Source organism: Alosa sapidissima, chromosome 20 (assembly GCF_018492685.1).
Source record: "Alosa sapidissima isolate fAloSap1 chromosome 20, fAloSap1.pri, whole genome shotgun sequence".
Lineage (NCBI taxonomy): Eukaryota > Metazoa > Chordata > Actinopteri > Clupeiformes > Clupeidae > Alosa > Alosa sapidissima.
In genome coordinates, this window is record NC_055976.1 from 2,698,476 (window position 1) to 2,770,564 (window position 72,089).

At 39.1% G+C, this 72,089-nt stretch overlaps 2 protein-coding genes and 1 long non-coding RNA gene across 3 annotated transcripts; 2 read left to right on the forward strand and 1 right to left on the reverse strand.

The window, feature by feature from the left end:
• The first annotated feature begins 4,391 nt into the window (after positions 1 to 4,391).
• simc1 (SUMO interacting motifs containing 1) lies at positions 4,392 to 17,149 on the forward strand. Its single transcript, XM_042074661.1, has 10 exons — positions 4,392 to 4,637; positions 5,469 to 6,629; positions 6,778 to 7,037; positions 8,906 to 8,975; positions 9,127 to 9,287; positions 11,137 to 11,229; positions 11,421 to 11,549; positions 11,956 to 12,135; positions 14,019 to 14,103; positions 17,130 to 17,149. The coding sequence occupies exons 1-8, from the start codon at positions 4,506 to 4,508 to the stop codon at positions 12,125 to 12,127; spliced, it is 2,178 nt and encodes a 725-aa protein (XP_041930595.1). The 5' UTR covers positions 4,392 to 4,505; the 3' UTR covers positions 12,128 to 12,135; positions 14,019 to 14,103; positions 17,130 to 17,149.
• Positions 17,150 to 17,332: 183 nt separating this feature from the next.
• Positions 17,333 to 41,378, forward strand: LOC121694481 (CCR4-NOT transcription complex subunit 6). The gene is made up of 13 exons (XM_042074662.1): positions 17,333 to 18,218; positions 18,512 to 20,250; positions 25,821 to 25,942; positions 26,978 to 27,164; positions 27,248 to 27,333; positions 27,797 to 27,901; positions 29,037 to 29,105; positions 32,825 to 32,982; positions 33,766 to 33,920; positions 34,286 to 34,440; positions 36,062 to 36,295; positions 36,696 to 36,898; positions 39,915 to 41,378. Exons 3-13 carry the CDS (start codon positions 25,831 to 25,833, stop codon positions 40,125 to 40,127), a joined length of 1,677 nt encoding a protein of 558 aa, XP_041930596.1. The 5' UTR covers positions 17,333 to 18,218; positions 18,512 to 20,250; positions 25,821 to 25,830; the 3' UTR covers positions 40,128 to 41,378.
• Positions 31,076 to 34,742, reverse strand: LOC121694482. The gene is made up of 3 exons (XR_006025771.1): positions 34,731 to 34,742; positions 34,667 to 34,672; positions 31,076 to 31,154 (listed from the first exon to the last, which is right to left on the reverse strand). It is a non-coding gene; the product is annotated as an uncharacterized LOC121694482 (long non-coding RNA).
• Positions 41,379 to 72,089: the final 30,711 nt, after the last annotated feature.

The following is a 72,089-nucleotide window of genomic DNA, read 5'->3' on the forward strand; positions in this document are numbered from 1 at the left end:
AGTCGAGATGGGCTATGAGACATACGTTCACACTCGGTATCATGTTTCAATACACTTTAGGTCAATATCACACCGGAATTCTCCTTTAAATACAACCCGAAACTAAAAAACAGACCAGGCCTCTACTGGAGACCGGCCTTTAACCCAAACCTGTAGCCACGCCAGGCGTTTAAAAGAGACAGGCGTTTATTTGAAGTTTTACGGTAGTCTTGTTTGACTCATGCAGGTTGATTGAGTTGTTAAATGGAATATGTTCAGCTGATAAGTTGATTTGTTAAAATTATTAGGCTTAATTAATATAATAAGTCTTTTATATTCGGTTACTGATTTTTGCATCTCGGTAGTTTAAGGTTGGATGTATACTGGTACCCTTTACTCTAGCAGTTCTTAGAGGTTTTTTGCAAGAGCTAGTCAAAATTCGTGATGAACGGTTCCGGGTATTCTTTTCGAACAGTGCAGGCCCAACTGCAGTCAGACCTGCCTGCCTCACCATAACAGATCGATTTGATTGGCTAATCAGTCAGATGTAGCCATCAATCAAGCCGAATCCAAACATATGATTTCTAATGGTTGCTTAGGTACCAAAAACGCAGTGATTCCTTGTGAAAGCCTGATGCAGGACTTAACAAGAGAAGACGTGCGATTGGATAAAAATGTATCGCACCCCCTCACTATTTGTTCACACAATCGGTGTTGGGCAAGTTACTTCAAAAATGTAATGCATTATTTATTACTTGTTACTGTCGTCATCTCAAAGTAATTTGTTACATTACAATATTACTGTCTTTGAATTGTAAAGCATTACACTACGTTTACATTACTTTCACCAAAATAACAGGAAATATGGATTTGGTGTTCTCAATAGATCTTCATGTGTCCAATGCAGCTCATTACACGGCAGGAGGTGATGTGGTATGGCATAATGTGTCAGGATGGTCAGAGGAATCAAATGCAGATTACAGAATATCTTGCAGTCTTGGTTTATTGGAGTGAAAATTTTCAATACTCCACAAACTTGATCATCAACAAAAACAGGCTCTCGATAACAAAAAGACCTCTCAGGCGGGATGAGTTCAAAACTAAACAGAGCACAAAAAACTGAAAAGTCAGCAGCGCTTACGTGCCGGTAACAGGTAGTCTTAGGCAGGTTTCACAAACACAGACACGACGATCAGACAAAGAACAATGAACAACACAGGGTTTAAATACTCAACAACGAACTGAGATAAAATGCAGGTGGGAAGGTAATTGGGAGATAATAGGCAAGACAGGAAACAGACCAAATAAGGACATGGGTGTGGCAACAGGAAAAACTGAAATGCGAAACACATAGAGCAACACCAGAGGGAGCCAAAAACATCCAGTCCTATAGGCTCCCTGACATAATGACTGAGCTAGGCTTAAGGCTAACAAAAGAACAATATAATGGCTCATGGGACAATGTAGGCCCCAAAGGCCAAAGGTCACTTACAACTTAATATAGTAAAATATAGTGAAATTGTATGTTGACTTTAAATGGTTCTCATCATTGCTGGTTGCCTTTCCTTGCACTTACAGTGGTGTAGACTTAATAATAATAAAATAATAATAATACATTTTATTTAAAGAGCGCCTTTCAGGACACCCAAGGTCACTTTACAGATAAAACAAATAGAAGAGAAAAAAAAGTGGATTCACACACACACACTTAATGCAAATAGTTTGAGAATAATGGCTACGATCTTTGTCTGTAAAAGCAACATTTCTCAATTTTGGATTAAAAAGCAAAGTAACTTCAGTTACTGAGAATTGTACCGAGTAAAATATTACTGAAATTGTATTGGTAATGCCTTACGTTACTACAATACAGCAAAAAGCAATGCATTACTGTAATTACATTACTTTTTTAATGCATTACTCCCAACACTGGTTATTAAAGACACTATTATTTTTCGTTCGTTTGAAAATAGTTAGGCCTTCAGAGAAGGCCTTGAAGGCCCTGACGGTCCGCCACTGCTAGCACATCATCAAAAGTGTATGTGTTTAATATTTAAGTACCCTGAGATCAGTAGCACCATGTTCTAATTCCCAAGTTCCCAAGACAGATATAACACCAGTGGAGGTACCAATCAAGGTGGCAACACTTCAGTAACTTAGCCTATTACACTAAGAAAAATAAAACAATGTGTGATAACATTTCCAAGTGAGTAGCTGTTTCTCATATCATCTCTATCTATCTTTTTCACTCACTCACTATCACTCATTGGTGCAAGTTTGACAGCTTATTTTGACGACAGTGCAAGCACAATGTGGCCAGAGTGCCAGAAGTCAGACACACAAAGTGGGCAGTCTGAAATATAGAGATTAGAATAAGATAGATCAGAATTCGCTGGTTGTATGTGATTGGTTTATTCAAATTCACCTCACCAGAGAGATCTTGCCCATTTCAGAGTTTCCGCCTTGACGTAGCTACCTATATCTTACGTTTGTTTACGCTTGTTTTTTCAGTCTCTTTATACGTTTTCATAAATGTTTAATGTTTACAATTGTATTTCTCAGAACAGTTAGTAGAAACAGATTACACAGATTACAAAGCAAATTGGCAAATAGATATGCCAATTTGCCACCAGAATAACAAGCAAAATGCTTATGCGTGCCATGTTGCAGCAGAAAATTGTAAAGATTTTTTATTTCCTTATATATCTTATTTATTTCCAAACCTCCCACTTCATTATTTGTTTCATTCACATTTTCTCAAACTAGATGACAAATGAGTTTAATATTATTTTGTTGAGTTTAATTGCTATTGTTAATGACAACAATGGCAACTAAGCGAGGTATTCTAAAGAAGTCTGGCAAGATAAAGAAAACTATTTAAAATTGGACAGTACACTGCAAAAACTGCTTATTTAATAAAATCTAATAAAGTGTATATCAAGATCAAATAATCTACTTGGTATTGTATTCAGTATAGATTACTCATAAAATCATTTGACTTAACATAAGAAGAGTTTGACTTGTTTTAAGATGTCTCATCCTGAAAACAAGCAAATTTGTCTGCCAGTGCATTAAGCAAATCCATCCTAAAAACAGACAATGTTAATATAATAGCATCTTAATATAAGATAAATAACACTTTTATTTTTTGCAGTTTATTATTGCAGTCAAGAACTTTGCCACTGGGTATAGGAGGTGAAGTACAGAGCAGAGATCAGCAAAAAAAAAAAATCCTGTTTAGATAGTGAATTGTCATGTTGTCAATATAACAGTTCATTCTGTTTTGGGTAATGTTTTGATGACACTGATCAAAATGCACAAAATTGCTCTCGTCTGTGTGACATTAAATGTTACATCATGTCTATGGTACAGTGTGGTCCACATTATTGCCAAGGATTCATATTTACAGTAAACTTTTACAATACTGTACTGTTTTCTTTGCATGCTTTTCTTCAGGGGGACAATCTGAAGGGTCAGGCCCTGTCACACTAAAATATCCTAGAAAATAATGGAATTCACGTCACAGCCCTATATAACGGCCATAGATGGGGCGTGACATGGTCTGACAAATAGCCTATAGTTCCTATTAGTTATTATCAAAAATGCATTTTGTTCAAGAATAAAAACATCCTGAGATGGCACAATAGGTGTACCTCATAATTTGATTGTCTCCATGACTCAATGTTCAGACTCAAGAATAAGAATCATTTCCACCCCAAGATTTTTGTTTAAGTGACAATGTGTTTCTGGTAGAATGTCCCCTACATACTTTGTTACACCATGACCTTTACATAGTCCTGTATTGGATATGGGTGAAAGACGTGTAGGCTGATATATTTTTTTGGCCCTGGGAAAGAAGAATTAAACAACCTAAGATATAATTCTTAATATATAGCTTAGGCTATACAGCTCTGGAAAAAAAAACGTAATAAAATTATATTGCAAATTATATCGTCCATTGCCACGATTCTCAACTGGCAATGGACAATATAATTTGCAATAATTTGCAAATTTGCACTTGCAAATTTGCAGTGGTCTCTTAAATTTGAATATGACTATCAAATCATTCCTCAGCAACCATTGGATGACATATGAAAAATGTGCAGTGGTCTTTTATTTTTTCCACAGCTGTGTATGTACAATGAGTTGAGACATGTCACACCCACACAGGATGGTCTAACAAGGTATGGTATAAAAGCCATGACAAATACAACTTAAATACCACTTGTAGGCCTACTGTTTTTCAAGTGGCGGGAACGGGTTTCCATATATTACCTACCGGTATTTTACTGGGTATATCACTCTACCCAGAGCTAGAGATGGCTCTGACTCTACCGTACCAAAGATGAGCATGTTTTTTCCCCTCCAGTGGGTGGCGGTGTGTAAAATCTCTGTTATGGTCTTTATTCTACCCACGTGACAAAACGCGGAACTACATGCCACTGCATAACTGCCTATGATAACTGCTGCACAACCGAAAGGATCTCTGTAATTTAAGTCATGTAAAGCGCCACGATTCTCAACTGGCAATGGACGATATCATTTCATTAAGTTCGGGTAGCGATTCAGACTCCGACCTAGAGGTTGTGCGTTGTTATAGTGATGATACTAGAGAAGATGCCAGACCATTTATTAGGACCGACTGGGTTCCTGTGAAACCGGTGAGTGTCGGTACCACCTACCGACTGATTTGTCCATATCATTAACAGACCAACAGTATGACTTTAAAGATACACCTAGATCTTTATGTCCTCCTTAACGTTAGTTTATTATTGCAATGGCTACTCCATGCAAATTAGCCAACGGCTATTATTGTTTACAAAGAGTATCCACCTGTTTGCATGTTGGCTAACGGAAGTAACGATAACCTAAATTCAGACAGTAGCCAGAGCCAGAACAGGGAGCAGATGGGCTTAGATTCTAAAATCCTGACCGAGTTCATTTGTGCGCGTGAGCAATCTTAACCAAAGTGCCTCAGTTTAGCTGACAGAAAGTTAGCGTTAGACCAGACACCCATGTTGACTTTACCTAAGCCCCGACGTTTCTGTCAGTAGCAAGCCTAAGTTACCTGGTTATTGTATTTTTGGAAGCGTGGTGCGTGGAGGTGTTACTGTTCAAGCTCTCTAGTTCACTCACAGATGGTGTGTTGTTAGGTACAGTATGTAGGCCTATGATAGCTGGCTAGAAACAAGGTAACGTCGGTTTAGTAACGTTAATGTTACCTAGCATAGCTAGCTAGCAAATTTTTTGCCATTACCAATTTGTTAACGTTAAATTATTATTATTCACAAACATTTCATTAAACATGTTTAAACCAATCAACGCATAAAAGTATTACAGGAACTACAAATAGAAATAATCCTAAATAGGCTATACTTAAAAAGTGGGTGTAAAAGGGAGGGAGGCAATCTCTCAAATAATTTCCAAACAAGATAAATAAGTATGTTTAGGTTATATAAGATGTTGAAAACCCTTTCATGTGTTTACTTTAGGTTGTCATTGACTTGTCAAAACTCAGAAGAAGAAGACGCCCCCGAAGGTGCCAACGTGGTTCCATTGAAGTTGTAGACTTGAGTCTTGTAGAGGAAAAAGAATCAGAAGCTGTTTGTGCTGCACTATCAATATCAGATAAAGAGGAGGATTCCTTGCATCAACAAGGCGAATGTCAGATTCTACCTTCTCTTGCAACTGAGAGGAGCCCAAGTTTATTAGAAGAAAATTCACAGGGGATTGAGTCACCCCAGAAGTCTTGTTTACCTCCTGATTGTGAAGCTCTGTCGGTATCAGAGAAAGAGGGAAATGGCCTTCAATTAGAAGGTGAATCTGAAGCTCCATCGCCAGCAGCACTGATTGTACACAAAAATATATCTGTTAAAGATCCAACCACAATAGACTCAATAGAGAAGACCTCTGTCCTCTTGGGAAATGAGCTGCCTGCGTTAGAAAAGTGCAGTTCACAAAAAGACTCTCCAGATAGCATTCCCTCTCCTTTCAGCCTTGATAGCAATTATCACTGTCCATCTGAAATTGATCCGTTTTCATTCTCAGATGAGTCAAACATGCCTGAGTTAAAAGAGACCACTTTTACCACAGATTTATTTGACCACCCGGCAGAATCCTCTTGCATGCCTTCCAAGTCCACCCTAACAGAAGCCCAAAGGAAGTCATCCATTGGTACATTTTCATCTGTAGCTGGTTTAGAAGCTGTTTGGGAAGAGAACCTAGTGCCCTCCTCCTCCTCTTCTGTAAGTCAGTCTAATACAGGTAATCTCACAGCATTACCTGCCTCAGATACTGTGTCCCCGTGGACAGAAACCCAGATCAATTGTACCCCAAATTCTCCAGGAAGACCTGGTTCTGATGTCAGCAAGACCATTCAGACTGCTATGAGGGCAACCCACCTACATAGTGCTCTGTGTCCTCAAATTTGTCTGTCAAACCCTTTATCTGAAAGGGGCTGTCAAGAACAGGAGGGGATAAGACTCCATAATGGTCTTGGTCAAGTTGAAAACATACAGGAGGATTCTGTCAGTCACATGATGTCTGATTTTGGTCCTGGGATGTCTGGACAAGAGCTACAGCACAAGCAATACATTTCTCATATTCAGCTAAAGAAATTAAAAAAACAGATGGGGGCAGTGGTTCAAGACCTGGTGAGATGCACCTTTTATTTAATTCAACGTTATTAATTACAGTATCTAAAAAAGTTCTTTATCAATTACAGTGTTTGAAAAAGTTCTTTACTGATTACAGTGTTTGAAAAAGGTATTTTTTAAGTGTTTCTTTTACATTCATAAATAGATTGACGAGGAGGAGGAAGAGGAAGAGGAAGACTATGGTCCACCTGAGCTATTATGTAGACAGAGTCTTAGCCTAGTCTATAGCACCATTGAGGAAAACTACCCAGAGGGTACCCTTCAGCTTCTGTCAGATTTTCTGCAACCCCGGTACTATCCACCCCCTGACATCATGGCACACCTACTCAGGGGTATCCTGATGGACCCTCACTGTCCTGATGTTCTTGCGCTGGAGGCCTACAGTTTACTGATGAGGATTCAGATGTAAGTGAGCTACAAGGTTTTAGCCTATGTCATACACATGTAGTGTCACATGTAGTGTCACTAGACATTCTAATATATGTACATTTACATTTACATTTACATAGCTGACGCTTTTATCCACAGCAACTTACAAAAACGGGAAACAATCAAGGTATAGTGTGACAAGGACATGTTAGTGCGGCGATAAGCACTCGCATAGAATCAAGTGACCGTTCTAGGAGGGGGGATAGGCAAGTGTTAGGTGCTAGATTTAGCATGTTCAGTTGTTGGTAGTGCTAGGAAAGGAGATACTCTCTTAAGAGCTAGATGTTTTAGGAGTTTTTTGAAGATAGAGGTCCCTGTTCTGGTAGGAACTCTGGTAGGAATCATTAAACTAAATGCTATGCACTGATGTCCATAGGCAAAGCACCCTGGAAATCCAGAGTTCTCGCGAAAGCACAATTTGAATTGTCTCTGCGAGACATTCTGGCAATGAGTAATGATGCATGTTACTTTCACCCCTTGTATCGCGAGGAACCAATCACATCAGTGTATTTGATATAGGCGGGCCAGAGGCGAACTAAACAGATAACGACAGCGCTGCAACGAATCAGTCATTAAACATTGGTCGTAGTGTTATCCAATTGTGTCGAAGTCCGGAATCAGTCAGTAAACATTGGTCGAACTGTTATCCGTGCAGCGAGATTTTCAAATGCATACTTGGTGCCGCCCCTCGAGTTAGGCCACTTTTATTATTTGTGGCCAGACCCTTAACTTTCTAGATTACCAGGGTCTGGATTTTCCAGGTTAAAGGCGAAGTGTGAGGAGATGAAGTCTCCCTTTCAGAGCGAGAGAAAGAGAGAGACTGGATATTTTGCCATAGGAAGACACATCTTTGACTTCTAAAAGGTTTACCTTACATATAAAGTTAGCTAGTTAGTAAGCTAATGAAGTTACTACGAATGTCAGCTACCAGAAAAAAGTGTCGTCAACATTGGGAAATCTAGGATGAATTAGTTTGATAGCATACAACGTTAAGTAAACGCAATTCCTTGAAACCATTATGTTCAAAAACAAGCTGAACCCCATCTGAATTTAAAACAACTGGTTATTTCGGCCATTGACTGCCATTGTGTACTGTTAACATGTCTTCCCCTTCATGGGGGCGGTAGCCTTTAAGCTGAATGTATGAATGCACAATTTGAACTTGCAAACTGAAAAATGAGCAATCATGGAAACATGATTTCCATAGAGGAAATCTAACTTAACCTACAGTAGCAGTCCATGGAAACAGACCATTCACAATTGTCTTAAACAAAATTGCACTGGAAAGCCATCTGAATTTGACTTCATAACCATACATAAGGGTGGAAAACAAAACTACGAAACTGTAATGCATACCCCTTTTACCTTAGAAATAATTTGTCAGTCAAATGAAGCTATGGTGCAAAAAGCTCTAGTAAAGCTATCATTGTTCATGCGCTATTCATGCATTGATGTTTTGTCACATGATTGGTCTATTCATTTTGCATCAGCTTCTGGGTTATTTTTGTCACATAATGATTCTAGAAAATCTGCATAGGGATTCTGGAAAGTATGTATAATGAACAATGTGATCAGAGCACACCATGGGTTTATCAGTGGATGTCTTGATATTCACACCCTTTTTTTTTTTAAATGTCCTTCAATTTTAAAACGTATGTCTCCTTGTGTTGGAGAATTTGTGGACTGTGAAAATGAGATGTTTTTAAGCCAATACATGTTTGTTACATTCAGCAAATATCTCCTCACATTCTGCCTGCGGCCCATTCTGTGTGCAAACTGAAACTGACTTGTTTGGCAGTTGAGTTCATATATCAGCAATTTAGTTCCTGTTTTTGCAAATGCAGATTTCATCCATCAGATATATCGTCTCTTTCATGGGACTGGGGACTGCTGACGGCTGTGATGGAGCAGCAGGTAGGGAATCAAGTTTTGGAAAATGGTTTGTCTTGGAAGTAAAGAAAATGAACTGACACATGTCTGTATACACATTTTAAAACAATTTTCTTTGTATATTTTCTCTCTAAAGTCTATGACTGCTTTTCATGACATTCATGTCCACTAAAAGGATAGCTCCAAGAGGCTTCGGCTGGATGTCAGATGTATGCTACTACAGTATGTGCTACAAATTCTTGAAGATGACTTTCAGCAGAAATTATGCATGCAAAAGCTGCACCTGTCCATCACAAAAGCCATGCTGTCTTGTGAGCAGAGGTTCACTCATGTCAGGTGAGGACATACTACAACCACGGGCAACAGGGTAACATTTTGTTTAGTAACAACAAAAGTTCATATTGAAACAGGTTTTAAAGGACCACTCTACTCTAAGAACAACCTTGGGTCTATTTTTGGATGATACTAGCAACGTGTTTCAAAGAAAGTTGGGACGGGGCGTGTTTACCACTGCTGCTTCACCTCTTCATTTAACAACATTCTGTAAATGTTTAGGAACTGAGGAGACCAGTTGCTAGAGTTTTAAGAATGAAATGTTGTCCCATTCCTGCCTTCTTAATCATGTTTTTCATTCCATGGTGCACCCAATTTGACAGGTCTGGGCTGCAGACAGGCCATTTTAGCACCTGGACTCTTCCTCTATGGAGAAATACTGTTAAAATATGTGCAGAATTAATTTTGGCATTTGTTTTCCTGAAATATTGAAGGTCTTCCCTGAAAGTGGACATTGTGTGGATGGCCGTGTATGATGCTCAAAACCTCTGTACATGATTTAGAATTGATTGTGCCTGGCCAGATGTGCAAGATGCCATGCCATAGGCACTAATGCACCTTCACACCGTCATAGATGCTGGGTTTTGAACTGAGCACTATAGCAAGTTGGGTTAGTTGGATAGACCCTCTCCTCTTTAGCCCAGAATAGGGCTGGGATAAACGATTATTTTTTAAACGATTAATCTAGCGATTATTTTTTCGATGCATCGATTAATCTAACGATTCATTTTTTCAGTCCGATTCGATTTCGATTCGATTATCTCCTCATTAATTGACTAATAGCAACTTATACATGTTTATTTACATATCTGAATTAATTAAACATGAATTCTTTAACATTGCAATGTTTGTTTATTGCTCTTAAGATTCCAAAATAAAAGACTATACAAGTGCAAAGTAATGCATTCTTAGTCAGAGGTAGCATTCAATAAAGTTCAGTAGGTATGTCTAATTGAGTCATTTTAAGACGTTCGTGAGGGAATCCTTGCAATTAACATAACACAGTTAAAAGGCTGCTGATGTGTGGATGCAATTCATTACGTAGTTAGTTCAAATAGCGGTTCGTACTTCTCCTTGGGACAAGCACTTTTGAGTCTTGGAAAACACCTTTCCAAACACCTTGCATTTACAACAAAATAGCATATAGTGATAGCCTTGGGGGCAAGTTAGTCCAGTGTTACTCAAACAGCACTGATTAACAACGTTGTGGTCCCCAAACGAATGTTTACACTTGTTGGCATCCAAAAATAGACCCTAGGTTGTTCTTAGACTGGAGTTGTTGTCTTGTACATTCATAATAACCGATGTTCTGGCAAATGTGAAAGACAACAAAATAATTATATTTATTGTGCATTTATTGCATGTGTATCTGAATTACAGTTAATGTTTATTGACTTAATTTCTAAAATGTCCTCTCTGTCAGTTTACCAATTTCCAGCTTCAATTAAATAGCCCTTAAAGATGCAATCTGTGATTCTGGTGAAAGGTTGTTGATATTTGATCTCAGCAGCCACTCAAATCAACCCCTCCCTCCAGTACTACTGAAGCAGTGTGTTGATTGGCTGGAATTATTTATGGTTCGGTCCAAGCCACTGTGTTTGTTTCCCATATGTAGAGACAGCTCTCTGTATGAAATCTAGATTTTTCAACACATACAGTAAACTAAATGGACAGCTGAAGGAGCAATTCACTTAATGTGATCAGAAGTTTTTTTCAACTTAAATCACAAACTGCGTCTTTGGTAGATGGTCTGACTGCACTCAATCAGTTTGTTGCTGTGTTGTTTCCTAGGAGTGTTTTTGTGTATTTTTGAAGGCATCATTACATTTTAGTGTATGTCACTTTCTTTCAGAGACCTCATTTGTTGGCTTTTTGAAGCAGTATCCTTGGCTGTCAGTAGCAAAGAGAATAAAAACCCCAAGAGGGAGAGGAATGAAAATCTTAAGTATGTTTTTATTTTCATGTACTAAGCATTTTTCGGCTGTTTGTAAAACTTTCCAGTTTATGCTTTATGTTTGATATGTGTTCTTGTATTTCACTTTGGTTTTGCTTTTATTAGGTATCCAAAAAAAGATGAAACAAACATAGCAATAGTGATGGGTCTACTACAGTGGTATTTCTTATGCTGTGTTTCAGGATGGTGATGGTTTTTCAGAAGATGCTGGTCTTAGCCTTGGAGGTGGATCGTACTCCCACCTGCAGCTCTAATAAGATTTCCCAGGAGCTTTTCCACACCATTATTAGCTCTCAAAAGCGTGAGCACAGGTGGGACTCTGTGTGTGTGTCTGTCTATGTATGTGTGGAGGGGGGATAAACAATTTGTAAAACAACCTTGTAAGCCAAAACCAAGTATGTAAAACTGGAATGTAGTATTCAAAACTATGTTTACTAGTTTAGTAAACTATAATTACTGCATAATTACCTGTAAAATGTAATTGCTGTATTTGCTTAGAATAAGCATTTTATATATCTAAATATGGAATGGGTCCTCTTCCATGACTGTAGAGGGACTTTCATGTTTTTCTGCCACTATGGTTGCCAACTTGCATGGAGTGATTTTCAGTCAGTTGCAGTTGAACAAGCTCACGTCTAGAGGCTACACACTGTTGGACCTACTACACTACTCCATCTATTTATTTGCATAACTTTTTTTCATTTTCCTTTATCCTAGGTTGCTTCTTTTTGATACTCTAGAAAGCAATCTGCTTAAGTGCAAGCTTCTAGAGCTTCTTTTGGACTATGAATGTCCTCAAAAGATACCTGTGCCAATGTCCCTCAGCCTGCTGCTCCACTTCCTTCAATATTCCACTCTGCCATCTGATCCAATGGTGAGAAGTTGTTGAGGACAAACGTGAGAATATTTTAACATTCTATTGCCTGAGAAGGTTATGACCACTAGGGCTGCACGATTATGGCCAAAATGATAATCAAGATTATTTTGATCAATATTGAGATCACGATTATTAATTAATTTTAGTGAGAAAAATATTTGTTCCCTAAACATATTGGACTTACTATCTGGCTCACCCAAATTCTTCCCCTCACATTTACTCCCCTAAATTACTGCAAATATAGATTTGACTGCGACTTCCAAACTTCCAAAGAACTTCCAAACAAATGTTTTGTGCGTGCTACTTTGTTAATATTTGGGAAAACAGCCCACCGGGAATCCTCCCAACGCTCCCCATTAGCCACTTAAGCTCTGCTTCTTGTTCATGAGTTTACTGTAATCGTTTAGTCCAGGGGTGTCCAAACTTTTTGACTGAAGGGCCACATTGGGTTTTGAAAATTGGCCAGCGGGCCACACACACATAATAATAATAATAATAATAATAATAATGTTTTCTATTATTTAAATGACAAAATAATTTTGTTGTAGAAAAATAATTTCTTAAATACTGTTAATTTGATGCTGTTGAATTCATTTATAAATGGTGCACTGTCACTTTAAGACTCTTTGCCAGCTCCACTCAAATAGCCTATGACTAGTGCTGTGCCTGTGCCCTCTCACAGTTTAAAATTGGTCAGTAGTGGGAACTACTGTTGCCATCGCCCTCTCTCCCACGCTCAAATGCATCCCCAATTAAATGGACTAGCATAACGTAGTTAGATCTGCTGCAATGGAGATACTATGTATCTCGATGTGACAAGCTGTTTTGACATTGACATTGTAAACATTCTCTAAGAAGAGTGTAAAGCAGTTTGTAGTAGCCTAAAGTTAACCACAACGTCGTCTATCGCTGGAAAAAAAATAACGAGCGTCCTATGATAAACTAATAAATGCTCGGCGGGCCGGATTAAAGTGCATGGCTGGCCGCAGTTTGGACACCCCTGGTTTAGTCATTCGTTGATATGTAAAACACTGACGTGTAGGCTACATTTTCATTATTGTTCACTCGTTTTGAGTAGGCTGTGTCTTGAAACGCATATGCATTGTAGGTTGCACATGAAGCTTATAAAATACATGAATAAAATTCTCGGATCCCGTCGTTAGCTCAACTCTTATTACAGTAGGCTATCGGAGGAAGCAAACAAGGACTAAAAGTTAACGTGATAAAAAAAAGGCATGTGTGGTTTACGTCATGTGATGTGTTTCACGGTATGAGTTGAGAGCCCTGCTTTACTTATATTTTTGGTTAACTTTACTTGCCTGAAATCAGAAATATTTTCGAACAATGGATGATCCGCTTCGAGGGACAAGCTCTTGGCCTTCTGCTGTGCCACACATTTGATTTTTGATCGTCGTTTATTGTATAGTCTAACTAGCCTACTAATAGTTAACATAATGTCACTAGTCCACAGTGCATCAGGCTGAACAGTGCAGGGAACAGCTGTCATTGGTAGGCTGCATGCAGGCACATGGTCAGACAGGTTTAAGCTTGATTTGTTTTGTAGCGGAGCGTTCTATGGGTTGCCAGGTTGTGGTTCTATGCATTTGAAATATCGCTCGATCACGCAAATTTGATCGTGGGAAGCCAAAATCGTGATCGTGATTAAAATTTGATTAATTGTGCAGCCCTAATGACCACACAATTGTATATTTGGGTGGGTTAACGGTAAGCAATACGTTTAGATGCTTTTGCATTTTTTTAAGTGTAGTGAGGGTCAGCAGTTGTTATTAACTGATAGAATGGATACCTACAGCGAGTCATATTTATGCAATGTTGTAAAACCTGTTCAAGAGAATTTACCATCTTTAACATATTCACACTAATCCGTCAATTCCTCCACCAGGATGGTAGTGAAGGCTGGAGGAGATGGGAAGAGCTAATGCAGCTGATCTGGATGCTTCTTCTGAGCTATGAGGAAGTCATGAAAGGTATGCACTTCTGTCTTGTCCAAAACATGTATTTCCTATGGATAAAATGACTAATCCTTGACCATGGATTGGATTGAAAATGCAAAACAATGGTTATCAGAAATTCTGCCAAACTAGATGTACCGCAGAGCGGTACAAAATATGACCACCGCCCAGTCCAGCACATTTTTTCCACAAAAATAAATCACGCTAAAAGGCCTATATGATTCTAACTGTCTCACTAAATTGCATTATCCACACTCAATTCTCACTGGTATCTGCTAGACAACAAGTACCAAAACATGATTAGTTCATAGATTTCACATGTAAAATTCATTTTATACAACCCCACCCCCATCTTGCCTGTTCATAATTCTGAGAAATTCTTGAATTGTGCGCATGTGTGCGTGTACACGTTTATGTTTATGTGTGTGGGTGTGTGTGTGTGTGTGTGTGTGCGTGCTTGTGTGTTTGCCTGCGTATGTGTGTTTGTGCATGTGCATGCATGCGTACATATGTCTACTGTGTGAGTATGTGTCATACGTATGATTACTGTGAATGTATGTGTGTGCGTGTGTATCTATTTATGCACATGGAATGGGTTAACATGACCCCTGGAGGCAAACATACGGAAAAAATTGGTCATCCTAGGCCCTACGGTTCTCAAGATATTCACAGAAAACTGTGTCTGCCCTACCCTCCTTTTGGGGGGTCCAGTACAGCAGGGGGGCTACAGATCAAAACGAAAACCGATGGTTCCATGCTATCCATGTGGGGTTACATGCCCACCAAGTTTCGTGTACCCCGGTCTTTCAGTGTCCCGGGAATCCTTGTTGGTGTACGGTCACTAAATGTACACATAAATTATTTTATTGTAAGGCCCCCCATGAACGAAAGTTCACGAAACTTGGCATGCATTTGGAGGGTGTCATAATGATCCTACACTTTCAATTTCGTGCAGTTTTGACCATGTCAGCCAGAGATATTGTGGTGAAAACACCTAATTTTTTGCTTTTTAATTTTTAACTAGGTGGCGCTATACATGAAATAAGTGGTAATGGGATGGGTTGACAGGCCCCCTTAAGACCAACAAACAAAAAAAGGTGGACCTCCTAGGCCCTACGGTTCTCGAGATATTCACAGAAAACTGTCTCCGGCCACCTACAGGCCAGTTGGTGTATAGTAACATAAATTAATTTATTGTGTGGCCCCCCATGAACGGAATTCCACGAAACTTGGCGTGCATTCAGAGGGTGTCATAATGATCCTACACTTCCAATTTCGTGCAGTTTTGACTATGTTAGGTCACAGATACCTGCGATTACAACACCTCATTTTTACTTTTTTGTGTTTAACTAGGTGGCGCTATACATGAAATGAGTGGTTATGGAATGGGTTGACATGGCCCCTTGAGATCAACATACAAAAAAAATGGTCCTCCTAAACCTTACGGTTCTCGAGATATTCACAGAAAACTGTGTCTGCCCTACCCTCCTTTTGGGGGGTGCAGTCCAGCGGGGGGGGCTACAGATCAAAACGAAAAACGATGGTTCCATGCTATCCATATGGGGTTACATGCCCACCAAGTTTCGTCTACCCCGGTCTTTCAGTGTCCCGGGAATCCTTGACGGAAATTTGGACATGCGAAACAAAAAAACAAAAAAACAAAAAAAAATCTGACTAAACCTATATGACCGCTGCTTCGCTGCGCGGCGGTCATAATAAAGTGTTCCTTCCAACCAATAACCGACTAGATGCGTATTCAGGAGAGTTTTGATTGCACGGGAGGGAGGGGGAGGCAGTAGCGAGCTAGCTTTCTGTTTTGTTTGAACGTCAACAGAAGAGGCGTTACACCACCATTGGTGATACAACCTTAAATTACCCACTGTCAGTGAAATAACTTTGTTTCAGCTCAAGAAGCAAGACATCAGGTTTTATTACTTTGACAGAAATTGCTAAAACATTGGTAATACATAGATTGTACATTTTCCATAGATTGAACAAGTTCCTGCAACAAAATTTGAATGATATTCTACCAGCATTTGGCTGGTGCTAATTTCCATCCCTGGTGTGCACGGATAATTGAATAACCGATTAACTGTTTTGGGTTGTACTACACAAATATTAATATCTCTATTTAGTTATTCTATAACACATAGAATCATGGTAGAAGTTGTGCTAAAATTATATAACATAGATGTTATGCTACTATGATTTGCTGCCATGGTAGACGTTCTGCTAGCACAATCACTGTTAATTAAGTTTATTGAGTGTGTAACCTACACAATCCAAAGAAATAAAAGGGAGACCATCAAATTTAATAATAAAATGGTCCTAAAATGGTCTAATAAAGGGCCATTTTTGCATCTCTTTACCATGTACTCTTTACTAAGGACACTGGCCCAGACAGAGAAGAAGCTATCCACCTTATGCTCTTAATAAAGCACCCTCAAAATAGCAGTGTTAGCACTGCAAATAACCAAATAACACTGTTTGGTTCGAATATTTTAAATTATTTGTATGCACACCCCTACACCACACAATGTTGGTGTTATATGTTATGTTATAAACTCCTATGATTTGGTAGCTACAACTAGCACTAGTAACCATACCAAGCCAGCTATACTTGCTAACAAAGCATAAGGTCCAACTTGGATATTTTTCCCACAACTTTTTTGGGACGTGTTGCTGGCATTCAATTCTATTTTTTTTCCAAAAAACAATAACATTTCTATCCTTCAACAGTTGATATGTAGTCTTTCTAACTATTCTCAATTAAATATAGGGTTTATGATTTGTAAATCATAGCATTCTTTTTTTTATTCACATTTTACAAAGCGTCCAACTTTTCCAGAATTCGGGTTGTACAGCAACACAGTTGGCACATCTAAAAGGGGCGATGGTAGTGTTTTGGTTAAGGAAGTAGCCAGAAAAGTTGTAGGTTCAATTCCTGGCTCCCACTGTTGTGCCCTTTAAGTGCTGAAAAGGAATTTTTAAAATCCCACTGTGGACATTAGGTTAATAACCTGTCTGTATATCTTCATCAGGTCACCTTCGCTGTTCAGTTACAGAGAGGTCCACATACGGCCGTGCCCCAACCTGGACAATGAATGACCGGTTAACCGAAGCCATGGTGCAGGATGCTGCAGATGCTTTTCTGGCCAGAGCAGAAAGAGACTTGGGCTTTTCCCTTCCAACACATGTCCAGGAGTCACTGGCTCTTCTTCAAGAACATTTACTAGACACATACTAGATTTGTTTAGGGTCAGATTGTTTTTTATTTGTGTGTACTTTTGAATACCAAATGATTATAGCAATTATTTATTGTTTTGTTTTTAAAAAAAAAAAGTTGTATATTTTCTCTACACCATAAGCGTATATGTACATGAGTAAACATGATACTGACTCGCAGTGTGCTTTTGGAAACTATATATATGGTCCAGAAATAGACATTAGTTTCTTGATGTGAATTTATGGACATTCACCATGAACCGGTGAGCAGTACTTTTACCAGCAGATTAGTGATCAAATTGAAAGCATAGCAAGAGTAACCCAGACAGCATTTACATCTGTGCCAGATCCGTTTTTGAATCAGTAGATTCGCGCAGCAGTCGCACTCACTATGCAGATCTGTACCAACTTTGCGCCAGACTTGTCTGTAGCTTCTGACTGTGACAGTCCATCCAGCGGGTGCGGTGCCTATCCGGGGCAGCTTCGCAGACCAGACGCGCCACAACTGAATTGAGTCCGCCCAGCGGGTATGGGCCAGATCCCCAGGAGCTGCGCAGACCTGACGCCCCACAACTAACGGAACACTTTTCCCCCACATAAACCTGCAACTCTACGTTATGTGATTATGCAGAGTGAAAGACTACAGGCTGCACCGTCTTTGTGATTATTGGTAAGTACATTATACAAGTATCATTTTAAATGTAAACTGGTGTTGATGTCATTTTAGTCTGCTAAATATTTAGGCCTGTATTAAACATGAAAGTTTACAAACTTAGTTTACTCTGAAATTCTGACAACCTGAAACGTGCCAGACAAGCTGGTTTGTAGCTACGGTTAGCTTGTAGTCTAGGTTCTTTTAAACATGCATCCACAACTATGTGAACATGAGCTTTAAGGCTAAATTGGTGAGCTTTGCTTATCATTCACCAAAATCGCTTAGTAGCACTGCAGGTATTGCATAGACGGCCAGCGTTTTTTAAGCCTGTTTAAAATGGATTTAGAGTGGAAAAACTTGGCTGTAAACACTAGCTGCTAGGCTTTTTATCGAAGGTCCACAAGAATTGTCGCTGTTTATCCGGTTTGGGATGCAATGCGTTGTTGGCATACTAAACTGTTATAAAATAAATAATCTTTGGATGTTGAATCTAATATTTACTCTTTGTTTCTTTGCTTTGTGTGCTTTTTGTACGTCTCACAGGAGCAGTGAGGAAGAATCGCAGGTTGATGCCTAACTTTAACGTTAGTTCATTGGGCTAGTTTTTGCCCTGGTCCTCTGACATCCATCCGTGAACGGCGCTGCTATTCACCGTCTGCTCGAAAATATTTCTCAGGACAGCTACTAGCCTCTGCGAGAGATCTGCCGCTGCCGCGACCAAGGAACTGCTGCTGACCTGCGAGCTGCCATGATAGCAGCCTGCCCTGCAGTCTGGATTGAGTAGCCTAGCTAACATCGAAGAACTCTCACGAAACAACAAACTGTCGCTGTCAAAGTCCACCGACCTGCTGATCTGCAGGATCGCCCAACTGTTCTGTGCTTTCAGTGCTCCCCAGACTGCCAGTAATCTTCCTCCGACACAGCTGAGTGCCGTCGTCATCATCATCGGGACATCAGCCGGTTAGGTGCAACGGACTATGTTAACATGACATTTTCTTTCAATGCGTTTAGCGGAGTTTGTTTATCAACATAAGCCTTATATTTCACATATTGGTTTGTGTTATGTTGTAGGCCTAGGCCTAAACTTAGGCTAGCGGACACAGTGTTCTCTTTTGGCTTTTTTAAAATAAAAAACTATTTTGAATAGAATCACAGACCAGGGCCAGATGAGCCCCAGATGTAGAATATGAGTCTGGGCCAGATCCGCACCAAATGCCATGGCAATATTAACTGTACTGGGCCAGTTCTGGCCCAGATCTGTCTCTGATCCGTAATCCAACCAGTTCCGGTATTGGCCCGTTGGAAGAAATGACCCCGGGGCAGGTCCGTTTAGAGGATCTGCGCCAAATGCTAATGAAGATCTGGCCCAAATATATTTTGCTGTCTGGGAATGTATCTTTATAATTGATACCCATCAACCATTCTCTGGAGTAAGGTTAAAATGCTGATACAACTTACGAATCAAAGTAAAATTCTCAAAATTTCATAACATTATGGTAGGTGAGATTGAGTGTTTGGACCTACACCTCACCTTCAGGAGTAGTCCCATACCTGCAGAACACATTATTGTTGATGTAGTTGAACGCATCATGAGTTGACCAAACTATTCACATGCATATATTCTTATTTAACTGCTTCCTTCACGGAAATACATTAGTCAAATGGGAGGCCTACCGATTCTTTTCTGATTCCATATGGGAGCAGTCTGGAAGGGTTGTCATTACAGACCATAAAAAAACGACGCCATGTTGCCTGTCTGCTCTCCGTAATTCAGCAACAGAAACGGGTGGACTAGGACTAGGAACTATAGCTTACATATACACACAATTTCGTCCTCAAGTGGTATGTTTTTTCAGGTAATGTATAGTTACCGTTGGCGCGCCAGTTACAGGAAATTTGTTGCGAATTCACATACGGGTAACATCCGTTTCCAAACATTGTTACGAACTGTTCCTTTGTCCATTCTGAGAAGGCCATCTACTTTTACCATCTTACGATAACTAGAACCAGCCAGCTAAGAGCCAATATTGACACACACGTCCAGGTTTTGTTGATTCACTGATAAATATATTTGTGTAACGTTATGCGTGCTAGTTTTTCTTCTATGCTGGGACGAAGTTATCTTCAGTTAAAATTTGCAATTTAGAGTAAAATTAACGACCTGCTAAAAATCAAGTTTTTGCTTTCGCTAAGATTTATGGTAGAATCTAGCTCGTCGTTTCCTCGTAACATTAACGTTATCGCTAACGTGAAGTTGCATAGACAGACCGCTGGCCGCAAAGGTAAGCTAAATGTGTCATCTTTTTGCATCCTGACCACCTAGCATATTCTGCAATGAAAGTCTGGCTGTGGAAGTCTGCCAGTAATATTAGTACTACCGTTTGTCTACGTCTACTGATGGGTCATTCACGCACAATTGACAGTAACAGTACGTTAGAAGTAAGACATCACTGCCGTCTCTTGTTTGAAACTCTAAGCTTGGAATGATAGTCGGCAAACTGGCTATCTAACCTTAACATTAGCTGTTAAGTTTAACGCTAACACTTGATTAATAGTTGTTAGCTGTTTATCCCAACAGCTGTCAAAACATAAAATATACCTCACTAGAATTTTTCGAAGGCTTTTATGCAAACCCACGGACGTTTAATCCCCCTATTAATAGGCGTGTTCGACTTGGACTGAGTCTGACTTGGTCTGGCTTTCTACGGGAGGAGCTACAACAGAGGGCAGCTCATCCCGGACAGGCTACAGTCTGCCTGACATGACTCGCGGGAGATATCGCGGAATTTTGTTTGCAATAAATACAGCAGAACTTTCATTCTTACTCATTAAAATGAGCATGATGACTGACGAAATAAATTCTTATGAATTAGTTTAAATAAACCACTGTTGTCATACAGTTAACAGGCCTGCATTGTAGCAAATACATTCAATATCAAGTGTTTCCCATATATGTGTGTCTATCTATTTGGCCAACAGCAGAAAATAACAGAATATCCAAACGTTTTCAGTAGGCTAGCCTACCATTGTTGAAGAAATCACGTATAAGAAGGGATCCCTTCGGTTTAAGTTGAGACACACATATAAAGGAAACACTTGATATTTAATTTATGTGCTACAATGCAGGCCTGTTAACTGTATGACAACAGTGGTTTATTTAAACTACATCATAATAATTTATTTCGTCAGTCATCATGCTCATTTTAATGAGTAAGAATGAAAGTTCTGCTGTGTTTATTGCAAACAAAATTCTGCGATGTCTCCCGCGAGTCACGTCAGGCAGACTGTAGCCTGTCTGTCCAGGATGAGCTGCCCTCTGTTGTAGCTCCTCCTGGCTAGCCTCTGAAGATCACGTTTACGTAGAAAGCCAGACCAAGTCAGATCTGCCTCAAGTCGAACACGCCTGACAGAAGTCGGACAAAATTTCTAACCAGTAAGCATTGTGTCCATCCCAGTATGCATTGTGTTCAACCCAGCATGCATCACATCAAGTCAGATCTGCCTCAAGTCGAACACGCCTATTCTCTGGCTAGACGTTAATTGTTACAGCACAGTGTCTTTCTAAACGTGATGAAGTCATGGATGAAGCAAACATTAGGCGTGTTCGACTTGAGGCAGATCTGTGCAGATCTGACTTGATGTGATGCATGCTGGGTTGAACACAATGCATACTGGTTAAAAATTCTGTCCGACTTCTGTCAGCCGGGGAGGGACTTACCACCGTGACACCATGTCACATGACCTTAAAATATCGCGGGAGTCTTAGCCTGCAGACAGATCTTGCAGTTGCCTTCCACGAGCTGCACGAGCTGAAACACACCCTCATGACGTCAGTTCAAAGACGTGATAGGGCCATTTGGGAATGTCCTCGTGACGATTTTGACGGGAGTCTCATGCTGCTTCCTTATGTTGGAATATGCGAAAATAAACAGAAATCGAAGGGATACCTTCTTATACGTGATTTCTGCAACAATGGTAGGCTAGCCTACTGAAAACGTTTGGATATTCTGTTATTTTCTGCTGTTGGCTAAATAGATAGACACACATATAAAGGAAACACTTGATATTTAATTTATGTGCTACAATGCAGGCCTGTTAACTGTATGACAACAGTGGTTTATTTAAACTACATCATAATACAGGGCTCTACAGTGCGCCCATTTCACTCGCACATGCGAGTAAAAATGATGCCGTGCGAGTGCAAAAAAATATTTAGGCGCACTGGTGCGAATGACTTCTAACCATGTCAATGTTTGTCTACAAAATACACCGCAACATCGAGAAATATTACTGGTGCAAACCATGGAATCACGTCGCGAATGCAGCATAAAAACCTCCCATCACCTCCCTACACCTCCCATCAACGTTAGCAGTTTTGCGTTGTGACTCGATAGTAGTCGCTTCTATCAAATCCAAGAGCGCGCAGAAAAAGCGGAAAGTTAGACTAGCTAGCCAAGATGCAAAGATTGAAGAAATTAGTTCTTCTATCCACCGAATTAATTGGATATAGGAGGAACAGGATGAGATTCTGAGAATGCAGTGAGAGAAGGAAAGGTAACCTAACATGCCTTTTAGCCCAGTTGACGTATTGGCTGCAATATGCAAAATATAGCTGTAGCGAACGAACCGGCACAAAAGTACCCTCCCGTAATACTCCCATTTTATTCAAAGGTAGAACGCTACTGACAACTCCAGGCTTATACGCATGTATGTTTGTTTACACCGAATACAAGCTGAAGTGCAAAACGAAAGTAGGCCTAACGTTTGCCTACTGCCCCCATCAATGCAGATATTTCAAATAAAAACTAAAAGTATAAAACATACATCCTTGATTAGCCTATGTTGGGTTTTGTGGAAGAGAAAATGGACTGTTTTAGTAGTAGTAGTCTATTAGGCAGTATGCAGTCAGATAGGTCACCATGGGCATATTTGGATTAGCTATAGATGGATTCACAAATAAATAAATTAGCCTACATTTGGCAGGATACTTGATATACAGACTAAATGCAAATATGGCAATGCATTATATTATTTTACATTAACAAAATGTAGGAAAATAGAACAGACTGAAAATAAAGTAGGCACTGATCTTTAAAATCCTGTTTCCTGTAGCCTAAATGTTGTCAGTCATTCTTAATATTCGCAATTGGTGCACTGGCATGTTTAACTGTTAGCTGCAGTATAATGTTAGATTATGTGTAAGTTAAGTACAGAACTGACTGTGCTCCCAAATTTTTGTCTGTGCTCCTAAATTTTTTAACTTGGGCGCACAAGTGCTCCTGAATTTTTTTTTTAGTGTAGAGCCCTGTAATAATTTATTTCGTCAGTCATCATGCTCATTTTAATGAGTAAGAATGAAAGTTCTGCTGTGTTTATTGCAAACAAAATTCCGCGATATCTCCCGCGAGTCACGTCAAGCAGACTGTAGCCTGTCTGTCCGGGATGAGCTGCCCTCTGTTGTAGCTCCTCCTGGCTAGCCTCTGAAGATCACGTTTACGTAGAAAGCCAGACCAAGTCAGATCTGCCTCAAGTCGAACACGCCTGTTGTCTAATAAAGGGAGAACTGCCACTCTCGGAAAACTTCCGGAACTGGTTGCAGTTCCTCCTGTGGTTCCACATGAGGGCGCTCGTCCACGAGTGTAGAATGCATGGAGGTCTATGGAGCTGTACCCCTCAAAATCCACTTTTCTCGGGTTATACTTTTTTTTCAAGTAATTTGAATATTGTATTCGAAAGGGGAGGCAAAGAAAATACACTTGGTTGAGTATTATATTTTTTAAAGTCACTTATTTGTTCTAAAAAGCCTTTAAACATGTCAATGACGTCATTCATTAGCACAATGCTAGCGTGTTATGGGCAACAACGACCCAACCTGTAAGAAATCAAAAGGACATAAGTACTCGTTTATTTAACTTTTGACTTATAACCCATGTTGAAGTTATACAAACTACAATCAAATCTGAGATTTGTCAACGACAATCAGGTGAAAGAGACAAATTTAGCCGTCTAGCTCCATTGACTCCCATTCATTCTGCACTCATGGCGATCGCCCCCAGTGGAACTCTGGTGGAACTGCAACCAAAATAAGGTACAATGGGACTTAAAGCAACACCAAAGAACTTTTCCTCTGTCAAACGCACTATTTGTTTATCCAGCACCGGCTTTGCAAATAACAATGTCCACAGACAAGGTAGAATATGTTGCATGATTTTATGAAAATACGATGTATTGCAACTTCAGATGCAAGTCAAATTTGTAGTTTCTTATGTCTCATTCCATCGAACTACAGATCTGCTACCCGATCTGGCAAACTTACATAGTGCGGTTATAGCCGATAGAAGGCCGCGAAGCGAATGCAGAAGTGCCGTTCACCCTGTTACGAGTTGATGAACCACTGAAACGATTTTGGAAACATTATTTTAAGGTGCAAAAAACTCTTTGGTGTTGCTTTAAAGGGACACCAGGCAACGTTTTCGTGTTAATTAATCATCTTCGTAAGTCGGTATATGGTTAAATGACTCATTACGGGGCGAATGAAGGCTCTCTCGCCCGCCCCTACTGCCTGTAGGAAGAATATCCCACTTGCAAGTTCGGTGCATCCTACCCGCCGACCGAAGCAGGATCAGTTTACAGCACAGAGGCAGGCTAACAAAACGCTAGAGATTGTTGCAAACATGTGTATAATGGTAGAGCCAGCGAAGAAGCAGCGAAAACCCTTGACGGAAGACGCAAATAAAAGGAAAAGAGCTTCAGACCGAGCCAGAGGGAGTTTCGTAGAGAGAAAGCATCAGGCTTGCCTGGTGTCCCTTTAATACGGAGTGGCCAGGCTCTCCGTAGATGGGCTCTGGTCTAGATATGCGATTAACTGGTTGCGGAGCTTGTAAAGCGAAAGTCCATCCAGACGACGGACTACTTCATTAACCAGTAACGTTACCGATGCAAACACTGAATTGATGGTTAATGAGGAAAACAACTTGGTAGAACCGCTAATAATAATTGCACAAGTTTCCTCTGCAAAGTCTGTTGGTTCACCTAACGTTACATGCATTCAGCTGAATTACAATACATTGAGCTGAACTGAATCAATCTACTTTGCAAGTTATGGCTTATGTTGTCAACGGCCGCAGCTGTCTCGTGGGCAGACTAGAGTGACCTCATATATGGCTGCGCATTGGAATGTCTTTTCTGCCTCTCTTATGGAACTTTTGAATTGATGGTTTATTATTATCATTAAGACAACATAATAATAATAATAATAATAATAATAATAATAATAATAATAAAACGGCGATGCAGTACACCTGCAATTAAGATTCCTTTGTGTTGTATTGAATTACATGTCATAGATGTCATGAAGAATGGGGGTGCGCACCAAAGGCCAGTTTGTGAACCTGCGCTACCAATTCATTCTGTGTACCTAATTACAAGACTCATTCTGACAAGACTGATTTTCACGTTTTAGTATGAATGTTGTCATCTCCTCTTTACTGTTGACGTAGATGCTCCTCAAACATTACACCTCAGGTTGCCATGAGCATGCAAATAAGTTAAGCATGAAATGCCTTAGCTTTTTGCTTTTTGGCAGGAATAAATCTTATTAAACACGCCCCTTGTTGTCAGGACCAAAACCAGTTAGTTTGTAACAGTTCAGTGGTCAGTTATGGCTAACCTGTCAAGTCTCATCATTCATCAAAGCCTGTGCAGTGCATCATGTAAAATCTACTTGTTTGCCTGCGAGCCCTTTGTCACAAGCCAAGTATCATTTTGCCCTAAAATTAACGAAACACAAAAGCTGACATTAATGGTATATTCAGGTTGATTTAAATGCACACTGACATGTCACTTATTACAGTGCTCCAGGAATGCCCAAGGAAAAATATGACCCGCCTGACCCACATCGGATGTACACTATTATGTCCAGTGATGAGGCAGCCCATGGGAAGAAGTCATACTGGGCTGAACTTGAAATAAGTGGTAAGTTTAGGACCTCAAAATCGCCTACAAAGTCTACAGTGCATACGGAGTATTGTATTCACAGCACTTCACTTTTTCCACATTTTGTTATGTTTCAGACTCCTCTTAAAATGGATTCAATTATTTCCTCATCAATCTACACACAATACTCCATCACTTCACAAAAAAACAGGTGTGTTGGAGTGTTTTGTAAATTCATTAAAAATAAAAGACTGAAATATTTCATTTACATAAGTATTCACGCCCTTTTTTTTGACGCTTGTAATTGAGCTCTGGTGCATCCTACTTCTATCAATGGTCCTTGAGATGCTTCTACAACTTGTTCGAAGTCCACCTGTGCCTAAATTAATTCACAGGACATTATTAGGAAAGGTACACATACCTTTATATAAGGTCTCACAGTTGATGGTGTATGTCAGAGTGAAAACCAGACCACAAGGTCGAGAGAATTGTCCATAGACCGGCGAGACAGGGTTGTGTGAAGAAGATATGGGGAAGGATACAATTCTGAAACATTGAAAGTGCCCAAGAGCACAGTAGCCTCCATCATTCTCAAATGGAAAAGTTTGGAACAACCAACAGTCTTCCTAGATCTGGCCGCTCAGCCAAACTGAGTAATCCGGGACGAAGGGCCTTGGTCAGACAGGTAACCAAGGACCCAATGGTCACTATGAATGAAACATAATAAAATGTGGAAAAAGTGAAGTGCTGTGAATACTTTCCGTATGCACTGTATAGCCTCTTAAATCTGACATGCAAAGTGTGAAAGACTTGAACTGTCATTTGAAATGGTGAGGTTTCTGAGAGTGTTAAAATAAGTTTCTCAATTGTAGTTAGGTTTTTTTTTCTCCAATAAATACATTATGACTATTATTAATTATTATAATGATTGTTATGAAATAATAATGACTTATTACATGTGTATTTTTCTGAAACTTGAAAAGGCAGAATGTTTGTACACGTACAAACATTGTATGCATTATATAAAAGTGTTAGACATTCATGATCTGAAATCCCTTAATTCCATTTTTGCAGGGAAAGTGCGGAGCCTCAGTTCAGGCTTGTGGTCACTCACTCACCTCACCGCTTTACACGTCAGCGACAACTCCTTGTCGAGGATTCCCCCAGATATTGCCAAGCTACACAACCTTGTATACCTGGATCTTTCATCCAACAACATCAGGAGCCTGCCTGCTGAGCTTGGCAACATGGTGTCTCTCAGGTAAGCCCTGTTGTTATTAGGTGCTGCTATAGTTGTATGGATGAAAAACACTTTTTCTGAAAGCATTTACCTATCTTCCACAGGGAATTGCTTTTAAATAACAACCAGTTGCGGGTTTTGCCTTTTGAATTGGGAAAACTGTTTCAGTTACAAACACTGGGATTGAAAGGTGAGTGTTACTCTTCCATAGTAACTTACTTTCCCTTTTTAACCCCATTAAAGGTGCTCTAAGTGATGTTACATGGTTTCTAAGCTAAACAATTTTTTGTCACCTACAGCAAACATCACCTCACCACCCGCTAGCTGCCTGTGCCCTGAATACACTGTAAAAAAAAAAAACGCGGTCTCTGTGGACAGCCCAGGCTCCAAAAACAGCAACAAAAACAACTTGGTCCAGCCTGGACCATTACATTTTACAAACTGTTCCAGCCAATCACCGGCGAGATGCGTGTTTTGGAGAGTTTCCATTGCATGGGAGGGAGGGGGAGGGAGTAGCGAGCTAGCTCTCTGTTTTTGTTTTGTTTGAACGTCTACAGAAGTGACGTTACCCTACATCGCTTAGAGCACCTTTAAGTGTTTGAAAACACTGAAAAGGAAATTAAGTTGACATTTTCATTTGATGCCTTTCAAAGGGAACCCTCTCACACAGGTGATCATGAAGTTATACCAGGAACCAGATGGTACAAGACGGCTGTTAAACTACCTGCTTGACAATCTGGCTGGTGCCATCAAACGCAGTAAGTGTGTTTTTTCCCCTTAATTACTCATCCAATTACTTGTTTCCTTTCAATAAAATCAGCATTGTCTCTGTGTGGACTTTAGACCCTTTACATCTCTCCCCTACATACACAGCACATTGTCTCATGAGGAAGCTTCTCCAACACACATATTGCACACTGCCCTCTCCCCACATACACAGCACACTATCCCATCTCCCCTGCCATGCCCCCAACACACACACCAAGACCCCTGGCAGTTGGGTTAGCCCCTTGAGCCGTGGATCTGCCCAAGGTTTCTTCCTTGGTAAGGGAGTTTTTCCTTGCCCCTGTTGCTCTTGGGTGCTCCTTGTTGGTGCCCCCCCCCCCCCCCCCCCCCCATCCCAATCCTCCCCCACCTTTCTTATGCAGGCCTTGCCACTTAATCTACTAAACCCCTCTTCTACTGCACCCCCCCCCCCCCCCCCCCCCCCCCCATAAATGCACAAATAGGCTGACACCAGACATAATTTCACTGCATTTCTTACTTCTGTACTGTATCAGTTTCGAAGTAGATATGATGTGCGTCCCCATTATTACCATTGATATGCAAATCTCATGACCATTCACCCTTTGTCAAGTCCAGCATCCCTATGTTACTGTTGCTAGGTCAGTTAAACAATGGCCATGCAGCATTAGAAACCTCCATTACAACTTGTTATTCTGATTCTTGAAAATCATGACAAAAGTACAATCAACAACTATGGGCACAAGGGAAGAAATAACCTTCAGATAAAATCTGAAAACTAAGGAGAAATGGGCAATGCCTGCCAAGCGAACAAACAAACAAAATACCTCATGTGGTGGACATTTTAGTACATTGCACAGTGCTTCTGCCATTCACTGCCTTTAGTCTGCTTAATTTTTGTTTTAGCGTTTTGATAGCAACATCTTTTTGTCATCAAAACCAATGCCTAGATTTTCTGCTGCCATTGTTTCACTCACACCTTATTTTCATCAAGTTTGAAAAAAAAAAACATTAATTTTCCTATAAAGATTTTTTCTTTGCAACCAGGAAGTATTAAAAAGCTAACATTAAAAACTACAAGCTTTTGGTATACTTCCCCACTCTATTGTAAGACTGATATAACATTGTATCATTTGTTTCTTTGCTCAGTTCCAACAGAGCAGCCCCCATCCAGGTCTTTGATTGTACTACAAGAGCCCGACAGAACAAGGCCGTCAGGTACCCTCTCTACTATTATTACACACTATTATTATACACACTAAGGCAGTGTTGAAGACATGGCTTCAGGTCTGTAATGGCCAATCCAGTGAACTAATGACTATATTTATCAATATGTTTAGTCTTTTTCAATGTAAGGTGGTATTTGCAAAAATAATTGGCAATAATTAACCAAAATTTTATTTTGGTTTTAAATGTGGTATATTACACAAAAATATTCAAAAATGTGTTCACCTTTACCTTGTGTTTTACTAATATACTAATACTCTATGTAAGACACAAATGGGTGCATCAGAATAGTCTGTGTGTGTAAGTAAGTACGCTTGCATGCCTGTGTCCTTGTATGTATGTGTGCTTCTGTGTGCGACCGCATGTTTGTGAGTGTGTGTGCGTGCGTGCGTGCGTGCCTGCCTGCATGTGTGTGTGCGCGTGCGCGCGTGTGTGTGTGTGTGTAAGTAAGTATGCTTGCATGTCTGTGTCCTTGTATGTATGTGTGTGCTTCTGTGTGTGACCGCATGTTTGTGAGTGTGTGCGTGTATGTGTACCAATATTTATGTGTGTGTGTTTCTGTGTGTGCGCATGTTTTGTAAATCGTAAATCAGGTTTCCAGGCCAAGTATACTTGCAAGGATTTTGGTCTCTGCATTTATCCCATCCATGAATTAGTGAACACACAGAGCACACAGTGAACACACAGTGAGGTGAAGTACACACTAACCCGGAGCAGTGAGCTGCCTTGCTACAGTGGCGCTTGGGGAGCGATGAGGGGTTAGGTGCCTTACTCAAGGGCACTTCAGCCGTTCTTACTGGTCGGGGATTGAACTGGCAACCCTTCGGTTCCAAGCCCGAAGCCCTAACCAGCAAGCCACGACTGCCCCATGTTTGTGGGTCAAATGAGAGATAAATAGGTGCCGGGGGCACACCCGTGAGTTCATGTACACATAACTTGAGATAAATCCAGGGTTCCCACAGGTCATGGAATTTCTGGAATATCATGGAATTTTGGAAAGTCTATTCCAGACATGGAAAGTCAGGGAATTTCATCATTGTTGGCGAAAAGTCATGGAATATCAGGGAATTTTGTTGTAAATCTACTTGCCAAAATACATTAATACAAATATATTTCCTGGTTATATCTGGTTATTAGCTTTACTGCTTGCTTGAGTAGTTGTGGTTAGCCCAACTTTGTTTATTCAATGCCCATTCATCTCCCATGCAAAAAAGTAAAAGATTCTTGAACGCTATGCGGCTGTTCTGAAATCTTTGGTTTGTATATTGTACCATTTAATTAATTATATTGTGGGTCATGGATTTTTTTTTTTTTGTTGTTTTTTGTCAGGGAAAGTCATGGAATTTTACATTTGACTTAAAGTGGGAACTCTGGTGAACTGTCTGGGCAAGGGAAGTCAATGCAGCTTAATTTGTATAGCACGTTCCATATTAGGCAATGCTTTACATCATCCAAAGAATAGCAGACAATAGTACATAAAACAATAAATGATAATATAATATAATAAATATAAAAATAGAAAAGGAAATTAAAATGTAAAAATTCAAAAACCACAACTGCAAATCCAAAACCGCGATCGCAAATCCAAAACCACAACCGCAAATCAAAAACCACAACCGCAAATCGAAAATCACAACCGCAAATGAGGAATCACAATGACATTAACAAAATCACATTGGGTTCATCTCAAATCTCTATTTGCATACGGCCTCTCTCCTCGGTCCTCCAGCTCTTGCCTCAGAAATCGTTCAAAGCTCGATATCATCGAGGATGACTCATTTATCTAATTGCAACCAGAGGAGGCAAGAGAGATGAGGGAAGTGGAAGGCCCGATACGTGAGGAAACACAAAAGTATCTTACGCGGAAGCGTTTTCAGTCAGAATTGTGTGATCATTGGTCTATCTACTAGACAATAAACTAGTAGATAGACCAAGAAAAGACCATTATATGCTGGAAATAGGCCGCATCATCAGTAATTGACCTCTCTTAAAAGTGATGCGTGAGTGAGCAGGACATCTCATCTCTCATATCTGTCTCTCCTTCATTCCTCCATCCTCCTATCGTTCCTTCCTCGTTTCCTTTACAAAATGAATTAGAAAGAGGGATTAGGACAGGAGGAAGGAAGGAAGGAAGGATAGACAAAAAGACAACTGATATGAACCAACTGGAAATAAAAGCATGGATGCGTTTTTCCAAGCCTTGTTGTGTCATAAAATCTCTGAGTCTGGCGAAAAAAGGCTGATTTGGTTATTGCTCTCGTGGCTGTCAACGTTTAGTACATTGAGAATGTCATCCAGAGTACATTGAGACCAATGGAGTTGACTGGTCTTGTTGTGTGGAAGTGTGCTCAGACGGGGCAAATAACAGTGGAGTGACAGCAATTTTCACACACCGTATGCTCCATCACAAAGTGCTTGTGGCTAAGCGGCTAGAGGATGAGCTTAATTTATTTTTACTTTTGCCGCAGTATTGTCGATGGGTTTAATAACACATCTTGCAAAAGGGGGGCCTTAGCCAGAACCTAGTGGTATTTGGGAAGCCTTGCCATGGAAAGGTTTGGGACCCCTGGTTTAGATCACTGTCAATTATGACACCAAGGTTTTTAACAGAACCTTTTCTTTGAGGCCTTTGGTTTCAAGAAGAGTGTCAACTCTAATCCTTTCATCCCTTTTGGCAAATATGATCACTTTAGTCTTGTCCTCAATCAGCTGAAGATTTATGACGCAGCCTGTTGTTGACTTGGTTGATGATTGATATAGAAAATCGGAGGGACCATAGTCAATTGGTGATTGGGAAAGTAAATTTGGGTGCATCAGCAGAATTATGATAGGTACTCTTATTATTCCTGATAATTTGTCCAAGTGGAGTATATAGAGGTTTAAAGGAGGACCTTGCCGGTTGTGGCTGTGCAGGCAAGTGTTGAAGTATCGAGCAGTAGCCAAAGTTGTAGGGAGGTGGAGCTCCAGACCGGTCCATGTAATCATCTTGACTGGCCTATTTGACATCAAAGTATGCTGGCAAGTTGATGCCTTGTCACCAGTACTTAAGGCTATGAGATTGACCAATCAGAGGGGTCTCTTTGCCTTCACCCACCTGAATTCTTTTTTTTGTATCACTGATCCTCGTCAAAACTGATGCACACTGCTCAACACTAACAGGACTCACAATGTGTGTGTGGAAAACCTGGACCCTGTCTTTAGATGTCTTTAAGCACTTTCATTTGGGACAAACACAATGAAAATCAGTGCAGGATTGACTTAGCTGTCATGCAAATCATGGCCACAATGCATTCATATGGGGGGCATCTGGCTAACAGAATAGACCACTGTTTTCGCCACTGACTGGCTCAATGTGTCATTACCAGTGCTGGGCAGCATGGACAAGATCCCGTACCGTACAGTATTTTCCGGACTATAAGTCACACTTTTTTTCATAGTTTGGCTGGTCCTGCGACTCAGGTGCTAAAGATGCTGTTGTGACCTTCTCTCCTGAAAATGGCTGTTTGAAGCGTGATACAGTTCTTTATAATGATGCGGGGTTTTGGCTGTTCATTCTTGACTGGTTGGCCATCTTTGTACTATTCCATTACAAAATAGAAGCTAGTCAGTGTGGTAGCATTCAGATGTCTTTTTCATACTGAATCAAGTAACAGCAACTGTGGGGTGTCAAATGAGCTCCAATCATGTACATTTCCCTTCTTTTTTATCAGCACTCTTCTCAGTCATGTGCTACAACGTCCTCTGTGACAAGTACGCTACACGTCAGCTGTACGGCTGCTGTCCATCATGGGCCCTAAACTGGGAGTACAGGAAGAAGGCCATCATGCAGGAGATTCTCAGCTGCAATGCTGACATCATCAGCCTTCAGGTCTTTAGCCCTTTGTCCCTTACTGTGCAATAGACTAGTGCTGCGCTGATGTGCATATTCAAACAGTAGGACTGAATGGAAGCCTGACAATACTCCCATACTGTCATCACAAACACCCTCAAGATATCTTGAAGAGGCATTATGAGGCACTTAATTGTATTAAAAGTGCAGCCTACAATTTTTGCATTTTTGACAAATTGAAATTGGTGTCCTGGCTCTAAACGGGATGCAAACAAAATGGCTCAGATAGAGGCAAAACAATCCCAGCCAATCCTCACATTGGTTCAGTAGGACACAAGGGACGCCCTGTGTTAGAAGTCAGTAGATGAAAAACTAACCTACTGCTGAAAAATGAATACAGACTGAGGTGACAATGAGAGAGATCTCTCCAAAAACATGTTCATCAAACAACAATGCTTTGTGTGAGGGATAACCCAGTGCAGCATGGGCAGAGTGGCGTGCACAATACTCTGCAGTTTTCTATCTTGTATAAATGTCCTGGGGGTGCAATGTGAATGCAAAGGCTAATTTAACTTCCTGTTCATTTTACTGTGGCCTAATTTATATATGTAGAAATGACAAATTTAAACAGATTCAAATGCAATATCTGAAACATCATCACAATTCTTGGAGTTGCACTTTATATGGAATTGCATGCTCCTTTTGCATGTTGATGTGTGGCAAAAGGATCTGTGCATGCAAAACATAGTAGCTGTTCATGTTGTTACTGCTTCATATTGTGCTGAAGGTATTTTTTATGAAATATGCCTATTTCTTGAACAGGAAGTGGAAACAGAGCAGTATTACAACTTCTTCTTGGTGGAGCTGAAAGAACAGGGATACGATGGATTCTTTAGTCCCAAGTCCAGAGCAAGAACGATGTCTGAGTCTGACCGCAAGCATGTGGATGGATGTGCGATATTCTACAGAACAGAAAAGTGAGCCATACTTCATTATTACTTAAGGCAGCCATGAGGAGCTTTTGGCTAAAAAAAATGAAAAAATTGGCTAAGCTAGACAGCAAAATAAAACTGAGTTTAGACCAACAGTCAGATGGAGCCAGGCCAACCAATATACAAAACTGAGGAATGTTTTTTTGTGTATACAGAAAATATATGTTTATATCTTAAACATCTTTAACATCTTCAACAAAGGAAAAGTGGTCTAACAACAACCTTGGTTCTATTTTTAGTTGATAACAAGTGCAAACTGTCATTGGGGATGTTAATGACATTAATAGGTGGAGTTTTGCTTCAACTGTAAAATGGATTGTTTGAGTTGACATTTCCCATTTGCTGTACAGGTTCAGTTTGGTACAGAAGCATACAGTAGAATTCAACCAGTTGGCCATGGCAAACTCTGAAGGGTCTGAAGCCATGCTGAACCGTGTGATGACCAAGGACAACATTGGAGTAGCGGTGTTGCTGGAGCTGCGCAAAGAGATGATGGAACTATCGTGTGAGTCACCTTTGGAGGGAAAGATACATTTTCTATTCTTCTTCTTTATTTCTTCTTTTTTGGTTCTTCCGTCACGATAGGCCAGTAGAGGAGAAAATCACCGCCCTGCTGACAAAAACAGCCTGACCAGCTAAAGGTGGTTTGCTGGTTGACCAGCTTGTTTGACCACCATACTGTATGATGGTTGATCTGCTAGACCAGCAAAACTCTTGCGAAAAAAACATACCTTCGGCTGGTCTGGTTTTCCCAGCTTATGATGGTAATTCAGCTGGTTTTGCTTGTTGTACCACTGGTCATTTTAGCTGGTGTTGCTGGTCTATAGTGCTGGTTTAACTGGCCATACCAGCTTATGTTGGTCATTCTAGCAAACCAGCATGACCATCTTGCACCAACAATGTCAAGCTTGGCAGGCTGGTCACCAGCATGATCTTACACCAGCCGTATCCCACACAACAGGCTGGTCACACCAGCATGACCAGCTTCCTCAGTTGGTCACGCCTGCATGTCCAGCTGGTAGCCCAACCAGCTACACCAGCAAAGACCAGCAAGAGCTGGAAGAAAACCAGCAAAGACAAGCTAAAACCAGCTACCAGCTAGGTTTCATAATTCTGCTGATGCACCCAGGTTTCTAGCTGTTTTTTTCAGTTTTAAGTAAATTGTCACGCTAATGTGTTGAATCTTCACCTAAATAAAGTCAGGGTTTAACAGTCAAAACGTATGTTTTACGTCGTACGGGTTCGGGCAGATAATTCATGTTGATGTGTCGGGTTACATCGGGTCGGGTCGGGTCGGGTTGTAATTTTCAGGCCCGTTGAGAACTCTATCTCTTAGGTCCAAAAGTATGCTAACTTACCAATATTTGAAATCAGATAGGGGCATCCTTAATTACCTAAACTATTACTCTTAAAGATTACATAAAATGGATGAATGGAGTATTTTACCTTGTTTTCTGATGTTAACATAGGATGTTATGTCTTTGGTCTGTCAAAAACTTGCTCAGGTGCCGTTTCACAAGCCCATTTACAACCCTATAATTAGACCGGGGAATAAGATGGCCTATTTTAGCAGATATCTAACACCACATCACGGTAGCTTTGTGGCCCTGCACCTAACTATCCTTATTCAACAAAGCCAAGGTAGACACGGTTTTCCATTCTATGTCTGCTGCTGATTAATTCCTCTAAGCAATTATAATTTCACCATCTTCCTTTTCCCCAGTGGCATGGAAAGGCCCATAACAGTAGTGTTTTTTTTATCATCAAAAATGAACATGATATGGACAAATGCATCTTGCATTTGTTAACTTAAAGGACATTTTTCTTGGTTTTTAGAAATGTAATTTGATGCAGTCCTTGTTTTTTTGTATAACTGTATATCAGTGGTTCTCAAAGTGTAGGGTGGGCCAAAAATTGTATTTTAACGTTTTGCCGGGGTGATGGGGTCAGGTGGGGCTTGAAAATTCCCCACCTCCAAAGTGGGAAATGATGGGAAAAGTTTGAGAACCACTGCTGTATATGATGAATTGTTTATTTAATAAAATTTTCATTAAAACATCCTCTGTAATGTTTCTGTAAGCTGTTACTTAAAACTCATTGATAACATTGTCATCCCTGTTGTACAGCAGTCAAGTCTCTGCAGGGCATGGAGAAGCAATTACTGCTAGTGGCCAATGCTCACATGCACTGGGACCCAGAATATTGTGACGTGAAGCTTGTGCAGACAATGATGTTCCTGTCTGAAGTGAAGAATATTGTAGACAAGGCTACACGCAGTCTAAAGCTCTCATCCATCTCGGGAGAAACAAACTCAATTCCTCTAGTTTTGTGTGCTGATCTCAACTCACTACCAGACTCTGGTTAGTCTTTAACAGTTAAGAGCATCACAAATAAACTGCTCACCTGCCTGTGGTTACCTTGCAACAGTCCTTGTTGTTATCTAGTTATCTGGGTATTAGATGGGGAGGGTCACTATGTTTAAGACTGACACATACAGTATTTTCACTCATTACTGGTGTACTTTGATCTAATTCCATTACTGGTGTTTTAGTCTAATGCCACACAAATGTGTTACAGAATATGTTTCTGCTGCTTATCATTTGTGCATCAAGTACTTTATTTGCCAAGATCACTTACTGTATGTGAGAATAGTGTAAATGCACACTAAGCAGAATTCTAGAGCAAAAAATACAAGACATAAAGAGTATTGTGTGGGTATTTATGGAACACTGCTGAAACTATTTCTCTTCTGTGCAACAGGTGTGGTGGAGTTTTTAAGTACAGGCGGAGTGGACTGTACACACAAAGACTTCAAAGAGCTACGCTATAGCGACTGCCTCACCAACTTTAACTGCAATGGCAAGAACGGAACATCTAATGGCATGATCACACATGGCTTCAAGCTGAAGAGCGCCTATGAGAGTGGGCTGATGCCGTACACCAACTACACCTTTGACTTCAAGGTCAGGGTCCTTCTCGTTACAGCAAAAACAATGTCATGTGGGCTCACAAAAAATAATATGTAAAGGTACACATATTTGTACCGAACCGTTTAGGTACAGGATGTTAGTTTCAATACAGATGTGTACCGAATGTACTGAACGCAGTAATCAACAGTAGGCTTTGTTGTGTATGGACCATGTTTCAAATTCGAGTTCCCACACAAACACATTAAGTGACTAACCATATGTCAGTTTAGTCATTAACGTCTGTAGCAGCCAATAACGTAATAACGGCCAACAATATAATAATTTTAATGTAATAAAGCCAATAATGTAATAACTTGCCAATAATGCAATAACATTTCTGCACTAATAACGTAATAATTTTTTGCCAATAATGTAATAACTTATTACATTATTGGCTGGCTATTACATTATCAGCTGGGTTAAAAAAAAAAAGCATCAAAAATGTAATAACTGCAGCCGATGTAATAATCGCCTTATTGGAGGCCAAGCAGCGAAGGCACCCATAGTGTTTCTACCTTTTCTTTCTATGATTATTATTATTATTATTATGATAATTATGCATTTTCCTTCCGTTATGGGAGTCTATTGCAGTCCATAGATCCATGTGGTAAAAAGTTTTGAAATTTAGCACACTGATTCATGATTTTTGGCACACTGATTCATGATTCTTTTCTTGCTTGGCATGTCCGATATAATAGTATCGAGTTGCCATGATAACTCTGGCCTGTTTGGCCCCGTCATTGCTGCCTGCAGCTTTATCTTAAGTTTTATTGGATATAAAGAGTTAGGATGTGATCAGACACAACGCACTTTGCCGCTTTTAAAACAGTGCACTATGTTTTCATATAAACTCGGACAATTTTCAGCTTGGAACTTTTTTCAATTTGAGGTGCAGCAGATTTCCTTTCACGGAGATATTAGTCTGGGACACCATAGTTCACTACCGTTTTCATCGGTTGGCAGATTACCTGCTCAAACAGTGACGAGATGGGATGACACTAGTTTCGAAATTGAAAGTGGCTTTGGTAAACTACCATGAGATTCATTTTTAGGGGCCCTATCTTACACCCACTTTGCCTATGAGTTCAAATAGTGCAGATGCATGTAGGCTATACTCTGCTAGTCACAAACAGGTTTTTAGAAAGGAAGGTTTAGTCGAATCACTGTTCAACGTCTCCATGCAAGCAGATTCCTTCAAATATTATCAAAATTCTGATGCGCTGTTTGAAGATGCGCTGCTTGCTATTAAAGGAAATTACAGATGTCATTCTCATTGGTCTAAAGCAGTGGTCGCCAACAGGAAAAATAAAAGCACAGTCACCAAATTCCCGCATGTTCGCCAACGTTTACAGGGCCTAAATTTCAGCGCGGGATTGCGGTATAGCGCATGATTTATTCAAGACCCGCAACTCTAGCCATCATAATGCGAGAAATTCCCGCACACATTTTACATCGCTGTCTGATAACATTAATCTAAAAATGGAGCGGCGTGAATGCGGGGACCGGACGGACCAACTTCTGACTCGAACCGAACGTAACCCCATGCAGACACACAAACGCGCACAACAGCACTTTGCAGGTGTGCTCTCTCTCTCTCCCTCTCTCTCGCAACAGGACTTGTCACCGCTGAAGTCAAATTATGCTAGGTGCTTCTACATCAACTGCTACCTGACAAGAAATTAAAACGAAAGTTTAGCGATCAGGAACTGTCAGGAATTTGTTCTCCATTTGAAGAACGTAATCGATTGTGGACATGCACAGACAGCTACAGACACGGAGCGCATCGTAGGCCTGGTTACTTTCACTTTCTAGAGTGCGCATTCATTACGTGAAAGATGCTTCAAACCAAAACAGTGATCAAACATTATCAAATTTAAATGTGTCACAAACACTTACTCCAATTAGAAAATCAAAACCAAAATCATGTAGAATAAAGTAAAGACTATGTTAAGTGTTGTTATCTCATTGACGCCTGTATAAGGGGGTGGAGGATGTGATATTTTTGACCTGATACATTTGTATTAGTTATGGGCTAGGTTGATGTGGGCCCTGGTGTTTCGGAGCCCCATTCACACCTGAGACCTTGTAACACTAACAAGTCACATGACACCGGGGAGGGAAAATGGCTAATTGGGCCCAATTTGGACATTTTCACTTAGGGGTATGCTCACTTTTGTTGCCAACGGTTTAGACATTAATGGCTATGTATTGAGTTATTTTGAGGGGAGAGTAAATTTACACTTTTATACAAGCTGTACACTGACTACTTTACATTGTAGCAAAGTGTAATTTCTTCAGTGTTGTCCCATGAAAAGATATAAAATATTTTCAACACGCCAAAATGACGTAAAAATTATGTGCAATAAACCAACACTTCAAATAGTCCAGGCTACTTTGGACTTGAGACTGTGATTATACATACGACAATTCCAACTGCAAGGTCCCTAATTGAAACGAGCATAGGCTAATGGTCCCAAATTTAAAGCATGTTTCAGAAAACTATACAGGTACAGACGAGTGGCAGACAGAGCGACGTGTCACTTATGCTACCAAAGATTGATTTTGAGTCACATCATTGCAAAAATGGTTTGTCTTCTCTATCAGGAAGTTATTCAATAAGCTTAACGATAAACATATAGCCTTAACTCAAAACAGCGATTAGGCTTATGTCATTTTGATCTGAAAAAATGTCACATGCAGCCATGCCTAAACTCTGCTCAGTGCACTTTTTTATAGGTTAATGTATTATAATATAATATTCAGTATTCATTATTGAATTATGTTTTTTCCTATCATCCTATTTTTAAAGCAGGCATAGGCTACCTGCGGACATAATTGGGCTACGGGTTTTCTACGGGAATGGCATGTTTGAACGAGCACTGCACTAGTCATATAAATTACAATTAACGTATTAAATGGTTCATTAGAATTAATTGATACTATTTTAGGCAATTGTCTTCATTTAAGTTCGCTGACACTGTGACCTGTGATATTTTCCTTTGTGCTGTAGGGTGTTATTGATTACATCTTCTACTCCAAGCCTCAGCTGAACGTTCTAGGCATTCTGGGTCCATTGGATCCCCACTGGCTCCTGGAGAACAATATCAGTGGCTGCCCCCATCCCCACATCCCATCTGATCACTTCTCCCTGTTTGCACAACTGGAGCTGGTCCTGCCTCACTTGCCCTCACTTAATGGAGTCCATCTACCGTCTCGCAGGTAGTGAGCCCTTCTTGCACATAGGGAGCCATTGCGCACGAGCCATCCCCTTTCTTCTCCAGACTGTAACTTAAATTGACTTGACTTGACTTGACTTGACTAAATGCACATTCATTTACAAAATCTGCTTATCCAACAGGGATCGTCTAAGTTTGTTGTAATTTCTCTGCTTTATTTTACATTCACTATGAAATTTGAACGCAAATGGTAATTATGCTAGCTTATCCTTCCCAGTTGAGGAATGATCTTATGTTTGTTTATTTGTTTTGTTTTCTCATTCAACATTTTATTTTCATCAGAAATGGTTTATAGGTAGCCTGGAAGACAGCCGAACTTAGCCCTGCCCACAACATTTGAGGTCGGAAAGTTCGGTCTGGAATTGTTCCGTTGAGAACTTTTGATATGTGGGGATTTCACTTTTGCATGTCAGTTTTGCATGTAATCGGGGAAAACGCCGTTTTTGCATTGTGACATCGTGTTCCCTCTTTAGTTTGAAATCTCTGATTGGCGACCTGTTTGCTCGAGGGGTTTGCGACACCCTTCTCTAGCATCGCTGTAAACAGAATTATTTTTAAAAACAAAGTAGGGGAAAAATCAGTTTTTCCGAATAGCCTAGCTACGTATAGCCTAAACATGGTGTATTTTGGTGATTACCAGCATCCTCTCTCTCTATCAATCAGCAGCATTGATCTAGTAGCAGCTCAATTGCCTCAAATCTTCAAAGCATAAGGCAATGGCAATCTTACATTTTGTCAGTCAAGAGTAGAGGGCACCTTTTCCTTTGTCACACAAATCTGCAGCACTGTTATTTAGGCCAGTAGCAACGGTACCCTGACACACGTCATCTCTCAACTCACAGTGGTTTTGCAGGTGTTTGTACAAATAGAAATATAGATTTAGTCTCAAATGATTGTATTGAATAAAAAAGACCAGCCTTTTTGGTGTTTATTTTTGTTTCTCTTTTTGTATTAACAATAAATTATGATCTGATTTGAGAAAAGGATTGTATTGTAAACAGAGATAACATTTTTATCCAGTAAATGTTGAAATATACAGTTGATAACTACCAGCTTGTACAAAAGTCAAAGAAGTTGTCCCAGATTTTCACTGCCGTTTCGTTTTTTGCACTCTATAAGATTATTTAATAGTTATTTTTTTGTCTTTGGTTCTCAGAGCATATTGTTCAATGTGTACGTACTGTACATTGTGTAGTTGACAGATGGTTCCATCACTTCATCCATCCACTTACATTTACACAGTCTTTTTACTTTACATTTACACAGTCTATTTACAGTATTTCATAACCACATGTAGAGCAACTTTAAAAGATACATTGTGAGTTAAAATGTCACGGTCATGATTACTTTTGTGCAAATTCGAAGGCAATACTCTCTTCTGTGATACAAAGTCAACATTGTGCCTCACTTGTTTGTAATCTTGCACTATCAGCCATCAGTGAACACCTGTGTAACCTCTTTTTCTTTTTAAAAGTAATATTGTTGAAATTTGTGGGATTTTTTTATTTTATTTTATTATTTTTTGTATAAGTTCTACGTTTTCTCTAAGTTTTTCATTCAATCAAGTCATTATGTGTATGTACTTGTTTTCATTGAGGTCCAAAAGTTCTTCAGTAATCAGGTATCGCATTATGTGGTTTAGTTTTCTTTTAATCTCTGTGTAGGAGTTGGTTCTCCCCAGAGTTGAAGGGTGTTCCTCTCTCAATTGATTTAAATTTGAATTCCAACCCTTGACTTTAGTGTCACTAAATGTGTTTCAGGATTGTGCAAAATTCAGAACTGAATTGAGAATGACTCATAAATTCCAATTAAATTCTTAACTTTTAATTAAATTTTAATTGAGGTCCAAAACAGAATTTAGAATTACAATTGTAATTTGAATTAAAGAAAGTGTAATACATAATTTAAGTGTAGTGTTTAACAATGAAGCTTTAGAGTGTAAAGTAATCCTTACCACATGTATAATGGGTAACTTAACAGTAACCAATTACATTTCCAAAGTAACCTTGCCACCACTGAATGTATGTGAGATTTAACACATTCTTTCTGTTGTGTGACTGTGTGGAATTTCTTTGTATTGCCATGAATTTAATTCACTTTGTTATTCCAATTCAAATTCAAATTAAACTTCCTGGGGGGCGGAACCGATTCAAATTCAGAGGCCAATTCTGAATTTTGCACAAGCCTGATGTGTTTATCCTCCTTTAACGACTCTGTTGTTCGTTTTCCCATTTCTCCATTGTGAAAGCAAGTGATACAGCCCGTATGTATCTGAATATTACCCAGTCAATTTCAGTCAGCTTTCAGTTACTGACCAACACTATCCTCTGTTAATTTCAGGTCTTTGGGACCAAAATATGAAGGTACTCTGTAAATATTGAATGTGTGCTATTTAAAGACACATTGTGTTTTTTTGTCCAGGTGTCATATTTTAAAGGGGAATGTGTACATTAATGAACATGCACTTATGTTAGATTTGTTTCACAGAATTCTCCAAACTCACCTGCCATAACTTCACTTCTACCACTCCAAAAATATATTTTTCCGTCTGTTTTTAAAAAGAGAGGTGAGTTTGTTGAAAGCAAGAAATGGCTACTATACTATAGGACCTTTTATGTCCTAGTTGTATCCATTTCTTGTGTTTTTGTTTCTAAGAAAACAGTGTCTTGTTGAATAAATGTATAATAGTATTGTAAAATTAAGCATATCTTTATGTAAAATGTGAATATAAACTGTATCTCCTGTTTCCTTTCTACAGAATTTTGCTTTTGTGTTTAATGTGTATATCATGAATGATTAGTAGTATTGCTTTTTTGTATTTTATTTATTTTGTTTATTTTTTATGGCTCTAAAACCAAACTATTTTCTATGTTTTATTCAGGAAATATATAAAGTCAATGTAACATCAGTACTACCCAACAACATTAGTTGTAAAAAAGATTGTAGACATAGATATCATCTAATGTGAAGAGCCAGCGTATGACTTTCCATTGGACTAAGCAAAATGTGTATTTTTTGTGTGTTTTTTTTCCTTGTGTGTAATATAGGGGTGGGGATATCAAATGTTACGGTGGTCTGTACAACAATTGTACATTTTTGTTTTTTAGCTTTGTGATCTTCATAGAAGATTAATTTAACTTAAAATGGATTTGGTGTCTCCAGCCAGATTATTGTGTGGGTTGCATCACCTTGAGTTCAAACCGAAACCAAAACAGTGCAAATTTTTTTTTTATTATTATGCGCAGCAGAAAATGTCTCTATCAGATGAAAGGTTTTAAAATATTTTTTTTATGTCTTATGCCTGAATTTTTATTGATGGTCCTGCTGTTCCAGGCCCTCCTCGCCTACTCAATATTTTCATTAGCCACCTAGGAGATGTCATTGTGTGGTACACTGGAACATCACATGTTCACCATGCAAAACACAACATTAAAGGAATGTTAAGTTAAAAAACAATAGTTTTAAAACATGGCAGCTCTTTTTAAGCAAACAATACAATTTGTAGAGTTAAACAGAATGGTAAACAAGCACTTTGTTTCCCTTCACAGTTTCATGGACTTTCTTTCTCTGTGTACTGTACATAGATGGGGTTGGCTTGCTTCCTCTACGCCCATGTATTTTCCTACTATGGTTGACAAATAAATGCTACCATATGTCTGTTTCACTGTCTCTCTTTCATCCATCATTCAGTCACATCTTTATATTAAAAATCCCTTTGTTGGATAGTTGACCATTTTATACTGAATGTTTTTTATAAATTAATTGTGGCCTGTATTCACCAAGACATCCCACGTTTGGCGAAACTCCTAATAATATTCAAAGGTTCTCTTCCAACACAAGAAAATCTACAATTCTCTAACAGAAGCACACTATGATTAGCCATGCATACATTACATTGCTATGTAATTGGCCAGAAGATTCCTCAGAAATGGATGTCCCAAGTGTCCTTTGACTACTATCTACTATTTACTACTATAATTTCTTAACAGGAATAAACAGTCATGATCACTACATCACCTATTTCTTCAAGAATGGGGGGGGGGGGGGGGGGATTATCTGCTTTATAATCTTGTAAAGGCAAATGAATGATATGGATTTGGATACATATGGAGCTTATGTCCAGGTAGGCCTAACCCCCTGCCCACAATATTCAGTATAATGGTATGACCCCAAATGCATGATATCCCATGTATACGCAAACAAATGTGCTTGGCGAGAAAGTCTGCCAATATTATTTTCCCTTACAAGAAATAACTGCAGTTATGGGACAAAAAAGTTTGGGGTCACTTAGAAATTGAAATTCCATTCCACTCCATTATAGACAGAATACAAGCTGAGTTACATTCTGTGCTTACGTAATTGCAAAAGGGTTCTCCAATGTTTTCTTAGTTAGCCTTTTAAAAATGATATCAGATTAGTAAACAGAATGTGCCTTTGGAACATTGGATGAAGGGTTTCTGATAAAAGTAGATATTGCATTAAAGATCAGCCATTTCTTTCTACAACAGTCGAGAACCCTTTTGCAATTATGTAAGCACATAATGTAATCTGAAAATGGCTGCCCTGAATAAAAAACAATGCAACTGATTTCAGCTGGTACTCCGTCTATAAGGGAGTGGAATGGAAATTTCTAAGTGACCTCAAACTTTTTACCGGTAGTGTATATTGCAGCTTCTCTGAAGTACAATGCAGTACAATAATATTTTCCTGTCCAAAATTGTGCAATCTTGCAGTGTAGTGCGATGCAGTTTTTTTCATTTCCAAAATGTTTCATTTCTTGAGAAAAATTCAGAAAATTGCAGTTTTGGCACTTGAAGTAGTGCTGTTATTTTTTTAAGGGTTTACACAAGTGATGACAGCCCTGTTTAGTACATTCTAGGCCTATACTTATGCATAATGTATAAATAAACATTTTGAGTGATATGTTACAGACATAGACACAGATGAAATTGTCCACTAGATGGCATTCACAGTTCTGACGACATCTAAGCCAGATCTGACATTTTTACATTCAGAAACTGAACTGAATGGAAACCCACATTCTGATCCACAATCAGGGTTTTTGACATTAAATATTAAGTACTTTTGTTTGTCAATAAAAGGCTAAAAGCAGATCAATGGTCCAAGAGTGTAACTATTAGTCTCTTAGTTCAGATTTGCAAAGATGTGTAAAGAACACAAGAAACATAAAATCCAGTTATGGACTCAGATAATGTACAGGAACAATGGGGTAAATATTTTTGTTTTCCTTAAAATTCACAGCTTATGTAGGATAACAATTATGTTTTCAAAATATCTATTGAACCATAAGGTAAAACATAACCATCATTCTTCTGTGTTTCTTGGATAGTTTGCAAAGGTTATGGCTATAGCATTTGTTGTTTTATTTATTCTACATCTATTTGCACTCTTGCTCCTCATTGCCCTGACAGTGAACTGTTTCACTACATTTAAGGATTTTTTGTAAAACATGATTGACCTTGCCAACTTTTCATGACTTTATATTGGACTGTATATATGAAAGTGCAGTACAGTCAAAAATTGTTTACAAAACATTGTGGACTGCTACTCTGTTTGGCTGAAAGAGAAGTACAGCATATGTGTAAAATATAGGTAAAGAAAAGTTCTTCATGTCAAACTAAACTATTAGTTTAACTATGTTTAATATTGTTATCATCTATCCCTATCCCAAGAACAATTATTTGTATATTAAAATTATAGCAAATATATATGGTTAATATATTATCCATAGTGCTAACTTAATCCAGCTAACCATAGTGCTAATTTAATCCAGCTCTATCCATAGTGTTAACTTAATACAGCTCTATCCATAGTGCTAACTTAATCCAGCTAACCATAGTGCTAATTTAATCCAGCTCTATCCATAGTGTTAACTTGATACATCTCTATCCATCGTGCTAACTTAATCCATCTTCATCCATAGTGTTCATTTATTCCAGCTCTATCCATAATGGTAATTTAATCCAGTGTATTGCAATTATAGCACTATCCATACTGCCCCACAGTGGGGAATAGAGACATGTCAGGTGGGGCGCGATGAGCAGGAGGATTTGTTTTGTTAATCTTTAATAATGCCTTTCTTATTTTGAAAACAAAATAGCCACACACAACCATAGGAGTCATAAACAGACAGACATATGAATTTGAATAGCATCTGATCCAGCGGACTAAGACAGGAAATGCAACGTGGAACCATTTTTAACATATTTTGCTGAGTTGATGGGGTCAGCTGGGGCTTGAAAATTCCCTACTTCCAAAGTGGGGAATGACAGAAAAAGTTTTTGAGGACCACTGCAGTAATAGGAGACAAGTATGATTATTTGTATTCATTTTATTGTGGATAAGATGAGGGGTATGACTGTTAAAAAGAAACTGACAATGGAAGGGGATGTTTGCATTGTTTTATTGTAATGTTTTCTGTCTCTTTAGATAAAATAATCAAAGGTAGGGCCAACCCCATGCCACCTACCAGCCACTAGTGTTATGTAGTTCCATTTAGAAACACAGGTCATTTCGTAATCCTAAAAAGGTTGTATCTGGGTGATCCAATCCCAAATTGCTGTGAAAAGTAAAATGGATTACTTGAACCTTTCTGAATGGAACATATCACAATCTAGCCTAGTGGCTATGTAAGGAGCAACAGTTAGAATAATATTCTATATTCATATAATTATGTGGCCAGAGGTAGCTTTGATTGTGTTATCTAAACCCCCTTCCATTGTCAGTTTCTTTTTACAGTAACAGTCAGACCCCTCATCTTATCCATGACAAATAAATAAGTAAATGCATTGTAACATTTAAATAAACCAAGTGCAAATACATGATATCCGATTTCAGGATCCTTTTCTCCCTTTGAACAACCCCTTTTCCAAATTTGATCCAATCCGATAGCCAAAATTCGTTCAGATTACTTTTGAACAACTGGTCCATGGATACAAAAACATGGGATTTCCAAATCCGGATTATTCTCATCCAGATTAACAATGGTGTGCACAGACTTCTTCAAGGGCAGGGGCAAAAAAGCAAAAAGGGCACCTATGTCATGACATGGGGTCCCAATCTCACACAAAGGGTTATGATGTGTCAAGCATGAGCCTCTGTGAAGAGGAACCAGCTCAGAAAGTTGTAGGGGTGAATTCCATAGCCCATGGTATATGATTGAGAAGCCAAATGAAGACATCACATGTGATAGACCCCGTATCTCAGTCCTCCTACATGATTATTTAGATCAGGATCCAGATTTTCCAATTTGTTCTCACTGTCTTTTCTGTTGTGAGATGGGGATTACAACACTGCTCGTGTTATAACACCAAATGCCCAACTGTATCCTTCTACTTTGCTTTCTTTTAAAGTATGTAAATAGACATGGGTATATATCTAATTTCTAACTTGAATAATGCTGTTAGTCTCAATAACTGTGTTTAAAAGGTCTGTGTTTTTAGAAAGTAATTACTGCTATCTCCAATGCCTTATCTCTCAGATGGAGGTGACATTTCATTGTCTTGGAGAAGGATGCCATCTAAACCTCAGAAGGATTATCTGTTGTCAAGGGTGAGCAGAGAATAAGCGTTCTCCACAGAAACCATGAAATTAGACATGAAATATGAGACTTGGACGGCCACTGCTGTGTGCCCGGCACCTCAGAAGAATGTCAGACAGCAGCCACTGTTGATGAGGTGAAGAGCATCTAGTTTCCTTGGTGAGCTCCTGCTGAACAATCCTTCTCTGTCTTTTTCCTTGTATTCTCTCCATCACATTTTTCATTTCTTCACATTCAAATCAGGCAAAATACTGGTCATAACTTCTCATATTACTTGGATCATTCTGTTGTTATTTGGAAACACTTATACAATCTTCTTCAGTGTGGCCTACAGTACATCAGTGGTTCTTAACTGGTCTGGCTTTAGGACCCACAATTTCCCATGTGTATTCCCATGTGTAAGTCGCAACCCATATATCTTTTTGCCTTTCAAACCAACAGATATGGTGAGTTACATGGTAAGACTCCCAAAGTGCCTGTAAACCTACTTGTTTGGAACATCCTAATGTTTGGCATTACATTTGTGAAGTCTTCAAGTCCTGATGTCACCTTTCACCTTTGCATCTGCTTGAGGACAATTAGGTATAGAAATAGAGATGGAAACAGACAGAAAGAAGAACGAATCAGAAGTACTCACGTTCCAAGAGGGGCAGGAATTCGTCCTCCATCGGAAGACAGTCCATGGTGAGTTCTGGAACATTCTGAGGATTAGTTCATTTTTACCACTGTGTTGCTTCACCTCTTCATTTAACAACATTATGTAAATATTTAGGAATTGAGAAGGCCAGTTGCTAGAGTTTTGAGAATGAATGGTGGTCCCATTCCTGCCCAATTTAGGCTACTTGGCTACACAATAAGATTTCCATTGAAATGAAAGCGGCTGCCTTGTTTCGCAATAAGCGAGTGGAAATCCGACACTCTTTCAACTACATGAAACTATTAAGCCATCAAATACCCCCCAGATTTCAGTGTCCATCAGTCCCAACATTTAGCAATATCAAACAGTCCAAAAGTAAATTCCAAACCAAAATGAAAATCTTCTGCTTTTGATAGTCTGTAGCCGCTCCAAACGAAACACGTCTCACAATAAAACATTTTTATACTATATTCTTAAAAATATATTCTTAACTTGCTGTTATATCTATGCTAATTTGTTATTGTTCATGAATGCGTGTCTGGCAAGTTGTTATGAGTAGCCTTTTAGCCTACTTTATTTCTAAGAATAAAATTCTACAACAGAAGCCTAATAAGAAATAAAGGCCTGCCTCGAATATAAGCCTACCCCAAATAAAGACCTGTGCTTTGGGCAGCCTAAGTAAATAAAAGACCCCGATCACAATTTGAGGATTTACGGTATGTAGGCTACTGCAGATATCGAAATCGTAGTCAGTAGCTGTTGGTAGAGAACCCATTAAGGGTGTGGAGCGGGGGGTGGGTCTGGGATGAAGCAAGGTGCCTGCTTAGCCCCAGTTAAATACTGTTGGTGAGGCTGTTCTGTTGGTGATGTTGGCGATTGTTATTTGTTTTTGATGGTAAATAAGCTTGGTTCTTTATTGGCCACTGAGGGAAATCCCCTACCTATAGCACTACAGTAGGAATTCAACAGCTCTACTGTGTACATCTGAAATTATTATAGACGTGAGTCATGCTGGCATAGGGTCAGTGCTTTCTCAGGAGCATAGAGGCATGTTAAGACCAATAGCTTAATACCAGCCAAACCTGAGGCCCAAGAAGCCCAGTATGCTCAATGGAAAAATTCAGGGAGTGCCTGCAAACCTGTCAGGCAATAATAAGCAAAGTTATTGCACGGTTCAATCCCTGCACTGTTCACTTTTGCACTACCACCATTGCCCACACTCTAGCACCTTATCATGGTCAATGCATCACATGGTCAGTCTATACCAGACCTTTGTAATCACTTCATATGCTCTTTACATTTTTACATTTCTGTAAGTGATTTTTATGTATGTGAGATATACTGTATGTGTGTTTGTTGTGTTATGGTTGTATAAGCTACTGCCTAAAATTTCTGTCGTGAACCTTCTGGTGTTTATGCTCTCCAGCGGACTGATTGGGTTTTTTGGAGACGATGGCTCAACTGTTGGCTCCATGGTGGTGGTTGAGGAATGATTTTCAAATTTGGAGTCCAATGAATGCTGAGTACCAAAAGATGAACTGTGATTGGCATGTTTGAGAATCTTACAGATCTTACAGTTTTTCTCCTTCCTCTGAACAAATTGCAAATGCTTTTGAACATGTATCAATTGCTTTGTCATGTCAGTCAAAATGAACTATACTTCTGGATGCTGAATAGTCGTTCCCAATAAAACTAGTAGTCTTCATTTCATTGCTTGAGTCATTACATACAAAATTGGTGAACTAGTTATCACATTCTGTCACAATGCTGTAGAATTGCAAAGAGCATATACAGTAAAACTGTGAAACGTACATATTCAGTGTCTTGTATTCACTTACTCCCCTAACTACAACAATTTGTAACTTTACTGTAGTTTTCAAATGGCTGTACAAGTACTGTATAGGGCTGTCTTGAGCATTTTCAGGTAGTGTCACCGAGTTCTGACCTTTTTTTGCATGGGAAAACACTGAGAGCATGAACTGTTGTAATGAAAACATGACAAAGCCATTTGACTATCTTGTTCATAAACGATGGTGTCAAGACTTCTCATTTTGATAACACTGGCAGTTTCATTGACATAAATACTTGCTTTTGAGGAATGGACTATCCATTTTGAGCAAGTGATGTGCTTTTGCAGGTTATCCACTAGGTTTTGCAGTTAGCACAATTGTTTTGAGAACTGCTGTGTAAATGCTAACAGTATATTTTGTAATCTGGATGTTAGAAGTACCAATATAATGTTGTGTTCTTAGTACTCTGACCCCTATTTGTGTTGTCCCTGTTTAATTACTAAGCTTGTTTTACTAGTCTCTCACCTTCTATTTTTCCTTAAACTCTTCAAAACCTACATTATACTTTATCACTTCATTAACATGGTTATGGTGATCGTCTTACAGTTTTTCTCGATTGCTTTTACCTGCAATCGAGAAAAAGTAAACTAGAACCCACTTGGTCATGTAGTAAACTAGAACCCACTTGGTCATGACTACTTTCTTTGCACAGCAGAAGTCATCTCTTGTGAATGTGTTCACACATTTTCATTGGGTTCACACATTTCTCACACCCTTTTGCAAAACAGTTAACACAGGTGTCATTCAAAAACCCAAACTCTATTGGTTTTCCCATGCTAAACAAAAGGAAAACATCTTTTCACAGGTGGTATAGATTCCTTGGATAAGTCTGAATCTCTGATACACCTGTGTGAAACTCCTTTGCACAATTCTTCAATCAGCAATCATTCATTATACATAAGAGATGTCTGTTCTGTGTTGATATTTGCAAGTATGGATCTAATGCACATTTAGACAAAGTACTGTATTGCCTATTTGGTGGAGAAAACAGTACAAAAGGTGTTTACTGTAGGTCTATTTCGATGAAAAATGACAAGTTGTAGTTCAATGAAATCTACTGTATGTTGCTAGGTACTTACTGTATGTCTTACATGTCAATGGCAGTTACATCTTGGGAGGAATGAATAAATTATTTTTTTATTCAGTACATTTTGTCTTTTCACAGTTTTTTTCTGATAGGCCTACCAGAAAAATTAGAAAGTAATGGAACAAACATAGCAAAAATGCTCATTTTGAGAACTAGATTTTGCATTTTGTTGTCCAGTGTGTAATGATTTATTAAAGAGTGTTTTTTAATTGGCAACAAGTTGTAGTGTTTGAAGGCAAGATTTGCTTTTGCTGCATGTTTTAAGTGTTTTGAGAGAGTAACAGCCTTTTGCAAGCAAAATGTGTCATTTTGTCCAGAGTGCTTTTGTTCAGACACGGGTGTTAACTGTTTTGAGAGTGTGATTTCAGAGTTGACACAGGTATCAAAACGATCGAGAAAAACTGTAAGGTGCAGTTCCCATCATTAAATGAAACTTTATCATCCAAACCCTTTTGACACTACAGTATGTGGCCTTTTGCAGAGTACCTCAATTACCCCCTCTGCTCTTGCTCTCCAATCCCAATTTGGGGTTAAATTGCCACTCTCCACTGCTGCTGGTGTTAGCTGAGGGTTGGTGTCAATCAAGTACAAGTGGGCTTTCTCTGTGCATGAAAGCCTGTGACACTCTGACATTTTGATAATGAACTTGCCTCATCAGCGGATGGTGGGGAACATCAGTTACCACTGAGGACTGAAACATGCACATGTGGAAAAAGGCACACAGACATGAAGTGTGATATGCTGGGAAATGTGTTCAGATACATGCTGAGATTAATACCGGATCAGGGGGGTATACCAAGTACGTGGTTTAGTGACAAACCTGGGTAAGTTAAATGGTAAAAAGAGCTGTATGGCTCTTACCCAGGTTTGTCACTAAACCACGTACTTGGAATACCCCCCTGAACATGTTCATATGTTTATGCTTATTTATGATAGGAAATTGTGTGAGTTAACATTGAAAAGACATTTATGTTTTCACTGCATGTCTTTTTTACATTTCATTGAGGAAAACTTGAATTATGCTCCAAGACATCTCCATTCAGTAATAACAATAATAAGAATATAAAACATTTGACTTCACCCTAATTTAAAACAGATCAGAAGTTTCATCAGTTTGGTTTGACATCTTGAATTCAAATGTGTCTGTGTTTGTATTTTTCTCTGTGTATTAGACAGCCAAGCACACGGCCATCACAGGCACATAGTGCAAGACAGGGTCCCCAGATGTCAGAAGACTCTCACACGTAGTCAAGCCATACAGAACAAAGGGATGTTTATGAGCTATGTTAGACACGCTACATCCCATGCAAGAAACTTGCCAAAGAAATTGCATATCTGGTTAGAAATTCAATCAAACGCAATCAGTAGATGAATTCTAAAATTGTTCATAATATTTGCTATACAGAACATACACAGTATACTGTATATACTGTAATATGATTCTTTTCTGTTATGCTTATGATGCATTTATATTGATTATGTCTTCCAGAAATCTGAACCAAATATGAAAGATATTCATCTGAACATGATTATGATATTTTGTTTTGTTTACATGCATATTTATTTGTCCTCATTATAAGCAAGATACGGGGGGAACGATCTGCAGTCTCAGCTCAGCAGAGACAGGCCTTGAGAAAGACTCTCAGTTTATGTTTATGTGAAAGTGTGTGTGCGTACACAGATGTGACCTGACACATTCGTTGACAAACATACCTGTCCTTGAATTTTCTGTACTTGCTTCACAGGTTGCCATGGAAACCAATAAAGACAAGTGTGTGTGTGTGTGTGTGTGTGTGTGTAGCCTAAGCTCTACAGGTAAGAGCTGTTTGGTATTTTCTATGAAAATGGGAGTGGTAGTGATTTTGGAGTTTGGAGTCTGGTTTAACTCACATCTGTCTCTTTTCTAATCTTGGATTATAATAGCATCTGAAAATATGGAAATTGGTTTATTGAATATTACCAGTTCACTGATATTGTGAATACACAGGTCCACTATACCAGTTTATTCAGCGTAATTTCCTTCTGAATGGACAAGGTCATCAATTATGTTCGCTTGACCATGTGTGGACACATGGCCCAGACCCTTTGACGCTGAGCTTTAGTTGTATGCTATCCCTGCTGAAATAAAACAGCTAGAACCCACCTTATGCTGGTAGCTGGTTTTAGCTGATTTTAGCTGGTCTTTGCTGGTTTTCTTCCAGCTCTTGCTGGTCTTTGCTGGTGTAGCTGGTTGGGTCACCAGGTGGACATGCTGGCATGACCATCTAAGGAAGCTGGTCATGCTAGTGTGACTAGCCTGCAATGTCGGATACAACTGGTGTAAGATGGTCATGCTGGTGACCAACCTGCCAAGCTTGACATTGTTGGTCATTCTGGTTTGCTAGAATAACCAACATAAGCTGGCAACACCAACTAAAATGACCAGCTTGAGGTGGTACGACAAGTAAAACCAGTTGAATCACCATCGTAAACTGGGTAAACCAGCTGAAGGTATGTTTTCACAATATATTTGCTGGTATAGCTGGTCAACCATCATAGGGAAGTCAAACAAGCTGGCCAACCAGCAAACAACCTTAAGCTGGTCAGGCTGTTTTTTTTTTTCCAGCAGGGACACCAACACCTATGTGGTTTCTTATTATTGGCCATTTTCTAATAAGTATAAATTTATATTTAATATAAATATAGCTTTCTGTGAAAAGGTTGCCCCTCACACTTTCATTTTCTTCTCAGTTTCATTTTTGTAAAATGAGTGCATGATTTAGTATATTGTGTGCACAATATAGTAAAATGTGTACATGATTTACTACTGTAAATTGAGTGCAAAATATAATAAAATGAGACCACAATTTAGTAAAACTAGAGCACTATGCAGAAAAACGAAGCACTAAAATGAGCACACTAAATTTTGCACACAATCTATTAAAATGAGACCACAATTTAGTAGGATGATTTAACTTATTCTAAATTATTAAAACGTAAATAGCAAGAATGAGCCCAGTAGGAGTCAGTCTCTTAATGAAAATTAAGCTACAGCATAGATCAATCATTGAGTCATGAGATAAACAACCACCTTGTAATTTTTGGTTAGGCGTTCCGAACACGACGACATCACCAACCGGAACTACCAAGGAACAACAAGTGCGACTGGGCAGTAGTTCAAACGACCAAACTTTGCGTCCTTGTTTGCGATTGAGAGTTCGAACTACCCTTTCTAGAAACACCAAATACAAGAACGACGGAGCGAACTACCAAGGTTGCGACGCAAGTTAGCCAACGACGCTTTCTAGAAACACATCCCAGAGCCACATTTACACACCTCACCCACCCTAGCGCAACGACAGCCCCTTTCTCACCATTGGCAACTCCACTACCTGCCCCCCTATCACACTCAGGCTGCGCTGATGGTGGGTTAAGAGGGGATGGGAGCCGGCTCTTCCAGACACAGAGAAGTGGGAGAGGCTCAGACGGAGTTTCCCCCTCGTCTTGAAGCCTGTGCTAACCAACTGGCTCCTATTTTCAATGGATCCCTTGAGCTGTGTGAGAACACTCTGTTTCAAACTCTCCACCATCAACCCAAAGAAACCCTCCCTTACAGGTCTGAATGACTACAGGCCTGTCACTCTGACTTCTGAAAGTGTTCTGCTTCTGTTTTTGTAAAATACGGAGCCCGGGAGGTGCAAGATATTTTTTGTATATTGAGAAAAAATAAAGAATGTTCAGTTCATTGTAATCTCATTTTACTAAATTGTGGTCTCATTTTACTAGATTGTGTGCACAATCTAGTATATTGTGTGCTCATTTTACTACATAGTGAGCTTGTTTTACTACATAGGGCTCATAGTTACAAAAAATATTTAGTCAATTGCTATATTGCATTGCAATATAGTATTGCAAATGTTATATTGAGGGTACAATTTAATAAAATGATCACACTATAGTAAAACGTGCACACCATTTAGAAAAATGAGCACACAAATTAGTAAAATGAGCGCACATTTTCTGGATATACACCAAAAAATACCTTGCAATGACCTCTCCAAGGTTCAGTATCTAGGCCTTGTTCCTTTGGAATGTTCTTCTTGGAGGTTGGAATTAATTAGAACGACCGTTTGCTGCAGCTGGATGTTTTTTTAATAGAAAACCTGAAGGTTTACAAAGTTGTCTGAAGTGATTCTCCATTCCAAAGGGGGGAAAACAAGCTCAAGCTCAGTATCTTAAAAATGTTGCCAAAGACGATAAAGAAAAAACTGTCCTACCTGTGCTACCTTTTCACAGAAAGCTATATTTACATAAAATTTTAAACATTAACATAAACAAATATTAAACACTTACATGTGCCTCTCAAATGTGCCTTTGATATGCACACTTTTTGCAATGGCTACTCCTGCATGTGGTTTTGAAGTGATTTATTTTGCACTTTTACAGTTTGCCGTTTTCCAGTGCAAATCATACTGAGCACTTCTTTGCACAACACTTATTCCACAGCATTTCGTATGCCATTGTTATTTTACACAAGAGCAGGTTACTATTATAACTGTCCTCTTCTGATTGTTTAATGCAGTCGGCCCAAGCCTGTTGGAAGATATCTTGCCTGAATGAGCTGTGCTGGCAGGATGACATAAAGAGATCTCAGTTGAAACCTGGGCACAGCTATTCAGCCACCAGAGCCCTGCATTGTATATTGAGCCACAGGAGAGAATGAAGTAGCGTAAAATAATTAATAACATATCTGAACTTTAATAGCTTTAAAGTTCAGATGTTTTGTATTATAGAAATCTATATGATCTCTTAAGTAATCTTAGAAGAAATGTCATTAGTGACATGTATAGTTACATAAATCTGTATGTTTTATAGGATTAGGAGTATTAAGTTCAATGTTGTGAATTCCTCTGTCTTCCACTCTTGTCATAGCTTCTTAGCCTTCAACCTATTAGGAGACTGTGTCAGTGTTTCCTCTGTTTCTTGGCATTCCACAGATGTTTACTAGAGTTTAGCTCTTTTCTGAGAGATGGTGACCTCATTTTCTCTCTCCCCTGTTTCTCTTTTATTCTTGGAAGTTTTATGTGAGGCTCTGGCTTCTGGCAAGCCTTTCCACACATGGAACTATTCAGGAGATGATAGAGAACATATGTAAAGCCGGCATTTGGGTGGTGGAGAGAAGAGCATAACCATAGAGACTGTGGAGGATGGAGAAGGAGGCATGAGGTCAAGATCTGAAGCCAGTGTTCTGTGGGTTCTAGTATGGGACATCTGCAGGCTGTCATTTTTTCACCCTTTGCTTTTGTCACGATGCTGCTGGGAAGTTGAAACAATTAGGCTATCGACACTAGAGTTGTTCCAGAGGTTAGGCCGATCTGTCATATTTTAAAGTGGATACACAGGGCCAGATGGACTAACGCTTTTGCACCCACTTCAGCTGTATTTGTTTCGGCAACGTCACAGAAGCTGAGAATGGCAGTTTGCGTTTTTCTGTGTCATGAATATACATTCATAGGAGGGTCAGGGGAAAGTGTGAGTTTAGTGTAAAAAGGACGCATAGTGTAAGGAGAAGCATAAAATGTCCCTAATAGGTATTCCCCAGGGCCTGTATGTACAAAAACTGTCCATGAAAGCCTTCAAAATGATGAATAGTTGTACAAAGGATTCAAATGTAGCATTTGTTCTGTGGCTCTTCCTCGCAAATACAAAAATACAGCATACATCCATAAAGTTTTACTGCCACTCCTCCGATAAAGGAAATTAAAAGGTTCCCTATCAAAGAAGACAATGTTGCCATGCCTATGCATATATCCAAAAACCTTGGCAGAATATTTGATGTATTGCCCTGGCATCACCTAACTAAAAAAGTTAGTTTCTGCCAGGGTTTATCTCTCTCAAACTAGGGTCCACTGTCTGCTCAGTCTTCAAAAGCTACCACTTCTCCCAGGAAGAGTTTATGGCGTCAGGTGTTTCATCTCATTCATCAAGTAAAACCTATGACTAGTGAAACAAAAAACTAGATGTAGGCTACCACATAGTGGTACATTATATGATGGCGGCATGGTGATGCCACTTGGTACGCAAAGAAAATAAAGCATGCTTCCCAAGTGTGTGTGTGTGTGTGTGTGTGTGTGTGTGTGTGTTTGTGTGTGTGAGTGGGAGCAGCTTGCAAGGGATGTGTCCACAGATGGTCAGTGCTGTGGATGGTGGAGGTAAGGGCCAGCCAATATGCATGCCTGAGGATGCTGCTGAATGCAGGAGTCTCCGCAGGGCTAAGCAGTACCAGAAGGTGTGCACAGCTCCTAAGAGGACAGCTGAATATCAGCAGCTGGCCAGTCAGGCAGAATAAGTATAACTGAACCACTGCGAAAATGGCAATTGGAACCATAATCTAGCACAAATATGTGCCATTTCCATTTTCAGATACAATAAAATGTATATAAGACATACTTCTATTTATCTAAATCACATACCTCATAATGGGATTTCATTTTCTTCCGAATAAATGTATTTTCCTTAATATAACAGCCATCACTGACTGACCCAGATAGAACAAAAAAGAGTAATTACAAATTACAGCCATACAAATAGATGAAAAGGGATATAAATGCATATAAATGTATGTGCAATAAGACAGTTAGCAGCAGCAGGAAACCATTGGTTATTTTATTTTTAAAAGTTATTTACATGCTTATAGTGATGTGATTATACTGTGTTTCAAATGGAATCGCATGTTTTGATAGTTGAACTTTCAAAAAAACTTTCAGTGTCATTTTCATTGGCATCAAGACTGTTTATCCAGTATTTCGCCAACATACACAGTGTTGATATTGCCTGAACCTGCCGAGCTGTGAGATTCCATTTTCACTGAACACAAAATATTCTAACACATTTCTTGTTCATATGTATGGTAAGGAACAGTAGAGTTGGCTCAATTGGTCATGGATAACACTTAAAAGATGTTGAGTTCTTGAAAATGATTAAAAGATGGACCTCTGAAACAAATGGCTGTCATTAAGGGTTGAATATTTATGTACAATCATTTTTTAGCATATTCTCCATGTGTTTGACTGGACACTGTTGCCAGAAAAGCTCTCTGGTATGCCAAGTCTGAAATACAAACGTGAATATGCTTGCACAAGTCTGTTGACAGTGGTTGTGCATACACACTAACAAAGGTCCACATTTTGGAAAAAAAAAAAAAAAAAAAAGACCCACCCCATCCACTAAGCTGACTACATCCCTGATATGTAGAAATGTACTTTGCACTGACAGGGGTAATCTCAAATATATATAAAGGTGTTTTCAGGAGTGGAGGACTTTATGCTCGAGCCTTTGGGCGCTCTTCTCACTTTCACATTGCATTGAACATGATGGGGTTCATGTGGGTTTTCAATTAGGACATGTCAAACGATTCATTTTTTTAAAAAGAAATTGTGATTAATCACTGGATTTCTATAGTTAATTGTGATTAATTGCATATTTTATCACATGATTAAAATTCTATTATTTTGCATTTCTTAACTTTCCAAGAGTCCAAATTAACAATGTAAAGTAATTCTTACCAGTGTATCTTGATTGGGAATCAAATGAATATGGTGGCGCATTGCATTCACATCACAAAAAAAAAAATCAGGTTATCTCATAATTATGAGATAATTATCTCATAATTACGAGATAGTATCTCATAATTATGACATATTATCTCATAATTACGAGATAATCATCTCGTAATTATGAGATAAGGATAGGATCCGTGCTGAGGATCTAAACAGCCTTTCAATAAAAGCAAGCACATATTTCCTACTGATTTCCTGCTTTGAATGACTTTCGTACTTGCCTGTCAAATCGCCAACAACCCCTAAGCAAAGAGTAAGCTTCTATAGGCTACTCTTTGCCCAAAGGCAATACAATGTTGCACGTTACAGTCCTAACCAGTAGATGGAGGTCCTACTACGCATAGGGCTACCTCCATCCACGCTGTCACACGCACGCCTATTGTTTATTTTGTGCAGCTAGGCTACTTGTTCAAGTGGCATTGATGAGTTAACAGTCACATTTTTCCTACACGTATTATATTGAGAGAAAATAGTCAGTTGTAAACAAAGAACTCTTCTTTTGTAACCCTTTCGTAAATGAACTGAAGTTGGCTCTACATATCTACTTTAATTGATTATGCTAACCGTTAGCATCTCTATGGGATTTCTCATATACATTAGCCATAAGCTAACACATTAGTTTCTATTCTGTAACTTGAAATGCTAGTCTACATGATTGCTCTTAAACAAAACATCGAAGGAAATAACTGAGATGTACTCTGTTGGTCTGCATAGTTTTACAGTGAATCCTAAGTAAAGGTTTGAAAGGAACTTCAGCTTCAGACTTTCTCTTGGGAAGCTGTTAGGTCTATCTTCTCTAATAGACCATGTCATTGCCTCACACAAGTGGGGGCAGAATTGGAAATGTGTCATAAATCATGATTATCTCGTAATTACGAGATAATTATCTCATATGAGATAATGTCATAATTATGATACTATCTCGTAATTATGAGATGATTATCTCATAATTACGAGATAACCTGATTATTCTTTTTTGTGATGTGAATGCAATGCGCCACCGTAAATGAAAGCAAAGGAAGTTACTTCATGAACTTACCTTTAAGACATTTGATTATTGTGTGCAGCGGGCCTGAGGCAACACAATACATTCTTCAGAAATATAGCTGACAGGGGCGTAGCACAAGATATTGGGCCCTATATGCATAGGCAATCCTGATGCACATATTCCAGACTTTTCAAGGCAGAAATAACCATTAGATAAAATCTGAAAACTGGGGGGAAATGGGCAATGTCTGTCAAGTTTACTGCCTGGTTGCAATAGACAGCTTGCATGCTACTTTATAGGAATTCACATTATAATGCCAGGTAGACAAACAAACACTAATAATAGACCTTTTTCACACGTCTGCATTTTCTCATCAATGCAGTGTAGCGGAACTTCCGGTTAACATAGCGGCAGATGATAGACATTTATCCGCATTTCTGTAACGGATTTCTATTCTTCTTGCTGTATATCTTATATTTTATCTGTATAAAAATGTAGTTTAAGTGACAAGGTTGCATTAGTTCGAACATTTTCGAAATATCGTTTTTTTCGGATGAATGGGAGTCAATGGTAGCCACAAATCTCAGACTAGCGGTGAGCAAGGAATATTTTGCTGGATTGTGTGACATCGGTACTTTGGTAGGATAACCAGGCTCGCCGTAAAAGTCTACATTTAGCTGCCATTTCTCCATCAACTAAGCATACAACGGAACTGAGTTTACACATCCATGACGTTTTTTGAGCAAAAGGTCTATTGAGCTATGTTTAAAGTTAGCTTCTCAGAAATTCCAAGGATTGGGTGCATGTATAGATGCATGTACGTTTCCCGCTGTTCATAGGCTACATATTTTTAACAATTGTGTTTTCAATGAGCATGCTGAAACTTGACTGTTTACGTAGGCTACAATGTTCGCCGGTCAGCTAGGCATAGGCTCCAGAATCAAATAATGACCAACAAAATGCTACATCACAAAATGGAGTGAGAAGTTACAGTAACTTTAGCCATGTCAAACTAGCCTGTTTATTACCATCTAATCCTTTGTTTTTTCAAGCAGACAAATAACTTTCTATCGTGGTGATGGTGGTGGGGATCCATTTTTAGCTGATCCAATATGCTAGGCATACTGTACACTGTGTATGCATTCTTGGTGACCGTTCTTCTCCTTGAAGCATGAGTCTGAGTCCGTCGCCCTTTTAGTTTCATTGCCTTCTCATGTGGGTGGATGCTAATTCCATCAATCTAACTATGGTTTGGATTAAATGTGAACAATTATTGATGTTATGAATTTAATGCGCGACTGAGATTCTATAGGTAACTAGAATTGCGGTTCCGAGGAACTGCAAGAGTGGGTTTGATCAGGGGCATGGAACTCGGCCTCATCCAAGGATTCCAACGGTACCTCATTTATGAAAATCGGACATACGGGTCAAAAGTTACATGCACACACCTTCATATACACAGACAGCCCAGCCCAGCCCATTAGACAGTGCCAGATGGCTTAGAACTCTGCCAGGTGCAAGCTTAAACAATCAGAGCTGTGATGTCACAATCGAAATTAGAATCCTTGAACATTCCACCATTCATTTCAATGGGGCCGAAAAACACAGAAAAACGGGAATAACGCGAAAACGACAAGGGCGAGCGACACGAAAGTAAGAAGCTCCCTACACCGGTTCAGGCCTGAATTTTTGGAGTTGGAACCGCGTCGATAGCTCAAACGGTCTAGGAGCAGTAGTTAGTACAAAAAGTGGGTGAAAAAGAAGATATAATAAGAAAACTTAAGAAGAACAATAGTGGGCTTGCTCCGTAAGCCATGCTGTGGTCTTGCTGGATCAAACCCACTAATAAATAAATAAATAAATAAATAAAGTAAACTTAAGAAGAACAATAGTGGGCTTGCTCCCACGGCATGGCGAGCCATCAAGCCCACTAATAAATAAATAAATAAATAAATAAATAAATAAATAAATAAAGTAAACTTAAGAAATATAACCGCAAGCGGTGATTTACGGGGTCCGAGCAAAACGAACATGAGGTAGCATAGCTTTTTAGTTTTACATATGCTTTGATTGTTTGGGCCCAATTGTTCAAAAGAAACGTGATCGGATTTCGGTTATCGGATTTCGGCTATCGGATTGGATCAAATCTTGAAAATGGCTTGTTCAAAGGGAAACAAGGATCCTGAAATTGGATTAGATCACATAATCTATTCTTGGTTTTGATCTGGATAAAACCTTCACTTTGTGTTGTTCAAAACTTTTGAGTTGGATTGGAATAAATTTGATGCATAAAATTAGGATTACCCTGTGCTGTAACGTTATAGTGTGCTAACCTCCACAACCTAATAGTATTCTAACAATACCCTATTCTAGTGTGCTAACCTCCACAACCCAACAGTATTCTAACAGTAGTATTCTAGTGCGCTAATCTCCACAACTCAATAGTATTCTAACAATACTCTATTCTACAGGACTATGCATTTGTCATGGATAAGATGAAGCGTCTGTTAATGGAAGGCAGTGTTTCCCACAGAATTGAATTGTATTTGTGGTGGTAGGTGAAGGGGGGTGGGGGTGGGTTCTGTGTTGGAGTCAATAAGATGAACAACCTATAATTATGCAGTTATACTTGCCTTGCACGACAAGTCCTGTCAAGTAGCTGTAACGTTATAGTGTGCTAACCTCCACAACCCAACAGTATTCTTAACAGTATTCTATTCTAGTATGCTAACCTCCACAACCCAGCTGAAGGAACTGTAGGGGGCGATGTGGGTCGAGGTAGAGTGAGTGTGTGGCGAGCAGGCAGAGCCTCGGTCAGAAGGCTCAATGGTATGAAGTGATGACACGGAGATGGCAGGTTTCGGTGCAACACAAGTGAACTTTATTTGAGTTTCAATTCATCTGTTCTTTTGTTCTTTACTTGTATGTGTGCTGCATCGAAGAGGAAACAAACAAAAAATGGAGTAATCAGTGAAATGGGGTAAATCAGTACAGATCCCAACTCACAAACAAACCAATTGACATTTGAACAATAAACTGAAATCATATGGCTATATAAGGTACAACTAAACAATACTTGACATCCCAAGTCAACCAACATCACCTAATCATCTCACATGGGACTCCAACACACCAAACCAACAAACAAAGACCTTAACTTTACACATGATGGCAGAGCTACTCTACAAACTGATAAACATCACAAAAGTCATAGTGAGGGTCATTAAAGTGATGACTTACGTTAACTCAAAGACGCACACAAAGCAGGACACACTGGAGTGCTGGGTTGAGATGAACAAAAGAGTGAACTGAGGGCGAGCAAACAATTTATCCTGGTCTGAGCCCCTGCTCCGGAGCTACAGGGTTTCCCAGCAGGTAAACTGGGTGTGGTTAGGTTAGATCCTGCAATTTCTCCACAGCACTTTCACCACAAGCCCTCCTTACGCTGACAGACTTTGGAAAGATTTGCAAAGATTTGGAAAAGATTTTTGAAAGACTACAGTCTCAGACCCTCTCACATCTAAAGACAAGTAGTAGAGTTTTAAGTCACAGACTATGATTTTGCAATGACTAGGGATCTTGCAGGGTCACTATTTACAAGACTGCAACACGATTCCTTTAAATTATTACCCATCGTGCAATAGATAAACAGGAACTGAAAATGATAGCCTACTAAACTCAAAGTCGTATTTTCGTGTTTCTGCAGCATTGTTTCATGCGTGACATCCTTAACCGATACAGAGTTGTTCTGTCAAGTGGAAGAGCCGACTAAATATGTATAAGAAATGACAAATATTATAAGAATAACAAATAATTATAGGCTACAGCTGTGTCGGAGTCAATAAGAAAAACAGCCTATAATTATACAGTTACACTACAAGTCCATATTGACAAGTAGCTGTAATGTAATAGTGTGTTAACCTCCACAACCCAACAGCATTCTATTGTAGTATGCTAACATCCACAACCCAACAGTATTCTAACACTAATGCTTCAAGTGGGATTTGAACTCTCAACCTAAGGATCACCAGTACAAGGCATTATCTCACTGAGCCACTGTCAAGCCTACATGTCGGCCAGTCACATTCACATGGTGAAAATGTGTATTGGTAAACACACAACAAGAAAAACTCTAAGCATACATTTGACAATAAAATGAAGGGCTTTCCTAAAAGAGTACACCTGAAAACTTTTTGAAATTCTAGGGCAATAAGACATTTGTAGAGAAGAATACTAATGGATGAAATATAAATATGATAGACTTTATGATGAAGGAAAAATAGTAAACAAAGAAGTTCCCCTGAATGTCATAGAGTGTCTCGGCATTGTGATTCTTGACAACTGATGAGTGTGAATGTTGATTGGCTGATATCATTCAGGTGCTGTTCAATGGTGTGAATCTTCAATAACCAATAGCATGTGCAGCTTGATCCTGAAGTTCTAATGGGGATTCGAACACTCAACCTAAGAAACACCAGTACAAGGCATTATCCCACTGAGCCACTAACAATCATACACATTGGGCAGTCACATTCAAATGGTGAAAATGTGTGTTGGTAAACACACAAGAAAAACTCCAAGCATACATTTGACAATAAAATGAAGGGCTTTCCTAAAAGAGTACACCTGAAATCTTTTTGAAATTCTGGGGCAATTAGACATTTGTAGAGAAGAACACTAATGGATGAAATATAAATATGATAGACTTAATGATGAAGGAAAAATAATGAACAAAGAAGTTGCCCTAAATGTCAGAGTGTCTCGGCGTTCTGACTCTTGGCAACTAATGACTGTGTATGTTGATTGCCTGATGTCATTCAGGTGCTGTTCAATGGTGTGAATCTTCAGTAACCAATAGCATGTGCAGCTTGATCCTGAAGTTCTAATGGGGATTTGAACACTCAACCTAAGAAACACCAGTACAAGGCATTATCCCACTGAGCCACTAACAATCATACACATTGGGCAGTCACATTCAAATGGTGAAAATGTGTGTTGGTAAACACACAAGAAAAACTCCAAGCATACATTTGACAATAAAATGAAGGGCTTTCCTAAAAGAGTACACCTGAAATCTTTTTGAAATTCTGGGGCAATTAGACATTTGTAGAGAAGAACACTAATGGATGAAATATAAATATGATAGACTTAATGATGAAGGAAAAATAATGAACAAAGAAGTTCCCCTAAATGTCAGAGTGTCTCGGCGTTCTGATTCTTGGCAACTAATGACTGTGTATGTTGATTGCCTGATGTCATTCAGGTGCTGTTCAATGGTGTGAATCTTCAGTAACCAATAGCATGTGCAGCTTGATCCTGAAGTTCTAATGGGGATTCGAACACTCAACCTAAGAAACACCAGTACAAGGCATTATCCCACTGAGCCACTAACAATCATACACATTGGGCAGTCACATTCACATGTGAAAATGTGTGTTGGTAAACACACAAGAAAAACTCCAAGCATACATTTGACAATAAAATGAAGGGCTTTCCTAAAAGAGTACACCTGAAATCTTTTTGAAATTCTGGGGCAATTAGACATTTGTAGAGAAGAACACTAATGGATGAAATATAAATATGATAGACTTAATGATGAAGGAAAAATAATGAACAAAGAAGTTCCCCTAAATGTCAGAATGTCTCTGCGTTCTGATTCTTGGCAACTAATGACTGTGTATGTTGATTGCCTGATGTCATTCAGGTGCTGTTCAATCTTCAGTAACCAATAGCATGTGCAGCTTGATCCTGAAGTTCTAATGGGGATTCGAACACTCAACCTAAGAAACACCAGTACAAGGGATTATCTCACTGAGCCACTAACAATCATACACATTGGGCAGTCACATTCAAATGGTGAAAATGTGTGTTGGTAAACACACAAGAAAAACTCCAAGCATACATTTGACAATAAAATGAAGGGCTTTCCTAAAAGAGTACACCTGAAATCTTTTTGAAATTCTGGGGCAATTAGACATTTGTAGATAAGAACACTAATGGATGAAATATAAATATGATAGACTTAACGATGAAGGAAAAATAATGAACAAAGAAGTTGCCCTAAATGTCAGAGTGTCTCGGCGTTCTGATTCTTGGCAACTAATGACTGTGTATGTTGATTGCCTGATGTCATTCAGGTGCTGTTCAATGGTGTGAATCTTCAATAACCAATAGCATGTGCAGCTTGATCCTGAAGTTCTAATGGGGATTTGAACACTCAACCTAAGAAACACCAGTACAAGGCATTATCCCACTGAGCCACTAACAATCATACACATTGGGCAGTCACATTCAAATGGTGAAAATGTGTGTTGGTAAACACACAAGAAAAACTCCAAGCATACATTTGACAATAAAATGAAGGGCTTTCCTAAAAGAGTACACCTGAAATCTTTTTGAAATTCTGGGGCAATTAGACATTTGTAGAGAAGAACACTAATGGATGAAATATAAATATGATAGACTTAATGATGAAGGAAAAATAATGAACAAAGAAGTTCCCCTAAATGTCAGAGTGTCTCGGCGTTCTGATTCTTGGCAACTAATGACTGTGTATGTTGATTGCCTGATGTCATTCAGGTGCTGTTCAATGGTGTGAATCTTCAGTAACCAATAGCATGTGCAGCTTGATCCTGAAGTTCTAATGGGGATTCGAACACTCAACCTAAGAAACACCAGTACAAGGCATTATCCCACTGAGCCACTAACAATCATACACATTGGGCAGTCACATTCACATGTGAAAATGTGTGTTGGTAAACACACAAGAAAAACTCCAAGCATACATTTGACAATAAAATGAAGGGCTTTCCTAAAAGAGTACACCTGAAATCTTTTTGAAATTCTGGGGCAATTAGACATTTGTAGAGAAGAACACTAATGGATGAAATATAAATATGATAGACTTAATGATGAAGGAAAAATAATGAACAAAGAAGTTCCCCTAAATGTCAGAGTGTCTCGGCGTTCTGATTCTTGGCAACTAATGACTGTGTATGTTGATTGCCTGATGTCATTCAGGTGCTGTTCAATGGTGTGAATCTTCAGTAACCAATAGCATGTGCAGCTTGATCCTGAAGTTCTAATGGGGATTCGAACACTCAACCTAAGAAACACCAGTACAAGGCATTATCCCACTGAGCCACTAACAATCATACACATTGGGCAGTCACATTCACATGTGAAAATGTGTGTTGGTAAACACACAAGAAAAACTCCAAGCATACATTTGACAATAAAATGAAGGGCTTTCCTAAAAGAGTACACCTGAAATCTTTTTGAAATTCTGGGGCAATTAGACATTTGTAGAGAAGAACACTAATGGATGAAATATAAATATGATAGACTTAATGATGAAGGAAAAATAATGAACAAAGAAGTTCCCCTAAATGTCAGAATGTCTCTGCGTTCTGATTCTTGGCAACTAATGACTGTGTATGTTGATTGCCTGATGTCATTCAGGTGCTGTTCAATCTTCAGTAACCAATAGCATGTGCAGCTTGATCCTGAAGTTCTAATGGGGATTCGAACACTCAACCTAAGAAACACCAGTACAAGGGATTATCTCACTGAGCCACTAACAATCATACACATTGGGCAGTCACATTCAAATGGTGAAAATGTGTGTTGGTAAACACACAAGAAAAACTCCAAGCATACATTTGACAATAAAATGAAGGGCTTTCCTAAAAGAGTACACCTGAAATCTTTTTGAAATTCTGGGGCAATTAGACATTTGTAGAGAAGAACACTAATGGATGAAATATAAATATGATAGACTTAACGATGAAGGAAAAATAATGAACAAAGAAGTTGCCCTAAATGTCAGAGTGTCTCGGCGTTCTGATTCTTGGCAACTAATGACTGTGTATGTTGATTGCCTGATGTCATTCAGGTGCTGTTCAATGGTGTGAATCTTCAATAACCAATAGCATGTGCAGCTTGATCCTGAAGTTCTAATGGGGATTTGAACACTCAACCTAAGAAACACCAGTACAAGGCATTATCCCACTGAGCCACTAACAATCATACACATTGGGCAGTCACATTCAAATGGTGAAAATGTGTGTTGGTAAACACACAAGAAAAACTCCAAGCATACATTTGACAATAAAATGAAGGGCTTTCCTAAAAGAGTACACCTGAAATCTTTTTGAAATTCTGGGGCAATTAGACATTTGTAGAGAAGAACACTAATGGATGAAATATAAATATGATAGACTTAATGATGAAGGAAAAATAATGAACAAAGAAGTTCCCCTAAATGTCAGAGTGTCTCGGCGTTCTGATTCTTGGCAACTAATGACTGTGTATGTTGATTGCCTGATGTCATTCAGGTGCTGTTCAATGGTGTGAATCTTCAGTAACCAATAGCATGTGCAGCTTGATCCTGAAGTTCTAATGGGGATTTGAACACTCAACCTAAGAAACACCAGTACAAGGCATTATCCCACTGAGCCACTAACAATCATACACATTGGGCAGTCACATTCAAATGGTGAAAATGTGTGTTGGTAAACACACAAGAAAAACTCCAAGCATACATTTGACAATAAAATGAAGGGCTTTCCTAAAAGAGTACACCTGAAATCTTTTTGAAATTCTGGGGCAATTAGACATTTGTAGAGAAGAACACTAATGGATGAAATATAAATATGATAGACTTAATGATGAAGGAAAAATAATGAACAAAGAAGTTCCCCTAAATGTCAGAGTGTCTCGGCGTTCTGATTCTTGGCAACTAATGACTGTGTATGTTGATTGCCTGATGTCATTCAGGTGCTGTTCAATGGTGTGAATCTTCAGTAACCAATAGCATGTGCAGCTTGATCCTGAAGTTCTAATGGGGATTCGAACACTCAACCTAAGAAACACCAGTACAAGGCATTATCCCACTGAGCCACTAACAATCATACACATTGGGCAGTCACATTCACATGTGAAAATGTGTGTTGGTAAACACACAAGAAAAACTCCAAGCATACATTTGACAATAAAATGAAGGGCTTTCCTAAAAGAGTACACCTGAAATCTTTTTGAAATTCTGGGGCAATTAGACATTTGTAGAGAAGAACACTAATGGATGAAATATAAATATGATAGACTTAATGATGAAGGAAAAATAATGAACAAAGAAGTTCCCCTAAATGTCAGAGTGTCTCGGCGTTCTGATTCTTGGCAACTAATGACTGTGTATGTTGATTGCCTGATTTCATTCAGGTGCTGTTCAATGGTGTGAATCTTCAATAACCAATAGTATTCGAGCTAGAGCCTAAAGCACTACCAGGGATTCGAACTCTCAACCTAACAAACATCAGCACTAGGCATTATCCCACTGAGCCACTGACAATCCTACATATTTGGCAGTCACATTCACATGGTGAAAAGGTGTGTTGGCAAACACACAACATCAAGAAAATTCCTAGCATACATTTGACAATAGAATTAAGGGCTTTATAAAAAAGAGTACAGATCTGAAAATGTGCACTGTTAATGGTATCCACATAATGATGGTTGTATGGTTGTTCACCAAGGAAAAAAAATTACTCATATAGGAATATAGGTGATATAGGAGAAATGGGCTGAGTGGTCGAACTTTATTGGTCTATATCTCTGAAATGGAAAAACATATCCAAATTATTTTGATAACTTTTGTGAGGCTTTGTCTAAACATTGTCTGTGAGAATTTTGGTGAAGATTTGATAATTTTTGAAGTATGTGAAACTTTTTATGATGTTTGGCTTTTCTCTGAAATTGTGGCAAAAGTAAACATTTTTAGAGCATAAGACCAGGGTGAAAAAGATGCATCTGAATGTAGAGATTAATATCATGAAAGAATTTTGAGTCTAGGTCAATCTGGTAAGGAGAAATAAGCATTTTTGACAAGAGCGCCACCTTTGGGTGCAGTACCCCAAATTTTGGGTTATGGGTAGTGGGGGGTACTGGTAACAATACTTGAAAATGTTTAGTTTCTAGGACTTACGGTTTATAGGAATATAGGTGATCTAGGAAAAATGGCCTAAGTGGTCTAACTTTATTAGCCTATATCTCTGAAATGGAACAAAATATCAAAATTCTGATCCATAACTTTTGTGAGGCTTGGTCTAAACATTGTCTGTGAGAATTTTGGTGAAGATTTGATTATTTTTGAAGAGTGTGAAACTTTTTATAATGTTTGGCTTTTCCATGAAATTGTGTCAAAAATAAAAAATTTTAGACCATAAGACCAGGGCCAAAAAGATGCATCTGAGTTTAGAGATTAATATTATGAAAGAATTTTGAGTCTAGGTCAATCTGGTAAGGAGAAATTAGCATAATTAACTTTTTTTTCCAACAGCGCCACCTTTGGGTGCAGTACCCCAAATTTTGGGTTATGGGCAGAGGGGGGTACTGGTAACCATACCTGAAAATTTGAAGAGTTTTGGAGTTACGGTTTAGGCAGCAGTATGACTTTTACAGAATTTTGGCCAAAAATGAACGGTACAGAAACAATAGGGGTCCTGCAGCTACGCTGCTCGGACCCCTAACAATAGTGGTCTTGCTGGATCAAACCCACTAATAAATAAATAAAGTAAACTTAAGAAGAACAAAACCTACTAATTATTAATAAGCTACGAGGCGCAACACGGTTGATCTGAAACATGTACCAAGCCTTCTCAAGGTTTATATCACTTAAGATTACCAGCATTACCAGCAGAGAATGTTGGGAAAGGAGGTTTAAAATGTGTGTAGTAATAAGCACACATCACAGATTATTATCCTACTTTAAGCATCAGGACTGCCTGCATAAGGCTCGGGATCTTGTGTGTGTGTCTACACTCCTGTCATGGTTTATATACTGACATCACCATGGTAATCAGCTGTGAGGTGATCACGTCCTCTTCCATCCCTCTACTCCCTTGGTCTGGCCCCTGGAGTATCCTAAAAGAGGAAAAACAGAGACAGACAGAGTCAAGAGGAGGGTAGGACTGGATGTAGAGTCACCACATGCTCCATATCTGTCCATGTCTGTCAAGTTGGACTGAAATAATTATGAGTGGCATAAGGTTTTCATTAATTCTTTACCAAATCCAGAGTACCGGTACATAAAAATGTGATGGATGTAGAATTTAATTTAGTTTATTTAACTATGAAATATTTATCTTCCAGTGATATAAACCGAAGGAGAAAGTTGGACCATCAACCTTACTGTGTGACCAGTACAAAGACTAACGATTCAAAGCATCACTATTCAAAGCATTGTTTTACATTTTTTACATTTTTTAGCTTTTTAGCTTAATTAACATTAACAGCTTTGGAGTCATTGGAATGGTTATATGACTGATTTCTGGGTTGAATGGTGGCCGTCTCCCCCTAGCATCGGTGAGCAGAAAAACCAGCCTTGCAACTTTGGTCCGGCGGGCCGCCGGCCTCAGTTTCAGAAAGTTTTGCAGTCTTGCGATGTACCGACATTCGTCATGGCAGAGCCAGCGAAAAGAAGCAGAAAGTGATTAAACCTTTGTCGGAGGAACAGGTAAAGAGGAAAACAGTAGACTGACCGATTGAGGAGTGTCGTAAAATATATACCCTGAAGCTGTAGGGGGAGCTCTGCAGGGAAAACTGCGAGCAAAAAGTGAGAAAACAATGAGAAAAGAGTGGCCAAAACTGTATAGGGTCCCTTTAATATTTTGTATATATATATATATATATATATGTGTGTGCCCCCCGCCCTAAATGTTACGTAGTGAATGTGGTGAAAGTAGGTTATTACACTCCTGTCGTCTCCAACTAGTGGCACCCAGCCGGAGTTGGACACTAAGCAACGTGACAAACAAAAAAGAATGATCAGCCAATCAAATTAGGTTATGTCACCGTCAGTGTCAAACTGCCATTAGTCAGCACAGTAGAAAGGGAAGCCAGCAGCCTTTTCTCTCCTCGGGGTAACGTACTTTCCTCATTTATCCATTGTATTGTGTCTTGTATTGTAACAGTTACTTAACTAATAATAAAAACGGAGTGTCTATTTACACCCCTGGTACGAATAGCCTTGGCCCCCACACAGCTGAGCTATTCACACCCTGTGACATAACAACAAAAAGACGTTGCTCACGTGCACAAAAAACATGGCGGACATTCGTTTTTTCGTCAGCAGAAAGTGAAGAATTCTGAAAGGTTTCGGCACTAATATCTGTTCAGATTAAGTTTTGTGAATGTGACGTTCAGGCCTATAAACTATAAGTTTACCTGCAA

What these genes read in the sequence shown, in the direction of transcription:
- LOC121694481 (XM_042074662.1), top strand. Translation starts at nt 25,831, where the DNA reads ATGCCCAAGGAAAAATATGACCCGCCTGACCCACATCGGATGTACACT. An exon ending in GGCTGAACTTGAAATAAGTG is followed by an intron (nt 25,943 to 26,977) that starts GTAAGTTTAGGA and finishes CCATTTTTGCAG; the next exon opens with GGAAAGTGCGGAGCCTCAGT. An exon ending in ACAAACACTGGGATTGAAAG is followed by an intron (nt 27,334 to 27,796) that starts GTGAGTGTTACT and finishes TGCCTTTCAAAG; the next exon opens with GGAACCCTCTCACACAGGTG.
- simc1 (XM_042074661.1), top strand. Translation starts at nt 4,506, where the DNA reads ATGGACGATATCATTTCATTAAGTTCGGGTAGCGATTCAGACTCCGAC. An exon ending in CGGCTGTGATGGAGCAGCAG is followed by an intron (nt 8,976 to 9,126) that starts GTAGGGAATCAA and finishes GTCCACTAAAAG; the next exon opens with GATAGCTCCAAGAGGCTTCG. An exon ending in CAGAGGTTCACTCATGTCAG is followed by an intron (nt 9,288 to 11,136) that starts GTGAGGACATAC and finishes ACTTTCTTTCAG; the next exon opens with AGACCTCATTTGTTGGCTTT.